Source organism: Lactuca virosa, chromosome 9 (assembly GCF_052849685.1).
Source record: "Lactuca virosa cultivar CGN04683 chromosome 9, Lactuca_virosa_CGN04683_v6, whole genome shotgun sequence".
NCBI classification, from domain to species: Eukaryota; Viridiplantae; Streptophyta; class Magnoliopsida; order Asterales; family Asteraceae; genus Lactuca; species Lactuca virosa.
In genome coordinates, this window is record NC_136434.1 from 240,248,245 (window position 1) to 240,320,333 (window position 72,089).

The 72,089-nt window shown below is 38.2% G+C and overlaps 2 non-coding genes across 2 annotated transcripts; both read right to left on the reverse strand.

The window, feature by feature from the left end:
- Window positions 1-20,486: 20,486 nt before the first annotated feature.
- On the reverse strand, window positions 20,487-20,594 carry LOC145141686 (small nucleolar RNA R71). Its single transcript, XR_013722881.1, has one exon. It is a non-coding gene; the product is annotated as a small nucleolar RNA R71 (small nucleolar RNA).
- Window positions 20,595-49,915: 29,321 nt separating this feature from the next.
- Window positions 49,916-50,022, reverse strand: LOC145141741 (small nucleolar RNA R71). Its single transcript, XR_013722936.1, has one exon. It is a non-coding gene; the product is annotated as a small nucleolar RNA R71 (small nucleolar RNA).
- Window positions 50,023-72,089: the final 22,067 nt, after the last annotated feature.

Here is a 72,089-nt window from a genome sequence, read left to right on the forward strand (position 1 = left end):
TTGGTGCCTTCTATGACTCCTTCGGTGGATGACCCTGTTCCAAGTACTTCTTCAGATTCCCCAAGTCAAAGAATCAATCCTGATGCTGAAGCCACTCCTCTTACTCCTGCTGAAAGTGATTTCATTACCAGATATACTTCCGCTGCTACTCAATCTTTCATGGGGCTTCTCTTTCCCGATGCAATCGCAAATAAGTATGTGGCAAGCACCTCTCATGGTCCCAGATCGTCTGAGGTCGATGATTCAGCAGATGAAGGACTCGTTAACATCAACAACCTTCCTGTCACACTCAATGATATCAGTCAGAAAATTCCCACCAGACTTCAACGCGATCATCCGATCGAAAACATCATTGGTCAACTAGGCGACAGAGTTAAAACGCGGAGTCAGAGTGAAGATGTCAATACATATCTCTATTTTTGCTTCATTTCTCATATAGAGCCAAAGAATGTGGAAATGGCAATGAATGAGCCTAGTTGGGTGGATGCGATGCACGAGGAACTTAATCAATTTGAGAAACTGGGGGTTTGGAAAATGGTTGAGCAGCTGCCAAAGGGAAAAACGTCTTTGGACACGCGATGGGTGTTTCGTAATAAGCAAGACGATTATGGGGTGATTTTGCGAAACAAAGCACGTCTGGTTGTTCGTGGGTTTCGGCAAATTGAAGGTTTAGACTACACTGAGGTGTATGCTCTTGTAGCGCGCCTTGGAGCTATCCATATCTTCCTGGCTTATGCCTGCTACATGGGGTTCACCGTTTATCAGATGGATGTCAAGACGGCCTTTCTATAGGGAGCTGTGAAAGAAGAAATTTATGTTGATCAACCTCCTGGTTTTGTCAACTCAAAATTTCCAAATCATGTCTACAAATTAGACAAGGCTCCGTATGGGTTGCATCAGGCTCCTCGAGCTTGGTATGCTACTCTCACAGATAATTTGCTCGAGCATGGTTATACCAGAGGCACGATCGATCAGACGATCTTCATCAAGAAGGAGGATGGCAATCTAATTCTTTTTCAGATATATGTCGACGACATCATATTCGGGTCGACAAGCTCGAAGCTATGCAAAAAGTTTGAGACGATTATGAAGAAGAGATTCGAGATGAGTTCTTTGGGGGAAATGACAATTTTTTGGGTTTGCAAGTACGTCAAGATTCAACCGGAATCCTTCTACATCAAGGAAAATATGTTGAAGACATGCTTGAGAGGCTGTGGTTTAAAGATTCAAAAAATGCCTTGATGCCGATGGCTGAACGACCCCTGTTGTCTCCAGATCTTGAAGGCGAATCCTTAGATCAGACAGAGTACATATCGATGATCGGAACCCTGATGTATCTAACTACGAGCAGACTGGACATCATGTTCGCAGTTTTTCAATGTGCACAATATCAGGCTAATCCTAAACTCTCCCATTTAATTGCAATCAAAAGGATTTTTAGATACCTCAAAGGTAGCCCAAAATTGGGTCTTCGTTATCCTAAAAATTCTGATTTTGATTTATATGCATTCATTGACAGCAATTATGGAGGTTGTGAACTTGAGAGGAAATCAACTTCCGGGGGATGTCAATTCTTAGGCGACCGTCTGGTGTCATGGCAATGCAAGAAACAACAAACAATCTCAACCTCAACGGCGGAGGCGGAATACGTTGCTTCTTCTGCCTGTTGCTCTCAAGTGATTTGGATTCAACATTATTTTATGCACTATGGTTTGAATTTTCTAGAAACACCAATTTTCTGTGATAATGATGCTGCAATCCAAATAGCCAAAAATCCTGTCCAAGACTCCAAAACCAAGCACATCGACATCAAAGTTCATTTTATCAGAGATTGTTATGAGCGTTCGCTCATCCGGTTGGAGCAGATTCACACTGCTAATAATGCGGCGGATCTGTTCGCCAAACCGTTTAACAAAGTTTGATTCGATGTGCTTGTGGGCTTTCTAAAAATGATACGTTTTGAAGACTAATTTTTGTTTTAGGTAGTTTAAATTTGCGCATTTACTTTCTTTTGTCTCTCCTATGCACAAATTTAGGGGGGAGAAATAAAACAAAACAAAAATTAGAAAATCAAAAATCCAAAAATAGTGTTATTTCTATTTTATTTTTTTCAGAAAATATGAAAAATCCAAAAATAGTATCTCATGATAGTTTGTCTGCAGGTGATGTGTTGGGAAGTGATATCAACAAGTGATAATAGGCAACTTTCATTTATGTAAGTTACCAATGCTGAACTGTCTAGGCTCTGTGTTCAATGTGCTAGTAGGCACGAAAGATTATATGGACTGGACTAGGCATAGTTGGACTAAGAAAAGACTTGACAATCATTGACTTAGATAGTCCCGTTTGGTCTGATAATACAACGCACGGGTAGATTGAGCAGTGAGATATTCATGGGAACCTGCGGGATACACTAAATAATTTGTATCTAGAACTGTGGCTTAACTTTTCCTCGATGTACGGACTCATGTCTTTAATTCCGGTACTGACGGGGCGACTGAGGAATTCCGATAAAGTAGATCTGTAGAAGGTTATTTTCTTGCTTTCTTTATCTCAGTCATATGTTGCCTCCTCTGCGTGATCGAAAGATCCGACCTGGACTGCAATATATGCAACTCTATTTCTATGCATCTCCTTATCTATGTAATTCTTTCTATCTGTTAGCCATATGCTGTCTCCTTTGCGTGATTGGAAGAGATTCGACCTGGTATACAGCATATGCACCATTCTACTTCTCAACCCCTCCAACTCTGGTTAGTCGTATGTTAATCCCTCTGTGTGATTGGAAGATATCTGACCTGGGTGTACAACATATGCATTCTAAATCTGACTTCTCCCATAAAAATTGTCTGCTCATCTAAAGTAAGGAGTATTTTGGAAGTCCTTGATTATTGGGGTATATCAGGAAGCGGTAAACATGTTCTAGTACATCTAACATTAAACATTTAATAGGGTGTATCTAGATCTCGCTGCTAAATTTAGTTGAACAACAATATCCGTGGTCGTCGTCAGCCAAATGGTCCTTTAGGAATTTTATTTAGGATCATAGGGTCAAAAGTCTTGTCACTTGTAGCATGTCCAAAATTGTCACAATTTTTCATGCTTAAGTGGACCACAATACCGACGATTGACCAGATCTATTCATGAGGTGGAGGTACCGAAAAACAGATTAAGGCTGTCTAAAAACTTTGATCCTAAAAAAAATTATATCAGCAATGATGAAGGAGGAATTAGTGTTATACAAGTTTATTTTATTTTTATTTTTCTAAAAATCAAAAATTAAAAAATCAATTTAGTTTAAATTCCTAGAATTTTATTTCATTTAATTTTAATTTTAATTTTAATTTTAAGTCTTTCAAAATGTTTTATTTTTGAAAATTGAAGTATTGGGCTTAGATTTGAAGCTTCTTGAGTTTGCAGCCCATGGGTTTTGGACCGGGTATGGGTCCAGGTATAAAAGCAAGGGTTCTTGGCAGTAAACCTTTTTACCCTCATTTTTCGTTGACGGCCGTGAACCCTTCGACCGTACTTTCTCTATAATTTTTCTTGATTCATCATCATTTCGTGTTTATCATCCAAAATTGTTTGCTGCATCTTGAAGGGAATGTAAAGGCGATCTCACTCATGCTAAAATTACCAAGAATCAACCGTGTTTTGAGGGTCTATTGGATTAAAATCAAATTTTCGGCACTGTTGAGGCGTTCAAGACCGTTGAAGAGTTCACGGCCGTGAACCTTCTTTTGGACATAAACACATTTTTCAATCAATTAAATTCAAATTTAAAGCCTAACTAATTGATAAATGAGAAAACATAATTTGTAATTAATTAAATCATTTATTTTCTCATTTGGCTCGGTTGGTGCAGGTCAACAATGGCAGGTTTGAAGTTTTCAGACAATCACAACATTGCCACCTTCTTGATGGATCCACCAGCTGCTCACAATGACTTCAAGTCCATGATTCATGGACTAAAGAGATGTTGCCTCGCTTATGCCTTCGCATCAAGTTCAATCATTTATCAAGATCTTGTGAAGCAGTTATGGAACAAAGTTGTTGTGCACAAAAGAGAAGATAGTGCAGACTATGTCGAATCGGCCGTTAATGGAAAGAAGATCATAGTGAATGAGCAAACCATCCGTGAAGTGTTACAGATCAATGACCAGCCAGGGTTTCCAACAGATCAGCATTGAACATACAGAGGAAACTGTTAAAAGAATGGGCTGTGAGGGAGTGTTTCCTCCTACAATTAAGAAGCTGTTACCACCCTATTGGAGGTTCCTTGTTCATGTGTTCGTGAGTTGCATCTCAGGAAGGAGAGTCGGTCCTGATGAGATCTCGCTACTCAGCACGGGTACCATTGTTGCTCTAACTATGGGTCTCGACTTCAACTTCTCAAGATACATCCTGAACGAAATGATAGGCAATGTGGAAGGAAAGAGGAAGGATAAATTTCTCATTTTCACGAGGTTTCTACAAATGATATTCAACAGCAAATATCCAGAAATTGAAAGAAAAGGAGAAACCTGTTGGATTTGTGTCTAAGTCCATAACTATAATTGGTATGTACTTGACCCGATTGACATGGTCCATTTAGGTTGCATGGCATCGGAACAATTTGGATAGACTTATGTGAGAAAATGATATTTATGATTTGTTAATATATTATAAGTTCTAATATATTAATATGAAATCATATTATTTAATTAGTATTGATCAAGAATTAATTTGGAATTAAGTATGTGATCAAAAGGAGACTAATTAAATATATGGGGATTGACTGTGTAAATCATTCATTCTGATATATGTGGGCTTATGATCCATAAGTTCTTCATGCTGGACTAAACCCATGGAGTAACCCATGGATACTCCATGGAGGTTTTAACCCATGGAGCATGAATAATATGGAAAGACATGGGTTACGTGGAGTAACCCTAATAGCCATCATATATAAGGACCCCATGGCTCAAGAAATTGGCACTAGTGTGTGTACACATGAGGGCTAGCCGATTTGAGCATAGGAACCTTTTCTATCAAGTTATTCAAAGATGTTGGTGATGTTGTGTGAACCATTTGAGGTGTCACACTTGAGGCACTAGGCTCTTAATCTCCATGGAATCAAGATACAACAAAGAGGTATGTAATTCTACTAGAATTTATGTTATATGTACTTCATATTATGCTAGTTAGAACAATACCTTGGAAAATTGATATTTGCATGTATAATAGAGAAAACGTAGATCCAAGGTATTTAGGGTCGCATGTACACCTTAGGAGGGTTAGAATGCACAAAACCCTCCAGTGGTATCAGAGCCACGACTTGTTTTCAATTATACTTGATGCAAATTGCTGAAAAAAACTGAAAAAATCGATTTTCTGGCTATCTGGGCACTAGACTTGCCGAGTCCACTGATGAACTCGCCGAGTCCATGAAGAAATTCATCCTACTCGTCGAGTAGGTTCATGTACTCGATGAGTAGGAGCCCCTCACAGCATATTTTCGAGGTTTTTGGCTGGAATTGGACTAGGAACATTACCCTAAGCTGTTTTTGAACTTGTAAACCTGTTTTTGATGAGGTAATGTTCATGCTAATCCAATTTCATAGATAATTGTCAATAGATTCATGTTTTGTATTAGTTTAATGGCTAGACTAATTACATGAAAAAGTGTTTGATTTGAATTATCTTGTTCTTGTGAGTTGATTTAGATTAATAGAAAAGTTTTGTGATAATATGTTTTCAATCCAAACTAATCTAAAAGTTGTTCATAATATGTGTTTTTTGTAACTTGTCTTCAAGTTATATGAAAAGTCACATTTATGATTATTAAAACTCATAAGATTTCCATAAGTTATGAAAAATGGAGAGTCTCATTTTTAAATGTTTTAAAGTCTTCCATAACTTGTCCTCAAGTTATGGAACTTGAAGAGTTTTTTCATTAAAACTACTTTAAAAACATAAGTTATGGAATTGAAAAGTTTTGTAGTGTTCAAAATTTGCCCTCAAGTTTTGAAATTTGTAAAGTTTCCCCATGAATACTTTAATTCCAAGTTAAGGCCTTAGAATTTTAAAAGTTAAAATTCAACCCTTATACTTTATAGAATTATAAGTTACTAATATATATATGTATAAGAGCAAGTCAGTCTTACCGTTAGTAGACCTCATTCAAGAAGCCGATCTATAAGGGGGGGGGGGGTATAAGGTTACTGCCTATAAAATGGCAGTTTAATGGGTGTCCACTCTCACCCACCGCTTCCTTGACTGGTGGAGGGTCTTTAGTCGAACGGGTACGACAAGGACTAGAATTCTCCCTTCATTAAAAGTATTAATGATAAATACTAAGTAACTAAACCTTTTATAAATTCCCAATCTTAGTTACTTAGGAAAATGTGAATTTGGTGCTAACCCATGAAATTACACTTTGCACTTTGCTTAAGTCGTTAGTGGAGCGCGTGTGGTTAACCGACACACTAACCTGGATTTAACAAGGTAGGGAAAGGGTAACTTAATGTTTATCATAGTATCGATGGAGCGCGTGTGGTTAACCGACACATCGATTGAGAGGTAAATATTAAGGGTACCAAGTATATTTGCATGGTTATTCACACCTTGTTTTGTGATCCTCGACATCCCAGTCACAAAATTTGAGAGGGCACAATCAAGATTGAAACATGCCATTGAAAAGTTCAATGAATCTCAAAAGATCTAGGAGTTTCAAATCCAATTAAAACCTAATATTGCTATTTCGTTTTTCATGGTGGAAACGGGTGAATCGTTATTCACCTACCTTCAAATATTCTATAGCTTGGATTACGGAATCCCTCTTCCAAGTTATAAAATATTGTGTTGGGTCCTAGCCTGAATATTTCATATTGGGTGTTATATTACAGACTTTATATCAACTATCTTGAATATCCCCCAAAAGATGTCTGGTTCAGACATCTACGATCTTCCCAAAAACTCTTGGAACAAGCTTTCCTAATGAAGATGATGTCCTGGAAATCATTCTTCACTCCCTCCACCTCCTCCAATTATTCTACCTAAACCACAAGTTCAAGGTCACTCAAGCCCTAATGGCAAGCAAGGTCTATGTATGCTCACATCTTGCAGATGAAGTCAAATATTGCCAAGCTGAGAGAGTTGGGTGTCAAAGCCTTGAGAACGTTGGTTGTTCAATCACTTCCTAAGTCACATGGTGAGTACTTTAAGGACTACTATGTAGAAGACTATGACATGAACCTTAATGATCTTATCTATTTGCTTGGTGCTGCTGAATCAACAATGATTTGGAGCTCTGGTAAAGAAAATTTGATTAGTAGATCAACTACCCAAACTACCATGGACATTGACAATTGGTAACATTGGATATCTAGAAAAGCTTTTTCTTCCCAATGGAAAGGGATCGGCCATAGTCAACTCGGTTGACCAAATGGTAAAGAGAAAGGCTAAGTCTGAGATAGTCCTGTGTCCCATTCCTAAAGATTCCATATGTTTATGTTGCCAAAGGAAGGGGCGTTGGTTTCGAAGTTGCCTTAACTACCTGAAAGATCTAAGAGAAGGTCTAGTCAAAACGTTTGACTCTGCTTCAGGTAAGTCCACTATCTAACTCTATTAAGTTCCTATTTGGAGATTCTTATTACATGATGTGACTGGGTGATATGTTGAAGTTTTAAGAATCAAAGAAAAGAGAGGAAGCTTAAAGAAGAGTAAGTTGATTCTGATCGCGAAGATGGATTTCGATCGCATCGGTCGGTGATCAGAATTTTTGAGCTGCTGCTTAGGAGTTGTGATAGATTTCTTAGGAATAGATAACAACATAGTTTTTCATATGCATTTGCATTGCAAGGATAAGTTTTTCCGCAAGTTTTAAAATAAAAGAAAATTTTTGATTTTATTTATTTTAAGTATCCTTACAATGGCAATTGTGGAAAATTGTTGTTTATATGATTCCATTGATAGCAACATTGGAAAATGGATTTGACTCTGTCGTTTGTGGTAGTGTCATAATTTACCAAATAAGGAAAGATTCTCATCAACCAAGTTTCAGCTGGATAGAAACTTGGAATTATGCAAGATGTATTGTATGGTGAATGAGAATTTTCATCTTTGGAAAATTAAGACTAATTCCTTGTTCACATGTATATGTGAGTCAAGTGAAGGACTAAGGGATCGAGTACACATTGTTGTGCACTGGTTAAGTCCACCACAAAGTTCGATAAGATTATTCGTTATGTTTTACTGAAGTTCAGTAAATATGGTTATACTTAAAAGTTTAAGTATAATTATGAAACATTGGAAAAGTTTCAATATAAGGCAGAACGAATGAGAAAAATCAAATTAGGCAGAAAGATAAAAGTTTCTCAAATCTGAAAAGATGGGAGAGAACTTTAGTATTATGTTTTGTGATCATCTTAATGACTTAGAAACCATATCACAAGTAGTCCTCTAAGGACATCTAAGTGCATTCTTATGGCTAAGAAGAGGAGTCATGAATTGTTGAAGTGGTTAAATCAAGAAGATGAGTCATACTTCATTCCAAACAATTCTTAGATTCATACTCCAAGATTGTAACTTGAGTGATATATCTTAAAGAAAGGTTTATTAACACTAGTCAAATGTAAGAGTAAAATGTGTCCTACTCTTTTACATTTGAAATTGGTAAGTTTAGATGTTTTGGATAAAACAAAGACCAACTAAGGACAATTGTGTGAAGTGTTTATCTCGATAAAGAATCCGCACCATCTCTTGAATATTTGGCAAGAGAGTCTTATATGTCAAGAGGACAGTGGGAGTCTCAAAGATCCTGAAAGAATTTCAAGATCTAATCAAGAATAAAACCTGTAGTTTCTCACTAGCTTACGACTTGAGGTTTATAACCTATCGTGTTGACATTTTTTTTCTTATTTCCATGCCCATTCCAGTTAAAGTTGGCTTTGCATATGAGTTCTGAGTGTTCTCAATTGGTTGCATAACAACTTGGAAGCAATGGAAGGCCCTTATGCTGCCAGGTGGCAAGAAGTTAAGACTGGACAAGTTCAATCCATATGAGTTTGGATTTTTCACTAACTTTGTCTTGTGATTATGGTTTTGACAAATTCACATGGATAGGAACACATACACCATAAAATCTAAGTTTCATAAGGTTTCTCTCCGATTTATGAAAATGATGGTGAGGAAACGCTTTCACTAAGTAGATTTTAGGTAGATAGCAATTGTGATATTTACATCCTCAAAGTCATTAGTGGAGTGTGTGTGGCTAACCGGTACACTAACATGGACTTGTGAGGAATGACAAAGGTCTAAACAATTGAGACTATGATTACGACATCCCTTTTCATAGCTCTGAAATTGTTTAGACACACATGTGTGCTATCTAAGGAAAGGTGTATGATTTTCATAAAGTCTTATCAAAGCATTTCGTATCAGAAGTCTGAACTTTGGTAAGAAAGTCAATAAAGTATTGATTTCTAGAAATCCAGCTAATTTCTGAGTACTTGTAAAAGCTAGTGGGAACATAACTGTTATGCTAATAATCATCATGTTAGTGGGAGCATGATAATTATGATAAGTATTACAAGTTAGCAATGTTAATTATAGAAAAACAAAAGTTCAATTGGGAAAAGTTGTTTTTGCTATAATTCAGGGAGAGGAAATTATACGTCATTTCAATTCTAAAACCTTAGATCGAGGTTTTAATCATCTTTAGTCAAGGATATATATATATATGAATTTTATGTTGGAATGGCTCAACATAAGGAAATTCTATATATGGGTCCAATATTTGCGTTCAAAAATTCGATTATGATTACGACATCCCTTTTCATAATGTGAATTATGAGAACATGGAAAATGGAAATAGAAGTATTATAGCAAAATACTGGTCTAGTATCATCTCTTTATGTGAGACATCATGAATCGTGTCCCATATGCTTCGGATATAGGATCGATTGCATGTGCTATAATATTCATTTGTTCTAAATTTTTCCAAATGCCTAGAGCATTAAGAGGGAAAAAGTACTAGAACTAGATATGACTAATTTGATTAAGAAATTGTCGAGGAAAATCTAAGGTTTACCAAATATTGGTTGCTCAGGGACAGTTGGAAGTGTAGTGTTAATTTTGGAAGGACCATATTGACATATTTTCAAAAGAGGCAGCTCTTGTTCAGAAGTGATAGTCAAAATGGGAACATGGAGTTGTCTCCATAGGTGGAAGTTATCCAATCTGTGTAAGATTAGAAAACTTAATGCAAGAAGGATGTTCAAAGCAATGTACTTTGAATCTGAGACTTCGTTTTCATGGAGGTGATCTCCATTGGAATACTCTGTAATGTCTGTTGACAAGTCATTGTGACTTTGTGCATAATCATTACAAGAGGATCAATGCATATAAGTTTAGAATCTAACAGATTTAGGTAAATGGCAGGATTTGGAATTCTTGCATTTGCGGTAAGGATTTGGGATTGTGAAATGAGAATCATTGGAATTATGTTTAATCGATCTATTTCACAGAGTAAATATCATAGATAAACTTAGTGTACATACTTGGTGTATGGCATAACTAATGTTTAGACAAACATAGTGTGCATACTTGGTGTATGACATGACTAGTGTTTAGAAAACATAGTGTACATGCTTGGAGCATGGGACAACTATTGTTTTAATTGAAGTATAATGTTGATAGTTTGAAACAGTATGCAATGAATGATGGGTCATCAATATGGTGATAAATAAAAGGTGTTTTATTTATATTAATAAGTTCTGAGACCATATTCGATTTGGATTATTCTTGTGTTTCACTTTGCATGTTTTGACTTCCAGAATAACTAGGTCGTTCTTCCTAAATGACTAAGTTATTCAAACCATCCATAGTCGGTCATATGTTGGAAGTAGATATGAATCAAGACTTTCATGAAGCTGGTTTGTAGATGTCCAAGGTAGTGGACATAGCAAGAGTTGCTGCAACATTCATGAGTGCTCATAAATTCTTAGTATTGGATTAAACCCACGCTCATTTGGCTCACTTCATGGATTTTATCACGAGTGATCATGAGACGATAATATCTTATATTCTTGTAACCTAGAGATATGACTTGTTGCCTATGATTTGGTTATACATTGATTGTACGAAAACGCATTGGTAACTCGATGTTATAAAACGTGCCTTTGTGTATGATTCAACAAGTTGTAGAACAAGCATATGAGTCGAAGTTTATCCATTCCTTTTACCCTTAAAGGGATAAAAGCGATATCTGTAGGCCCCTCGATGATTTAGTGATGACAGCCCGAAGTGCTTGGCCAAGCCAGGACTGATTTGATTTGTTCAATTAGTCGGTCGTCGTAAATCGGAAATCAGGAAATAACAAATGGACATAGAGAATGATTATAATCCATGTCTCAGTCCATATGATATCTAGAATGGAGGAATATATGATCCACTATCTAATGGACGCGTCATTGATTTGTTCAGAGTTCGACATCAGCTTTTAAGAGCTACGATTGCTACTCGGGTTTTGAAGTCATACGTAATAATAGTTTTAGACTTATCCAAGTGGGAGACTATTGGATTAGTGTCTAATTCCATAACTATAATTGGTATGTACTTGAACCGATTGGCATGGTCCATTTGGGTTGCATGGCATCGGAACAATTTGGATAGACTTATGTGAGAAAAGGATATTTATGATTTGTTAATATATTATAAGTTCTAATATATTAATATGAAATTATTTAATTATTATTGATCAAGAATTAATTTGGATTTAATTATGTGATCAAAAGGAGACTAATTAAATATATGGGGATTGACTGTGTAAATCATTCATTCTTATATATGTGGGCTTATGATCCATAAGTTCTTCATGTTGGACTAAACCCATGGAGTAACCCATGGATACTCCATGGAGGTTTTAACCCATGGAGCATGAAGAATATGGAAAGACATAGGTTACATGGAGTAACCCTAATAGCCATCATATATAAGGACCCCATGGCTCAAGAAATTGGCACTAGTGTGTGTACACATGAGGGCTAGCCGATTTGAGCATAGGAACCTTTTCTCTCAAGTTATTCCAAGATGTTGGTGATGTTGTGTGAATCATTTGAGGTGTCACACTTGAGGCACTAGGCTCTTAAGCGCCATGGAATCAAGCTACAACAAAGAGATATGTAATTCTACTAGAATTTATGTTATATGTACTTCATATTATCCTAGTTAGAACAATACCTTGGAAAATTGATATTTGCATGTATAATAGAGAAAACATAGATCCAAGGTATTTAGGGTTGCATGTTCACCTTAGGAGTGTTAGAATGCATAAAACCCTTCAAACCCTTATATGTGACGTCCCTTGGTTCTAACACTTTTGGTCTCAAGAAGCAAAATCGAAAAGGAAAGTTCATGTTCCAAGGGAAATATCCATTGGTGAAATTTGGCCAATTCGTAGAAGTCAACGATGTGTCTGAGACTGAAAGCTCCTCAGCTCATGAAGAAACTGAAGATGAGGTGATTACTGATTCCGAACATGAAGAAGATCATGTTCCTCCAGTTGCAATCGTGGCAGAAGAGCATGTGCCTGTACCAAATGAAGAGGCAAATGAAGATGAAGATGCAGAAAATGATAATGAAAGTGATTTTGAGAGGGGATTAATGGATAATGTCGTGGATGAAGATGACGATGAAGAGAATATAGATCTTGGGGATGATCTTTCTGGTTTTGATAATGATGAATTATTCTTCGGTCTTGAGCAAAGTCATGATATAAGGCTAAGCCGTGAAGACCTCGATGCTTTCTGTGACAATGTCAATGATGTTGCTGATGTTCTCAAGACAACGCCTCCAACTTCTACTCAGATGGCCGACCCTCCAACTAATATGAATACAACTTCAAGGATTCCTCCCCTTTAAGTTGCTATTCCAACATCCTTGCCATCTGAAAGTGATCCGATTTTGACACATGTCTCCCAGCCTCGGATCAAAAGGAAAAGAGCCGACCCAAGGCCAGGAGTGCTTAGCAGGGACCAAGCACCACCAGTCCAACAACCCTCCACAACTGCTACACCAACTAAACCGACCCAAGAAGGACCACGTAATGTTAGATCCTCGTTTGAAGCCGAGAGTTCTTCTGCTATAGGGGGTTCTTCTCCTCCAAAACCTGCGCATGATGCTGCCTCCATGACACTTGCCAGGTTTCTTGCTCAACAAGATTCAGATCCATGACCCCGAGGCAAGGGAATATCTATTGGTGAAGAGAGTTCGGGGGGAGCGGATCCATCAGATTCTGAGCTTAAGGATGAGATTGTTGTCTTGAATCAAAAACTTATAGAGAAGGACGTTTTGATTGGAAATCTCGACATTCGAGTTTACGAGCTTGAGGAAGCAAATTCGAAAAAATCAAAACAAATGTCTGATTTACAGCTCAATCTTGGAGTCGTGACCGTTGGTTACTTCGACCTAAAGAACAAACTGATAGCAGAATTTCGCGACAATTTCAAAACAACTGTCGAAGAACCAAGTGCAGTCGAGACCTCTCAAAGTGCCCCTGCCAATACATCTCAACCAGATCCACCAGCCAGAACCACAAGAATCGTTGATCGCTTTCAGACCGAGCCAGCCCAAGCTCATCCAAGGATAACTCTGAAGCAAGGTCCAAGACAAGTTACTGCTCAACGAAAGGGAGGTTTTCTCTTCATGAAAAACTCCGAAAAAAATGTTCGTGGAGATGAACCTCAACTGACTGTAACTGAGATGGGAAAGAAGCGGTTCAGAGACAGATTCAGTCATAGGTCAGGGATTCTTATGTGGGGCTTTCACGATAAACTAAACTGCTGGCTGATCAAGCGGAAGAGTGGGAATGTGGAGTACTACAAGCACACTAATGATTTTTCCCCTTTGACTAAGGTGGATCTCACTAAGCTTTCTGAAGCTCCATTCTCCAACCCTACCAATGATCCTCGTGGAACTGACTTTAAACTCTTCTTGGAAAACCAAGTTAAGAGAAAATTGGATGGGATGAAGACCGCTGAATCTTTCCTGGAGAGAGCCAAAGATGTGTTTGACCCAAAGACCAATAAGAACTTCACGAATGTCATGTGGCCCCCGACAGATTAGATGAAACAGATTCTGATTGCGAAGAACTTTTGTAGCAACTGGAGGAACAAATGAAGATGAAGATGCATAAAATGATGATGAAAGTGATTTTAAGAGGGGCTTAATGGATAATATCGTGGATGAAGATGATGATCTTTCTAGTTATGATAATGATGACTTATTCTTCGGTCTTGAGCAAAGTCATGATATAAGGCTAAGCCATGAAGACCTCGATGATTTCTTTGACAATGTCAATGATGTTGCACAAACTGCAACGGAGACAGAGGGAGTTAATTATGTTCTCAAGACAACGCCTCCAAGTTCTACTCAGATGGCCGACCCTCCAACTAATATGGGTACAACTTCAAGGATTCCTCCTTTTCAGTTGCTATTCCAACATCCTTGCCATCTGAAAGTGATCCCATTTTGACACATGCCTCCCAGCCTTCGATCATGAGGAGAAGACCTGACCCAAGGTCGGGAGTGCTTATTAGGGAACAAGAACCACCAGTCCAACAACCCTCCACAGCTGCTACACCAACTCAACCGACCCAAGAAGGACCAAGTAATGTTAGATCCTCGTTTGAAGCCGGGAGTTCTTATACTCCTGGGGGCTTTCCTCCACAACCTACACATGATGCTGCCTCCGTGAGGCTTGTCATGTTTCTTGCTTAACAAGATTCAGATCCTTCACCCCGAGGCAAGGGAATATCTATTGGTGAAGAGAGTTCGGGGGAAGCGGATCCATCAGATTCTGAGCTCAAGGATGAGATTGTTGTCTTGAATCAAAAACTTATAGAGAAGGACATTTTGATTAGAAATATCGACATTCGAGTTTCCGAGCTTGAGGAAGAAAATTCTCTAAAATTAAAACAAATCTCTACTCTACAGCTCAACCTTGGAGCCATGACCGCCGGTTACTTCGACCTAAAGAACAAACTGATAGCAGAATTTGGCGACAAATTCTAAACAACTGTCAAAGAACCAAGTGCAGTCGAGACCTCTCAAAGTGCCCCTGCCAATACATCTCAACCATATCCACCAGCTAGAACCACAAGAATCGTTGATCGCTTTGAGACCGAACCAGCCTAAGCTCATTCAAGGATAACTCTGAAGCAAGGTCCAATACAAGTTAGTGGTCATCGAAAGGGAGGTTTGCTCTTCATGAAAAACTCCGACAAAAATGTTCGTGGAGATCAACCTCAATTGAATGTAACTGAGATTGGAAAGAAGTGATTCAGAGACAAATATGACGACCGGTCAGGAATTCTTATGTGGGGTTTTCATTATAGATTAAATTCTGGAATGAATACCGCCGAGTCCTTCATAAAGAGCTTCAAAGATGTGTTGGAACCAAAGACCGACTTGCCCTTCAAGACCGTGATGTGGCCTCCTACTAACCAAATGAGACAGATTCCTATCGTTCAGAACTTTCGTGATGGATCACTAAGAAATATGCAATACGGGGTCTATGATGCAACCACAACATCTGTTGTCATTAAATTCCCAGATTGTGTGTTTTGTTTGGTTGATAAGAAGGATCTGCTTCAATTTGGTGAATGGGACACATGCACTTTGGCTCAACATCAAATTCATGTCGCTGATGAAATTCTAGAGTTTACGGCAAAGGAGTTCACTTGGATGATAGCAGATATTATCAAGAAAAAGATGTGGCTCGGGGCAATGGGAAGATCTGATGTGCTGGTCATAGAAAAAGACTGAAATTATGCTAGCCTCAAACCAAGGGGGAGACTGTTAGGTCATATTTTATTGGTTTGGGCTAGGCATCAATATGTATAGGTCTGAATAGGGTTTTGGTCATGTATGGTTTGGGTGTGTAGTTGTGTGTTTACGGCTGTATGGTTGATCATGGCCGTGAACCTGTTTACGGCCGTGAATGTGTTCTCAGTCTTGGTCCCCTATATATAGGTGTCAGATGTGTCAGAATGTATGGTTGTTGCATGTGTGTGTTATACAAGTGTACCAGACGTTTACAACCCTAATAGAACGTGTGGATTATTGGATTGATCTTGCTTCTACTCCTTCTTATCCTTATTGATTACAGCTTGATTGTGTGTTTGCTCACTAGTTGGTTCCAGATTTGGGGACTTACACCTCTTCTTCCTCTTCTTCCACTTCCTCGAAGTCTTCTTCTATTGGAGCCACATGGTCGTCTTCCGGTTCCTCTTCGAACCGTCCTCCGTTCCCCTGATTGGGAAAGTACAGGGCTCCCGGCAGATGAAATCCAACCATGTTATCTATGCGAGAATAGGGGTGTAAGAGATATTAATAAATCAATAAATGGTGTTATCATGCTATAAATACTCCTATAGTATTTAAATTTATGTTAAGTTCTAGTGTTCCTTTATAGTAAGAGTTGGTAAGTTTTTAGACTTGTTACAACACCACGACCATTCCTAGGCATATGTCAATCACCTCTTGAATAGATATAGTTGACCATGCTATATTCACCCCATACCTGATTATATATCCCAAGGCCTACTCGTGCTGTTCAACAATCATAATACTTTTGTTTTGTTCATGTTATAATACTGATCTAGTATGTATGTATGTATGTATGTATACTTTTATAAAAATATTAATATATTCTAAAAGTATAACTCTTGGTCAGAGTGTTTTATCCCATTCTGTTTGTAGTTGTATAGCTTTTATGGGTTGATATACTTAGGTCACAATAAACAATGCTCTGATACCAATCCGACACACCCCCAAACGTAAACGGCGGAAATATTCGGGGGCGGATGACGTCATGTATAGTATCATAACAATGAGTAATAGTAAAACAAGAAACAAGACCTATAGTATTGAAAGTATAGTTATTACATTTGTGTTCTTAGTATTGGTTGTATGACACCAAAATGTATAGCAAAAATAAAAGACGAGTCTTGAATATGCTCCGTCTTCTCAAAAACCTGTGTGAGTGTACCTGTCTACTGGTTTCATGAGAATACAAGTTATTTTGAAAAGAGAGTATCAACATTTAAGTTGGTGAGTTCATAAGCATTTAGTATTAGAAATCTGTCTTTGTTTCATGAAAATGTTAGTATGTTTCCCCAGAAAATCCAATATTTTCTATAATAAATGAAATGTAGTCTTAGGCCTTAAGACCAAAATGTTTGTTTGTTATTGTACTTTGAAATAGTGTAAGTGTATGTTTTCCATCAATGTATGCTTTCTTTGCTAGAAAAATAGTGTATTGTATTTGTATGAACTTTGTTATATGCGTCTACTGGAAAATAATGATGTGTAGTCTTATTACTTTAAATAAAACCACTGAAGAGATGTTTGTTTGGTAAACCAAAATGTTTAGTTAATGTTTAATGTGAGTGAGATTATAACCATACTGAACTGACTAGTGGCCTAATCGACGTTCTTCAGGCGTCGAAATGTTATGACATTTTCACCCCTAGACCTGCCAGTCCAACTGTAGCTAACGGTCGAGGTGCGGGATTGTTAGTCCCGTATAGATCTATAGACAAATTCACGCTCTCCCTCCAGGAGAGTCTGGTTATAAATTAGAATTTTTAGCATGTACTCTAGTAGGTACCATGAAGTAGTGGCTCACATTCTAGTATTAACTTGTTTACGTATAGTGTATGTTCGTTTTCTTGTTCTTGTAAATGAATAGTATATTTGTAGTGAAAAGTAATGTATACTTATGTAATGATTCAAGTAATGTATCTTTGAACATAGAAAATAGTGTGAATTGATTTCAAACTATACCTATTGTAGTTTACATGTTGCTATGTTTATACTGAAATGATTCAAGGAAATATACCCCTTTGCTCGACATGTTACAAAAGGGTTAGTAATTGTTATATAAATAAGTTTATACTAATATATATATGCTGCATGCATAATTCTAATTTAAAAGACAGTCGGACCAGCATTCTTATCCTAAGCCCACAAGCAAACAAGGAATAGGAGTTAAGGCAGAAACATTGGTACTAAGCCTGTTAAATCAAAATTATACATATATATATATATATATATATATATATATATATATATATATATATGAATATAGTTTGATAAAAACAGTAATTTAAGTCGTTGAAAAACAGTTTAAAATGGTTTTGACAAAGTTTATGAAAGCATGAAATATCCTGAGATGGTTTGTAACTGTATGTAAGCGTTAACACAAATACTTTGTGTTTGGCTTGTATTCTCCCCCTAAAAGCATTTGAGAATGGTAAAACATTGGGGTATGAACTCACCTTATGTGAGTGTTCGCAGGGGATACGGAGTAGTAGTGATAATTCAAAAAGTTAGAACCCGTATAAATATTCGTAACCTTGTAGTATTTCACGCATAATACATGTATAATTAGTGGAACTAATAGTAAACATGTTATGGAATAGCGTATTATGTAAGAATTACTTACAGTTAGAAGTCTTAGGGTGTTTTCGATTGATGATATGAATAACACTTGATGATTTCGGCAAGATCCTATGAAGATTCAAGTGAGTTTCGTATGATACTTGAGAGAAAAGATGGTGTTTTCGGTTGTGTGTTTGGGAGCAAATGTGATGTTTTCGGTTAGAGTAGGCAAGAGTCAGGATATGTTTTCGGTTTCACTTATATAATGGATTAAAAATTGATGTGATGTTTACATTGAACATCGAAATTCCACTTTGAAATGTGTGCCAAAGGATAGAATTTAGGGGTTTTCGGTCAGGAACTCTAACCGAGAAAAGGGTTTTCGGCCGAGAATAGGTTTTCAGTTCGCACGTTTACGGCCGAGAACGCGTTTGCGATCCGAAGAAGCAGCCTCACATGTTTGCGATCATGAACTCGTTTTCGGTCCGAGGGTTTTGAATTATTCGAGGGTTTTCGGTCCTCGCATTTTGCTTCTTAACTTTGCAACCCTTATCCAAATAAAGGATTAGATATATTAAAACATTATATAAATTTTAAATAATTAATAAATCAACAATTTGACTTTTATTTAACAAGTTTTGACTTTTGTTAACTTTTACAAACTTGAAAATAATGGTTTGTCACACCTAGCTTGTTAAAGTTTGTATCTTTTTTACTTAAATTCAAGTTTAGTGTAGCTTAGTGACCATTAAATTACCTGAACTTGTTTACCTAGTAGTTTAGTGACCATTAAATTGCTAGAGCTAGGAGTGACCACATCTTAGATAAGTGATAAAAGTAACAACTTAGCTGTGTTGGAGAACATAATTGTGATCATAATTGTGTTTGCATAATTGTCTTAGATAAATCTTACATAGCCCAATTATCACTAATAACTAGTTATTTGTTTTCTTGTCTAGGACCATTACATAGTAGTACATGAATAGGTGAAAATCTTAGTAGATTGGACCAAGATTTCTAATTACATAATAATTGGTAACCAACTTTATTAATCCATAAATAGTAACTAACCATAGGAAAAAAGGTGGATTCGAAACTAAAAAAAAGTGTTTTTCATATATTGATTATAATCGCTTTTAGTTGAGTGTTTAAGTTAGTTTGAACTTGAAAAATCAGATAAAACCCCTTTTTTAATTATTGCTTACTATTAAATTAATTTTTAGTAGTTATTTTAATATATTGAATTTGATCCCTGTGTTTGATACCCAACTTACTTTACTATACTATAAACTGACTAGGTACACTGCCTTTAGGTGCATTAGTATATAAGTAGTTATGTTATAAATTTAAAGCTAGATAGGTGATATATTTTGCCCACATGAAGTGTTTGGCGACGTTGCCGGGGAACGGCTATTTCAATTATTACTTTAATTGTTTTAGGTTAATCGATCCTTTTTGTGGGGTAAACCTGCAAAAAGTTACTTTTTAACATTAATTAAGTTTCATGAAATACAGAACTCGACGTGAGATCTGATATCTCTGAAATTTTTTCTTTTTTTTACGTTTTTTATAAGTTTTAGTTCGTTTTTACGTTTTTTTTTTGTTTTTGTTTCAGTAGTATATGATGCGCGTATCAAAGACACCATTGACACCACCATTTGAAGATCCTGAGTCAGAATTCTATAAAAAAATGACAAGTACGTAGGAGGATCAAGAAGAGAATATGTGAGGAAACCGGTCCAGGGCTCTTGCAACCCGCAATTCCCACTACCTCCACCCTCGAGCTTAAGGGACACATCCTTTTCGCGCTTAAGGATATTCCATTCTCCGGAACAGATCATGAAGATGCATACAGGCACCTAGATGAAGTCAATGACATCGTTGATTATTTCAATATTTTGAATGTACCACGAGAAACGGTCTTGTTAACAATGCTTCCGGTTACCTTCAAATGAGCAGCAAAAGATTGGCTAAAGGCACTCCCAACTGGTTCAATCACCACTTGCGTGCAAATGTGTGAAGAAGATCTCCAACAATTTTGCCCACCATCGAAGCTTTCTAAACTCAAGAAAGCCATAGCAAATTTCGAGCAACACGTGGGGGAATCTTTATATGAAGCATGGGAGGGGTATAAAGGGGTTACTAAGGAATTGTCCCCAAAATGATTTAAACGAGCAATAAGAAGTCTCGATTTTCTACGATGGGGTAAACGTAACAACAAGGCAACTCCTTGATTCTCAAGGATCATTAACAAAGAAGAATCCCACTGAAACTAAGGAGTTAATCGAAGAATTTTCCAAGAATTCAAGGGAGTACCACAACCCAAGACAATACAGAGCTAGGGGAATCAGAAATGGTGCTTCGGAAGACATGACGGCTGTTTTAGCAATGTTGAGTAATATGGATCGAAGAATATCGAAGATGGACCAATCCATACACGCAATACGGGTGGGTTGTGAAATTTGCAATTGGCCACATTTGACTAAGGATTTCCATTTAGACGAAAACGTGAATAGGAAAGTGCAAGTTTGCTACTCTAGTGGAGACCGATATGATGAAGATTGGAGAAAGCCAAAGAAATAATGGTTTCCCTATGAAGAGTATAAGAAACAAAAAGAAAATAAAATATAGACAAACCGAACGAGGCTACTACCAAAAGGAACAACCACAACTCGAGAAGAAGGTGGATTTAGAGTTAATGCTTACTAGGTTCATGGAAGCTTCTAAAAAAAGACATGATGCAACTGATGTTACAATTAGAAACCAACAAGCTTCCATCAAAAATATTGAGACTCAACTTGAGCAATTGACCATACTAGTTCACGAACGGTTACCACCTAAATTTCTCAATCAAAAGAAGCAACCACATGTCATGGCCACATCCATTGAAGAAGACACTATTTCTGAGTTTTTGGAGACATTAGAAGAAGACACAAAGTAGCCTGATCCACAGCCGAAGCGGAAGAAATTGGAAGAAAAAAATGAACCTGTTGATACCCAGTTCTCACATCGTGAGGATCCTTCCCTCACGTCGTGGGCTGGGTCTGATCAGAAAATATTTTCTTTTGTCAAAGCATATCAAGCTCTTTACCGTTTCCTTCTCGAGCTAGAGTTTACCCCTTGGAACAAGAACATAAAAAGTTTATGCAACAAGTCAAGGGTATTCCAATCAATACCCCCTTTATTGAATCCTTAGCCAAGGCTACTATTTTTGCCAAATTCCTTCAAGATTTACTAGACACTCGCCAAAAATTAGAGAATACATCCAAGGTAGTCTTTAGTAAGCAAAGTTCAATGATGATTATGGAGGGAATACCAAAGAAAATGGGAGATCCTGGACGCCTTACACTTCCATGTGAGTTTGGAAATAACACGAAGACATTTGCCTTAGCCGATTCTAAAGCGAGTATTAATTTAATGCCATATTTGTTTTACCAAAAGCTCAACCTTCCAGATTTGAAGACTACAAGGATGACAATTCATATGGCAAATCGTTCGGTGACTCATCCTCAAGGAATAATTATAGATATATTAGTAAAAATTGGAAAATTTATTTTTCCAATCGACTTTGTGGTGCTAGATATGAAAGAGGATAAAGATGTTCCTATTATCCTTGGACGCCAATTACTTAATATCATGTGAGCTTTGGTAGATATTTGTGAATTAAAGCTTACCTTGTGAGTGGGAAATGAGGAGATGACAATTGGAGTTAAAGATGGATTCAATAAGGATAAGGTTCAAAATGAAGTGTTCTATATGGATGAAGAAAATGAGCTTGAAGAGTTCGAAAAATTGATGGAAGAAGATATTCATACTAGAGAGGAAATCAAGCGTACCAAGAAAAGAGCATTAATTCAATTGTTCTTTGATGTGTTCGCTTTTACAACACCTAGGTCCCTAATGAGTGAAGAAAGTGAAGAATCCTTGGTATTAAGCGAAAATGAAGATGTAAGCGACAATGAGATTACACAAGAATTTAACAAGCCAACCTTGGATAAGGTGAATGTTGAAGCTAGGGAACAACAAAAAGAACAAGGTGAATCTAAACTTGTTGCGAGGAATAAAGGGTAGAAGCGGAAATGCGAGGAGGGCGATACCAAAACAGAGAAGGAAAATTCTAAAAAAAAGTATTTATGAAGGGTGCAAGTTTACAAAGAAGGCGGAAGGAACAAAGAGTGCAAATGGAGATCTTACCTCCAACCAACACAACGTAGGGCGGCACGGAGTCCGGCTCATGACTCCATAAAAAGAAGCACTTCTCTGGAGGCAACCCGAGCTTGGTTTGCATTTTCATTTTTCTTTTAGTTTTGCATTTTTAACTAAACATTTAGGATAAGTCATTATCATAGTCATCTTAATTTTAAAGAATAAGTAATAAAAATCAAGTGTGGGGTTAAATTTAAGAGTGGTAGAATTTTTTTAAAGAAATTTATTGTTTTTGGTCAAGAAACCTCGACACCACGACGCGGGCTTAAGCCCCACGACATGAGAAATCAAATTGTCATGATTTTTTTACTCGGTTTAAATTCACGACGTGAGCCATAAAAAGCACGGGGGATCATATCAAACAATTGAGTTTACATACCATTTGTTTAAACCCACTCTCACGAACAGAAAAGTCTAGGTCCCCATACTCGATTCTGCTACCAACTTTTCTTCAAAGTTTGCTCGATTTTGTGTTTATTCTTCGATTTCGGTAAGATCTCCCTTCTTTTATCCTGATAAGATTGCTAATTTTGTGCATTTAAGGTTAGGGTTATTCTTGAGGGCTAAAATGTCGAAACTAGTTCTTTTATTTGTGAAATTGTTGCTGCATGCATTATATTTAAACTTAGAATCATTGCCTACGCAAACCTCAACCTTGATTTTAGTTCAAGTTTACCTCTGTGATGCTCGATGCTGAATTGTTCGTCGACCGAACTCACGGCGTGGCATTCATGACCACGACATGAGAACTGGGTTCACAACTTTTCTGTTTTGCTGTTGAATTGTTTAATCTTTGGTATTTCCTTTGGGTTTGTTTGCTAGTTATTTTGCAGATATTGTGGGTCCAAGAGTAGCTCCTCTACAGAAACAAAGGAATGTTTCAAGCCTACACCCATTTTATGCATTTCCCAATGATCTTCCATAAGAAATGTTAAATAACTACAAGAACAAGTTAGGTTGGCTTTAGAATCGTAAGTTTGCCATCTCACAAACCATAGATTGGAATAGACTTAATGAGATTGGAATGTTGGAGAGATTGAACCCATATTTCACAAAGACATTTTTTGACAACGGCTGATCTTTCACTTGTAACGGGTGGAGGAATTTATTTTTCAATTAAGGAAGAAATTTTCAAGGAATTGTGTACAGAATTTTTCTCAACAGTTTCTTTTGAAGCAAGAAAGGTTGATCCTTATTATGCGCATGCTTTGGTTTTTCATCTCGGTGGTCAATATCGAGAATGTAGCTTGGTCGAGTTCACATGGAGAATGGGCTTGTACGAACAACAAGAAACAATGTTTCCCATTTTTAATCGGTATGGTTTTTCGAAGACAATTGCAAATGACGAGTTTCATTCCGGGGTGTCACAGGAAAGTCAAATCCGATCTCCAATTCATCGTTTAATCCACTGTCTTGTGTCTTTTTCGATTAATCATAAAAAACATGGTGATAAAGTAACGACCTTGAACTTGTTTTTTATATGGAGCATCATCACACCAACCATCTGCTGCAATATTCCTTACTTTCTGGCGCAATATTTGGCAAGCAAGGCGGTAACGACACGAGCCGAAAGCTCGATTGCGGGAGGGAATTTTGTAACCCGATTGGCAAATTCATATGGAATATTCATGCCAAGGGTAATGTGTACTCTAACATGCATCAAGGGTACCGATCTTACAATGGGTTACTTGGAAGCAATGAATGTTGTCGTTAATATGGGTACGCATTGGAGTATTGTGGGTGATAATGAGGGGGAGCAAGTTGATCCACCCGAAGAAAAATCGAGACCAAGAGGGAGAAGGAATGTAAGAACATGAGGTAAAAGGGGTCCACAATAACAACCGCAACCATTTGAGGGTGGCGTACCAACCGATCCGTTTCAAAGTCGGGTTGGTACATATTTGGATAATCTTCGCGGCGGTGTCAATTATCACAATCAAGCCATAGATGTATTATTTTCACACTTTCACATCGAGAGACCACCCACCATGCCTCCTCATTATCTATATATTCCAACATGGGAGGAGCTTTGGTCGCAACAAGGAGATGGAGTCAGGCCGAGTAAGACGACAAACGATTGAGATGATTATTGATATTTATCGTTTTTATTTTTAGTCATTTTCTTTTATTAGTTATTTTGATGTATTTTATTTTGTGTGTTTTTGTTTTTGTTTGGTATGTCTTAAATGTGTAACCGAATGTGTAATGTTTGTTTTCTATTTTCCACCAATGGTTTGGTTTGGTTGCAGAATTATTAGAGTATCGATAGAGCAAAAGAAAGAAAGAAAAAAGAGCGAGAGAAGCCATGTGTGTTAAAAAAAATCGAAGCCCATAGTTTTTTATTAGTGTGGGGTGACATCCGTATGAGAGAAGAAAGAGTTTCATTAAAATGGGTCCTAAAGAGAGTCTTAATTAGTTAAGAAGACAATGAAGATCACATGTGAAGAAGGCTTGTTGAAAGAAGGCAGTGTGCCAAATGCCCAGTACTCACGTCGTGAGAATTAACCTCTCACATCGTGAGTTATAAATCATCATGATTTACAATACAATCTGAACCAATCTCACGTCGCGAGTGATAAAATATCATGCTACACTTCTCTTCTTTTAACTTTAAAATGTGTTAGATGCTTTCCCATATTGAGATGCTTTGAAGATTTTATGCAGCAAACTTTTTCAAGATACAAGTTTCTGAGTCACATCTTTCCGGCACATTCACGAGTACCAATGAAGTCCAAGTTCCAGTTGCGTGTTCAAGATGTTCAATCTTTCCACACAAGTTCTTGAATTCAATCTCGCCACTACTGCTCTAGGGGAGTCTGTTCCTTTTTCTCCCTTTTTTATTGTTTTTAGAGTTTTATGCATACAATCAGGGCATTGTATGAAATAAGTGTGGGTAGGGGTTGAAAAAATTTTAAATTAAAAAATTGCTATAAAATTTTTTAAAAAATCTAATATATTTGAAATAATAATCAAAAAATTAAATCTGGTAATAATTAAAAACTTAAATTTCTAGTGTTGTGTGGGACGATCCAATGCGAACCCGAATGTTTAATTGAGCCATCATATGTTATATTATATTTGTGGCTTCCTAGCCCCTGTGAAAAGTCATGAGATATGAAAGGTAATCTTGTAGTTTGTATGACATAATAAGTTTTGCAACGTGTACCTGAAATCTATCCAGGAGATCTTATGTAGTTATTGCACTTACACTAATACCTCTAACCAATAACGTTTGAAGTTAAGCTCCTTTGCTTAAGCATGTAGGATTTGAGCAGAAAAAGTGATATATATATATATATAAAAGAGAAATTGCAAGAAAAAAAATCGTAAGAATTTTGGAGTTATCAAAAATTCTGTAGAATCAAATGTTGAAGATACCAAAAATCAAACAAAAAGGAGGTGAATTCAAAGAAATCAAAGAAGCAAATATCAAAGAAGATATAAATTCGAAGAGCTCTATTATGGTATCAAAGTTGTAATCCTTTCTAGATATTATGTAAGATTGGGTAGCTTAATCAAAAATACCTTGAGGTTAAGCAAGATTTCGGAGGACGGATTCAGAGGGATGCAAAAATGAGTGTCGTATAAACTAAGGGGTGAATGTTCATAAGGATTGTAAGTATTTAGTATTGCCAAGTTTTTAGTAATTATGGACACAAATCTGCATATTGAGGTCTTGGTATAATGGATGAGTTCAAAATGGATTGTATTACGTGATGTTGGTGATGAAAGTTTAACTTAAAAAAATAGTTTTGCTTGGGGGAAAGCAAACGCTAAGTGTGGGGTATTTTGATATTGAAATATTTATACATATATTTAGGCAATGTTATAATACATTTGAAGTAATATTTTGGTAAATTGCAAAGATATGTGATACTTATTGAATTAATTTACATTTTACAGCCAAATAGGACACTCTTGAAGAATAAAGACTACAAATGACAAACATTAGAACTTTGGAGGATTGGATCTTTGAAAAATAATATTCTAGCAAAAAATACCAAAATCACGTCGTGAGGCTCTTATATCTCATGTCGTGAGGAGCAACTTCTAGAAGATTAGTACGCGGAGGCTAGTTTCCTTGAACGATATGGACTACATCAAACTCACGACGTGAGACTTCAACGCTCACGATGTGAGGTACAAATTTTGAAAAACTATAAATAGCCCTTAGTATTAACGATTGGAGAAGCTTTTGGAGGAAGGATATTCTGAGATACTCGAGTTCGGAGGTCAGAAACCTACGAAAAACACCTTTCGAAGGAGAGATCATTTGAAGAAAGAGAATTTGAAGATTAATTCATTAGTTTCGGTTTTCATTTATTTAATCATGACAATTTCTGATGAACTTATGTGTTTACTTTCAGCCATGAGTAGGTAATCTAGTTTACTTTCGTTTAGCTAGATGAAACCTTGAAACTAGGAGTTAGTTTAGTATTTATTGGATTTTAGTAAGTTTGTTTGGTGCTTGTGTTCGATTTTTATTACCTAGCATGCTAAACTTTGTATCTTTGTTACTTAAATTCAAGTTTAGTGTAGCTTACGACCATTAGATTACATGAACTTGTTTACCTAGTAGCTTAGTGACCATTAAATTTCTAGAGCTAAGAGTGACCACATCTTAGATAAGTGATAAAAGTAGCAACTTAGTTGTGTTGGAGAACATAATTGTGATCATAATTGTGTTTACTTAGTTGTCTTAGATAAATCTTACATAGCCCAATTATCAATAATAACTAATTATGTGTTTGGTTGTGTAGGACCATTACATAGTAGTACATGAATTGTTGAAAATATTAGTAGATTGGACCAAGATTGCTAATTACATAATAAATGGTAACAAACTTTATTAATCCATAAATAGTAACTAACTATAGGAAAAAAGGTTGATTCAAAACTAAATGAAAGTGTTTTTAATATATTGATTACAATCGCTTTTATGTGAGTGTTTAAGTTAGTCCGAGCTTTAAAAATCAGATAAAACCCATTTTTAATTATTGCTTACTTTTAGATTCATTTTTAGTAGTTATTTTAATATACTGAATCCATTTCGTGTGTTCTCCAGACTATTGAGATTGTAGTAGTGATCACCGCCATGTTCCGTGAGAGGGCTCTGTTGGTTTCGTAGTAAGTTGCGGATGAGGAGATGAAGAAGAAGAAATATCATGACATGTTAAGGGATGAAATCAGAGAGTTTGTGAGATTTTCGGGGTGCAAGATCTTGAATGACATTATTGCGAGCGCCTGTGAGCAGGAGATTGATCTGGAGCTTAAGATGAAGCGCAAGCCAGAGCAGGTACAGACATCCGTGGGCCAGAATATGAAGACCAAGACTTCCAATTCACACACTAAGGGCCAACAGGGTCGGATACGTTGCGGAAAGTGTGACAAGCCGTACAATGGCGCAGGTAGAGCAGTGGGTTCGAGTTGTTACAGATGTGGTCAGAACGGTCATATGAGTAGAGATTGTCCCCAGGGCGCACTGATTTGCTTTGTTTGAAATCAGACCAGCCATAAAAAGGCCGATTGTCTGAGGCAGTCAGGAGGGGTAGTGACGGTGCCTGCACCGACCACCATGAGGATCACTGATGGCCGCCAGGTCAAGGCGAAGGCACCTATAGTGAAGAGAAGGGCATTTCAATTGACGACTGAGGAGTCGAAAGAAATGCCTGATGTGGTTACGGGTATGTCTCCTTTATTTATTTATTTATTATTATCTCCTTTGTTTATGCTCATATTTTATTTTATCATGTATAGCGACTTTCTTAGTCAATGGTATGACTGCTCACGTTTTGTTCGATAATGGTGTTACCCGATGTTAGGTATATCTTATGCTTAGCAGGAAGTTTAGTGAGGCTCCTAGGATTTTGGATTATCCATTGGAGGTAGAGATTGTTGATGAGCACTCAGTGAGTGCTTTCAAGGTTCATCGAGGGTGTGTTATGAATCTACTCAGCGAGAGATATTCTATTGATTTGGTTCCGATTCCTTTGTGATGGTCGAAGGTTATTATAGGGATGGATTGTTGGGTCCCATTGGGACAATGATTTATTGTGAGAACCAATTAGTGAAAGTCTGAACCCCAAATGGGGGAGAATTGATTATTCAGGGTGAGGTTGCTCAGCGCGGACCGACTCTCTATTCAGCCTCGAGGGCTAGGAGGTATACCAGGGCTGTTCTTTATTTTTGGCGTATGTGGAAGACACTCAAGTTTGGGGCATGGAGACTATGAGTGATATACCCATCGTTCGGGATTCTCCTGATGTATTTCCTAAGAATTTTCCTAGAGTGCCTCCCGAGAGGCAGGTTTAGTTTCAGATTGATTTGGTATTGGTGCAGAGCTGATAGCCAAAGCACCATATCGATTAGCATCGCCAGAGATATAGGATTTGTCTACACAAATTCATGAGCTTCTACAAAAGGGGTTTATCAGACCAAGTAGTTCACCATGGGGAGCATCGATCTTTTTCTCAAAGAAGAAGGACGCTTCATATAGGATGTGCATTGACTATCAGGAGTTGAATATGCTAATGGTGAAGAATTGTTACCCACTCCCGATGATTGATGATCTATTTAACCAGTTTTAGGGCGCATCTTGGTTCTCTACGATTTATTAGCGGTTAGGTTACCATCAGATGAAGGTCAAAGACGAAGATGTGCAGAAGACAGCCTTCAGGACTCGTTACGATCATTACGAGTTTGTGGTGATGCCATTCGAGCTCACCAACACACCAACAACATTCATGGACCTCATGAACCAGGTATGCAGACGGATCTTGGATCTATCGGTGATCGTGTTTATTGATGATATCCTGGTCTACTCCAAGACAAACGAGCACCATGAGGTATTGGTGACTCTGAGGAGGTAGAGGTTATATGCCAAAATCTCCAGATGCGTGTTTTGGTTACGCGAGGTTCAGTTCTTGGGGAACACCGTTAACCCGAAAGGTATCTTGGTCGATCCATCCAAGATTTAGGTAGTGATGAGATGGGAGATTCCAAGGATTCCATTGGAAATTCGGAGGTTTCTAGGTCTCGCGGGTTATTATCAGAGATTTATCCAGGATTTCTCCAATATTGTTGTGCCATTGACCCGTTTGACGAAGAATAATGTTAGTTTCGGTGGGGGCCCGATCAACAGTTAGCTTTTGAGATGTTGCGATAGAGATTATGTGAGGCCCCGATTCTCACACTTCCCGACGGCATGAATGATTTTTTAGTTTATTGTGATGCGCCTATCTTGGGATTGGGGGTTGTACTCTTACAGAGAAGACATGTGGTCGATTACGCTTTGAGGCAGAAGAAGACTCATGAGGCGAACTACCCTTAGCATGAGTTAGAATTGGGGGCTATGGTTTTTTCCCTCAAGATTTGGAGGCACTATTTGTATGGAGTTAGATGTACTATCTACACTGACCACAAGAGCCTAAGATACCTGATGGATCATATGAATTTGAACTTGAGGCAGCGGAGATGGATGGATGTGGTAAAGGATTATAATTGTGAGATCTTATACCATCCCGAAAAGGCCAATGTTGTGGCCGACGCCCTGACCGAAAAGACGATGTGCGCACCTATTGGAGATATATGTCTTAGGATGGTTATTGTTTCTCCTCTTTTAGGTATGATCAAGAAAGCTCAGGTATGAGAATTTAAAAAGGAAACGTGGAAGGAAGAGCGAATTAGGGGGGAGATTCCATTGTTCTTCATAGATAGTCGGGGCTTGTTGACCTGGTGTGGTAGGGTTTGGGTCCCGAATACTAGTGGGGTTAGGCAAACAATGCTAGAAGAGGCTCATAAGTAGAAAATTTTGATCCACCTAAGGGCCACAAAAGATGTATAAGGATCTAAAGTTAAGCTATTGGTGGCCCCATATGAAGAGGAAGATAGCATGGTTTGTGGAGCGGTGCTTGACTTGCTGGAAAGTCAAGGCCGAACATCAGAGACCCCACGGTAAGTTGCGGACGTTGCCCATTCCCATTCGGAAATGGGAAGAGATCTCCATGGATTTTATCATGAAGTTGCTGAGGACGACACGTGGGATGGATTCTATCCGGGTCATTGTTGGTAGATTGACCAAGAGTGTTCATTTTATACCGATCGCTGAGAGTATATCTATTGAGAAAGTGGCTGACATTTATATCCGGGAGGCGGTGGTTCGGCATGGGGTTCCACTTTCAGTGGTTTTGGATCGAGATGTTCGTTTCACCTCCAGGTTTTGGAGGAAGTTGCATGAGGATTTGGGTACTCAGTTGCATTTTATAACAACATACCACCCTAGATCGATGGACAGAGTGAATGGAAAATTCAGACGCTCGAAGATAAGCTCAGGGCAAGTGTGCTAGACTTTGGCAGGAGTTGGGATACTTATCTTCTACAAAACAACTATCATACCAGTATTGATCGACCACCTTTCGATATGCTGTATGGAAGGAAGTGTAGGACACCAGTTTGTTAGGGTGAAGTCGGACATCGGGTCATAGGGAATATTGAGGTAGTACTCAAGACCACTGAGTTGATACAGTAGGTGCGTGATAGGTCAAGTTACACAAAGTCGACAAAAGAGTTATGCTGATCGGGAACGATCGGACCTTGAGTTCCAGGTGGAGGATTGGTACTTCTTAAGGTGTCACCTTGGAAGGGTGTCATCCGATTTCGGATGCGGGGCAAGCTAGGCCCCTAGTTTATCGGTCCCTTCAGGATTATCGCCCGGGTGGGCAAGGTTACATAAAGGCTAGATTTTCCTGATGAGCTCCGTAAGATCCACAACACTTTCCATGTTTCTTAGTTACGAAAGTCTTTAACCTATGATTATGCGGTGATTCCTTTGGATGACATTCAATTCGATGAGCACCTACTTACGTAGTGAGGTCGATTGTGATTCTCGAAAGAAATACAAAGACTATGCGCAATAAAGCGGTTAACTTGGTAAAGGTGTAGTGGCAGACAAGAAGGGTTTCAAGTGCACATCAGAGCCGGAGGACAAGATGAGAGAGCATTACCCAAAGTTATTTGTGGTGGTGGACTAAAGGAGAATAAAGCCTGATTCAAGTGGGGGAGAGTTGTAACACCCAGATCCTAAGGTACATTATGTTTTCAATTTTATGGCATCTTAGGGTTTTCCACGGCGCGGTGGAGTCATCACGACGTAGCAAGTCAAGATAAGTCTGCGTGTTTCATTTAGGTCGTCACAACGTGAAAGTATATCGCCATGGCGTGGAAGCTGGAAAATGGCAAACCCTATTTTATGGGTTTTTCTTCCTATTTAAAGGAATGAGGTGGCTAGGGTTTTCTCACCCTCAGCCTCCATCAGCCTCCTTGACATCTGAGAAACCCTAATTTTCTTCCTCCTTTATTTGAGCCATTTTTGTTGTTCTTTGAAGTCTTTGAAGGAAAGAAGAAGAAGAAGTGAGCTAATATCCACCAAGAAAGTCCTCATCCTTTGTTTTATCACTCTTATGGACCTTTACAAGTGTCCAAGACTCGACTTTTTATCAAGATAGGTTGCTAGATCTTAAGTTTTTTCCCTAAATCTTCATGTTCTAGTTGGTTGGAGTAGTGAGATCTCATAAAGTTTGCAACTTTATGAATCTCTGGAACATTTGACATGATTGTTGTTTTGGATATGAAGTTTAGTTGGGTTTTGAGGCAGGCATGATATTTCTATAATAAACCTTTATTTTGACTCATTATGGCTTCAATAGATGCATTGGACATCCATATCCATAAAGCACAGACTTTTATGATGGTTTTCGTATTAGAAACCCTTGTAGAGTAAATGAGCTAAAGTCTTTTTGGAATAAGTGCTTAATGGATGAAGTCATGTCTCATATAGCTTTTTGGAACCTAGAGTTTGATATTTTGACCTTTTGGGTGGTCTTAACGGGTAAAGTTGGAAACTTTATCCTTCTAGACCTTGTTTTAGACCAGATCTGAGCTTTGGAGCTCTTGGGATCGAATAAAACAGATTAACCCATTAAGCTGTTGAAAACCTAGTGCCCACAACGTGGCATTAGGTCACCACAGCCTGGTGACTATGAAAATCGTGACTGTCTAGACGTTTGAGGGCCACAGCGTGGCCATGGGTGGCCACGATATGGCGGTTAACTAAAGTCAACATTGACCGTTGACTTTGACCTTTGACTTTTGACTTGAGTTGACTTCTAGTCAACCTTCTAGTTTTGGAAGAAAAGCTACGGGCTTATCTGGTATGACTGTATAGGTGGTGCGTAGCATCGATATTCTAGCAAGTGAGGGAAGTAGCGGTTGGGGATTGACTGAGAAGTGAGTCTTCTCACCATACTTATGGGTCGAAGGGACCAATTTCTGCCCACTGATTTGTATAAGTAGGATGTATGTGTCAATGTGACTATTACTGTTATGATTGTATCTTGTATGCATGGTGCCAATCTGGGCTCTAAGTCATTATGGACTCGGGGTTTATACTGGCCAGGGGGTTGATAAGGACCCGACACAACCACGTGCTGTTACATGGAGTTGTTATAGACACAGGGTTGATACGGACCCGGGAATTGATAAGGACCCAACACAGCCACGTGTTGTTATATGCGGTATTTTGGGGAAAACTCACTAAGCTTTGTTCTTACAATTTATGTGTATGGTTTCAGATACTTCCGGTACAAAGGGGAAGGGCCCGGTGTGATGACACATCATCCCCCTCATGCTTCCACACTTATGATATTTTCTACTCTGATAATCTTGATATTTTGTATCACGTTTGACTTTGAGATATCTGATGTGTGGAATTAATGGTTTTTAAAACGAAAGATTTTATCACTGTTTTTGGGTTGTTACACAAACCGGTTGTTGATCTTAAGACATATCAAAGCATGATAGGTTATTTATTGTATTTTACTGCAAGTAGACATGATAGCATGTTTTTGGTGTGTAATTGTGTCAGGTATCAAGCTAACCCAAGGGAACCATATCTTAATGCTTTGAAGAATATATTTTGATATCTTCATCGAACTACTACACTTGGTATTTTGTATCTAGAAAACAATAGTTTTTTTATTCAAGTCTATTCTGATCTTGATTTAGGTGGTTGTCAAACTGATCGAAAGAGTACAACTGGTGGTTGTCAATTTCTTGATGGGAAGTTAGTGAGTTGGTAGTCGAAGAAGCAAACAAGTATTTCGATATCGACAACAGAGGTGGGGTATGTTGCTACTGCTGCATGTACTTCTCAATTGATATGGATTCAAAGTCAACTTCTTGACTATGCGATCAACATGAAGAAAATACCTTTTTTTGTGATTCTCAAAGTGCAATTTGCTTGTGTCATAATCTAGTTCAACATTCCAAGACTAAACATATTGCTTTTTTATATCATTTTATCAAAGATCATGTCGAAGATGGTATTATTGAGGTCCATTTTGTCCAAACAACATATCAAATTGCATATATTTTTATAAAGACTCTTGATGAAAAATATTTTCTACATATCTTAAATGGATTTGGAATGATGGAGGCATGTTATGCTCGAAAATCAAGCTAATTTCCATGTTTTTGATATCGAAGTCACTGTTCATTGATGAAGACTTCGATACTCTCTGTATTCGATATTCTCGTTGAATCATTCATCAGAGTCAGGCCTACTGTCGAAGTATTGGTACAGTTCTTATTCGAAACTGAAAATTTTCTTTTTCTTCAAAAATCAAAAATTCTAAAAGATTTTATTTTTTTTGTTCTTTTTATTGAAAAATCAAAAATATCAAAAATATTTTCTTTATTTTTTTGTTTCCTTCAAAGATCAAAAATTCCAAAAAAGATTTTCTTTGTATTTGTCTTTCCTTCAAAAATAAGAAATTCCAATTTTTTTTTTATTTTAGTCTTTTATTCAAAAATCAGAAAAAAAAAATCGGAAGACTTTGTATTCTAGTTTGCAACAAATTAATTGAGGGATATATTGACAATAATTTTTGTTTAACCCTTGATATTCTGAGTCTATACCAACTTAGAATTATGGTTATTCGAAAATTGTTTCTATGATCAAATTTGTTGTCACCTTGAATTTGTGAGAGACACGGTTTGAATCTTTTTACCTCAGTTTCTTACACAATTCACACACATAGACGGAAAACCCATTAGATCTCTAGTCGAAACCTATTACAATCACAGTCTTGAAAAAACTCTATGTTTATGATCTTGAGGTCATTATCACCATGATTTCAGTGAAACCCACAGAACAATACCTTTAAGCAATTGAAGGTGAACAATTTATTGTTCTAGATTTTAACCATGGAATTGACAGAAGAAACTTTTTAAGTTTCACTAAGCCTTTTAATAATTTCCACAATCCCATACTTCATTTATTTGCGTGATCTTAATGAAATTGACCAATTGCAAGTCATTTCTTCCCAAAGTGATCCATGTTTCTCTTTCATGATATGAGATTTCAGTTAGCACATTTTCAGTACTTCGTTACTTTTAATCAAACCCATGCATACTTGTAGATGATTATACTGATCACTCAAGGATTTTCATACATATCACTACTCTTATACTAACTTGCGTATATGTATGAAAACACGGCCTACACTTATATTAAGTTGCATATATGTATGCCCTTTGATACTTCTCTATAAGTATTAGATTGTAATTCATTGTAAACCACACAAGCACTACGATGTGTCTCTCGATGTCGAAGGTACAAAATCTTTGCATGGGATCATACTACTTTTATATCAAAGTTTCTTTGATATCATGACTTTCAAAAAAAAATTTGATTTTGATTCTATATTTTTCATTAGAAAAGAATTGCACTAGAATCCTCGAGGTTGCATGTAATACCAATTTTTATGGAGATTCTACAATGTCTGGTTTATGATTCCATTTATTATTCTAGTAAGTGGAAGAGACCCAACCTTAGATGTTCTCAATATCAAATTTTGCTTATTGTTTGATGATTAAATAATTGAAGTTCGATGTTTGTTACAAGGAGATGTGACTGTTGTGGCCTAATGTTGATGTCTCTTTGTTCGAGGGAAACCACTTATTACTCTTACACATGATAGATATTGATAATGTCTCTTAAGTCACCTAATGTCCACGTGGTAGATTTTTATTGGAAAACGATTCAGATTCACATTTAACGCTATAAAAAGAGTATGACGGTTCTAATTAGTGATTTTAGGTTTTCGAAATTTCCTTCTCTACCAAGTTTTCTTATTTGAGATAATAACTTGTTGTTTGACTAGAAGGAACTCTGCTTGGATAAAGTGTACCTTCAATTCTATTTAATTTTAGCAGGCTTACACTACAATCTCCAAGTTGATTATACTTTACTTCTTGGGGATCAGTTCACAACTTATATCAATCATTCTATGTAAGCGACGGAGATTGCAAGTGCAAGGTTTTGAAGTTTTATTTTGAATGAAGCATATCATTCTAAGTAACACCTGGTTTGAATTGGAAAGAATTTATGCATGGACTCGACGAGTTGGGAGGTCAACTCGACGAGTAGGGTCGTGTATTTGGGACGCGGATCTGATGTGACTCGGCGAGTCGGAAGGCTCGACTCGGTGAGTTTGAGCTGTTTAATGAAAACCCTAATTTTGGAGTTTGCTCGCTATATAAATGTAATTATCCGCCCCAGTAGCCTCCCTTAGCACCTTAGAAGGATGTTGACGGCCGCACACCCTCTTGTGAGTGGAGCAAGATCAATTGGGAGCTTATCCTTGTGATTTTGGGGAGGATTCCAAGTTTGAAGAAGAAGTATCAAGGGGAACACACTAGATCTAGCATCTAGTTCGTCTGGGGCATTGATTTGAGGTATGAATCTGTTACCTTAAGCATAAATTCTATTTGAGAGTTGTGACCAACTTTGAGGACATGGAACCAAGCTTAGATCTGGACCTATCATAAGGATATGGTTCCAGATCTGGACATTCTTAGGCCCCAAATATCATAAAGTTGCATCTTTTATTGAGTTCATTCCCTCTCCATGCATATGAACCTTGTTTGAAGGTTAGTTTTGGGTGTTATGACAATGAGAGACTATGAATGCACGTAAAGTTTGCAACTTTACGTGATATGTTCACTAGGAGAGTATATATCTGAAGTTTGAAACCTTAAATCCCACCGGAATGAATCGATTACGTGAAAACTCGTCGAGTCCCCTCTGGTGACTCGACGAGTCGAGAGGGTTTACGGCCAAGGGTTTACGACCAATGGTTTACGGTCAAGAGTGTACGGTTGGTGGTCTACGACCGTAAACATCAAGGAACTCAACGAGTCCCTCGGGTGACTCGGCGAGTCAACGAGTTAAGCTGGGAACCCAACGTGTGAACGATTGTACTCGATGAGTCAAGGTCAATATGGACTGTTGACCTTGGCTATAGACCTTGACTTTGACCAGGGTTGACCCTGAGGGTATTTATGGGATTATGTTGGGTTATTTACTCATTGATTATAAAGAGTTTGGGAGGAGCAGCACAGGACATACCTGAATTCAGTTGTCGATTCAACTTTGTGAGGTGAGTTTCTCACCATCCCAATGGGTCTAAGGCACCAAGGTCGGCCCATTTTGTGATAGTTGGTTAACTTGTTATGTAGAGGTGTGATATGTATGTATGCATGATATGTGGTAGAGATAGCCTTTGTGGCTAACGGTAGAGATATCATTATGGCTAATGGTAGAGATGGCCTTATGCCTAATGGTAGAGACAGTCTTTATGGCTGATGGTAGAGATAGCTGATATGTGCATATTTAGCCATATATTTAGTATAGATTTTTATCAATTATTAGCTAATTATTTGCATATTATGGACAAAAGGTACTTAATATTGTTTAAATTGTATTTTCAGTCCAGAAGTCATGCTTGGGAGCAAAAAGGAGGAAGGAGATGCATTTAGAAGCTGCAGAATGAAGAAAGAAGTACAAACCTGAAGCTACTCGGCGAGTCCAATTGTCTACTCGACGAGTTTCCCCGAAGATTCGCGAAGCAACACGTAAAGTCCTTACCGTACACGGATTCTTCAAGGGTACTCGGCGAGTCGGTTGTCTACTCGACGTGTAGCCCCTGTTTTGAGTTATCTATAAATAGAAGCAATAAATCCGATTGGAGGATCTCTTCTGGCTTTTCTGGAAGATACTTTGCGACTAAGGAAACCCTTGGAGACCTGAAGAACGTGAGAAGAACCCTAATCTCTCATTCTTAGAAGATTCAAGGCAACATAGGTTTAATTTTCCACTTTATCTTTGAATTGAACAATGTTTGAGTTGATTACTTTCGTTTTTTAGCTTTTTGACTACTATAATCATGAGCTAAATTTACTAGTTTCTGTTTAGGGAAGACAATTTTACTCCTATGGATTGATTTTATGGTTTGATTAATTGTTAATTGGTGATTTTGTTAAATTAAGCTTGTTAAAGATCCTTATGCATTAACCATAACTATTCTCTGTTAATAGGAAGGCAATTAGGCTGCATGAACATCTCTTAATTGTTTACCTCATATGATTTATGTGAACACTTTGTTATGTGCCTAGGACTAGTGAATTGTTGGATAAGGTGTCTAAGTCCATAACTATTTCTAGTATGTACTTGACCCGACCCGGCATGGTCCATTTGGGTTGCATGGCACCATGCAATTGGATAAACTAAAATGAGAGAAATAACACTTATGGTTTATTAATATATTATAAGTTCTAATATATTAATAATATTATTTAATTAGTTTGATCAATAATTAATTTAGAATTAATTAAGTGATCAAAAGATAACTAATTAAATATATGGGTAGATTATGTAAATCTTCCATATCTTATATAGTGGGCTAAGAGGCTCCATGGATTATCAAGTTGGGTTCCACCCATAGGATGCTCCATGGATGCTCCATGGGAGTTACAAATCCATGGGTCATGGAAATGAAGAGTCATGACACATTAGGGTTTACATGGTGTAACCCTAGATGTGTCAACACTATATAAGAAACCCATTCTCCACCAAAATAGGCTACACATAAGAAACAAGAGGGCTAGAGCCGATTTTGCAAGTGTAAGATTCTCTCAAAGTTTACTCCTTTGCATTTGAGGCATCACACTTGGGGTGCTAGGCTCACAAGGTTTCAAGGATCATAAGCAACAACAAGGTAAGTTATTATATCTTTCATGCAAGTTAAAATTTGTTCCCCATGTATGCTAGATAGGAATATAACCTTGGAATTCAACTTTGCATGATTATTAGACAAACATAGATCCAAGGTTATTAGGGTTGCATGTACACTTAGGAAGTGTTAGAATGCTCAAAACTCATCAGTGGTATCAGAGCCTGGTTCGTTTGTTGTTTTTTTTTTGTGTGCAAACAGCTTGAAAAAAAAATCGTTTTTCTGTTTTCTGCTCGTATGAATGTTTGCACATTTGTTGCTGGAAATGGACTAGAAACATTACCCTAAACTGTTTTGATGTTTTAAAGCTTGTTTTAGATGGTGTAATGTTTATGCTAATCCATTTACAATGGCAATTATTAAAATTACATGTTTTTTTTAAGTGTAATTTTTTGATTCTTGAAAGTGTTCATATTCATGTTCTTGAACTTATGAAGATTAGATGATCATAGGAATTGTTTGTAACCTTCATGGTAGTTTAATTCATGATCATAATATGTTTTAATGGAGTCCATAACTTGTCCTCAAGTTATGGAAAACCAAAAGTCTCACTTTTATTAAAGCCATTAAAAGAACACAAGAGTTATAAAAATGAAGAGTCTTCATTTTTATTACTCAATTAATTCATAAGTTATAAGAAATGAAAAGTTTTGGAAGTTTACAAAACTTGCCCTCAAGTTTTGGAACATGTAAAGTCTTGATTAAAACTTTAGTTCCAACCCTTAGAATTTTAAAAGTTAAAATTCAACCCTTATACTTTATAATATTATAAGTTACTAATATATATATGTATAACGTCAAGTCGTCTTACCGCTAGTACGCCTCATTCACGAAGCCGGTCTATAAGGGGGGTATAAGGTTGTTGCCTATAAAATGACAACTTAATGGGTGTCCACTCTCACCCACCGCTTCCTTGATCGGTGGAGGGTCGTTAGCCGAACGGGTAGGACAAGGACTTATAAATTCTCATTAAAAGTATGATGAATATTATAAAGTAACTAAATGCTTTTATTAAATTCCCAATCTTAGTTACTTTAGGAAAATGTGAATAAGGTGCTAATCCATGAAATTACACTTTACACTTTTTTTAAGTCGTTAGTGGAGCTCGTGTGGTTAACCGGCACACTAACTTGGACTTAACAAGGTAGGTAAAGGGTGACTTAAAGTTTATTATAGGTCGGTGGAGCTCGTGTGGTTAACCGGCACATCGATTGAGTAATAAACATTGAGTGTACCAAGTGATTTGCATGGTTACTTCACACCTCGTTTTGTGATCCTCGGTATCCCAGTCACAAAACTTGGAGGGCACACTCGAGATTGAAACATGCCTTTGAAAAGTTCATTGAATCTCAAAAGAATCTAGGAATTTCTAAGAACCAATTAAAAACCTAATATTTATATTTCGTTTTTCATGGTGGAAATTGGTGAATCGTCATTCACCTACCTTTCAAATATGTTATAGCTTGGATTACAGCATACCTCTTCTAAGTTATAATATATTGTGATTGGATCCTAGCCTTAATATTACATTTGGGTGTTTTATTAAGGACTCTCTTAATATCTAAACTAATCTTGTTCTCTTCTTTCAGATGTCTTCAAACAATGCTGCTTCTGGCTCTAATCCTAATGGCTCCTTTACCCTTATGAACTTGTGTGGGAAAGTCACTTTTGATGGATCCAACTTCAATGAATGGATCAGAAACATCAGGATGATTACCCGCTACGAGGACAAAGAATATGTCCTTGACAAGGAGCTTAAGGAGATTGATGAGACCACTGCAACTCCCCAGGAGATCGCTGACTTCCGGGCACATGAAAGGGATGCTACAAAAGTGGCATGCATCATGTTGGCCACCATGACAGCGGAAGTCCAAAAGTCCTATGAGGACTTCTACCCTTTTGAAATGCACCAAGATCTGATGGAAAGATACCATCAAAGTGCACGACAAGAGAGGTATGAAATCATATGCTCTATCATAACAACCATGATGAAGGACGGGGAATTCGTCACGAGCCACATGCAGAAAATGCAAAGGTATGTGGATCGGTTGCTGAAGCTTAATGTGAACTTCCCTGAGGAGCTTGCAAAAGATATCATTTTGCACTCCTTACCATCGTGCTATGATCAATTCCGCATGACATATCACATGAATAAGGAAGAGGTCACACTCAGCAAACTTCAGGGACTCCTCAAGACCGCATAAACAGGTCTTAAGGGTAAGTCGGTTGTTAACACTCCTACTCCAAACTCCGCCCCCGTTTTGGCAATCGGGAAAGGTAGAGGGAAGAATAGGAAGAGCTCTTCGAAGGATACCAAGGCTAGGACCCTTGATGGCTCTTCTTCAATTGGAACCAAGAAAGGTTTTGTCACTCCTTCTTCTGACCCTAAAGAGGCTGAATGCTTCTATTGCCATGAAAAGTCACATTGGAAGCGGAACTGCCCAAAGTACCAACAAAATGTGAAGGATGGGAAAGTTAAACCCAACCATGCAGGTATTTACACTATCTTATCTAATAACTCACCCCATTCTAACTCTTGGGTCCTTGATACCGGTTGTGGTATTCATATATGTTCTGATTTGCAGGGACTAAGAAGAAGTGAGAATGTGGAGCATGGAAGAATAAACTTAATCATGGGGAATAGGAAAGCTTTACCTGTCACCAAGATTGGAGTTTATACTTTATCGCTAAGTAGTGGGTTTAGTTTAGATTTGAATAAATGTTGTTATTCGCCAGAAATGGCAAGAAATATTATTTCCTTTCATGCATTGTATAAACAAGGTTTCACCTTTTCATTTGATAATGAAGTTGGTTCGATTAATGCTTTCTTTAATAATGTTCTTTATTTTAAAGCATTACCTTGTGATGGTGTGTATGAAACTGTATCTGTGGTTGATAACTTAGGAAATAATGTATTGTGTATTGATTCTGTTAATGATAATAACTTGGATAAAGCATCATTATGGCATTGTCGTCTTGGACATATAAGCAAGAAACTCATAGGCCAACTCCAAAAGGATGGAGTATTGGAGTCATTTGACCTAAAGTCAGATGATAGTTGTGAATCATGCTTACTTGGAAAAATAACAAAGTCACCCTTCACAGGCTCTTGTGAGAGGGGTGAAGGTTTGTTGGATCTTATACACACGGATGTGTGTGTGCCTTTCAAACATGCCACAAGGGATGCTAATCGTTATTATTTGACTTTTATTGATGATTACAGTAGATATGGATATGTCTACTTAATCAAGCATAAGTCAGAGACTTTTGAGAGGTTTAAAGAGTTTAAACAGGAAGTCGAGAATCAATTGGGCAGGAACATTAAGATGCTTCGATCCGATCGAGGTGGTGAGTATCTTAGTTCAGAGTTCCTCGACTATATTAGGGAATGTGGGATTGTCTCACAATTGACACCTCCCAGGACACCGCAGTTGAATGGTGTAGCTGAGAGGCGTAATCGAACCTTGTTGGATATGGTTCGTTCCATGATGAGTCGAGCTTCGCTACCAATCTCATTTTGGGGGTATGCCTTAAAGACTGCCGCCCATATCCTTAATCTAGTTCCCACAAAGAAAGTTGCCAAAACTCCTCATGAGATGTGGACTGGTAAAGTACCCAAACTAGACCACATTAAGATTTGGGGTTGCGAGGCTTTCGTGAGACGCGAGACTCATGATAAGCTCGAACCTCGAAGTGAGAGGTGTATTTTCATCGGCTACCCACATAAATCCTTTGGTTACCTCTTCTACAGACCTAGTGAGAATGTGGTCTTTGTAGCTAGGAGGGCTTTCTTTCGAGAGAGAGAGTTCATAAGCCAAGGAGACAGTGGGAGGCAAGTTGACCTTGAAGAAATTCAAGAGTCAAGTGGTGAAGGAACTTCAAAACCTAGCACTCAACTTGAGGAGGAAACTCCTGTTGAGCCAATTGACAAGTCTGTACCTCTGAGGCGTTCCACAAGGGTTAGGAATGCACCTGAGCATTACTATGGATTCCATATTACTGCGGAACGTGATACACTTATCAGTGATGAGACACTGATAGGTCTGGATGAACCAGGTCGTAAGACTGTAGGGTGCAAATGGATCTTCAAGAAGAAGACCGACATGGATGGTAATGTACACACTTATAAGGCACGACTGGTTGCAAAGGGTTTCTCACAAACTCCGGGAGTTGATTATGATGAGACATTTTCTCCAGTGGCCAAGATTAAGTCTATTAGGGTTCTGTTAGCCATAGCCGCATTTCATGACTATGAAATATGGCAAATGGATGTCAAAACCGCTTTCCTTAATGGAAAGTTGGCTGAGGATGTTTACATGAGTCAGCCAGAGGGTTTTGTCAACACAAAGTACCCTAATAGAGTGTGTAAGCTTGAGAAATCCATTTATGGGTTAAAGCAAGCACCTCGTAGATGGAATCTTTGCTTTGATGAGAAAGTCAAGGAATTTGGCTTTTCTAGGAGTGAAGATGAATCTTGTGTATATGTCAAGGCTAGTGGGAGTATAGTTAGCTTTTTGGTATTGTATGTGGATGACATACTACTCATAGGAAATGACATCCCAACTCTGCAGGAAGTTAAGTCCTGGCTTGGGAAGTGTTTCTCTATGAAGGACCTAGGAGAAGCTGCCTATATTCTAGGGATAAGGATCTTGAGAGACCGGAGTAAAAGACTAATTGGACTTAGTCAGAGTACCTACTTGGATAAGGTGCTGAAGAGATTCGGCATGCAGGACTCCAAGAAAGGAGAGTTACCCATCCAGAGTAACGCCAGATTGAGTAAGACACAAAGCCCTAGTACTGAGGCTGAGATAGCAGAAATGAGTCGAATACCTTATGCTTCGGCTGTAGGATCGATCATGTATGCTATGACGTGTACTCGACCTGATGTAGCCTTTGCTTTGAGCATGGTTAGCAGGTATCAGGGGAACCCTGGCAAGGCACACTGGACTGCGGTAAAGAATATCCTTAAGTACCTACGGAGGACTAAGGACTGGGTCCTTACCCTCAGTGGGAGTGAAGACTTGAGAGTTGTAGGGTATAGTGATGCTAGCTTTCAGACTGATAGGGATAATTTCCGCTCTCAGTCAGGCTGGGTCTTTACCTTAAATGGAGAAGCAATTTCTTGGAAGAGTTCCAAGCAAGAGACAGTGGCTGATTCAACTTGCGAATCAGAGTATATAGCAGCTAGCGAGGCAGCAAAGGAAGCGATATGGCTGAAGAACTTCATTGGAGACCTTGGAGTTGTACCAGCTATTAAAGAGCCAATGGAAATTTTCTGTGATAGTGAAAGTGCAGTTGCCTTAGCCAAGGAACCAAGGGATCACGGGAGATCCAGACACATCGACAGAAAATACCATTTCATCAGACATCGAATAGAAGAAGGACTCCTCGTGGCAAAGAGGGTGTCATCGGATGAGAATCCAGCAGATCCCCTCACGAAGGGACTGACTCGGGTTAAGCATCTCCAGCATGCTCGGAGCATAGGGCTGAAGGATGATATTAGATTTAGTAGTTAGATAACCTTGAAATTTGTAAAGTGTAATTGACATTAGATGATGAATAAAAGGTGTTTTATTTATGAGTAAAGTGTTGCTATCTCTTGTCGATCGTTTACTATATTTCTTTTGCATGTTTTGACTTCCAAAATAATTATGTTTGGTATATCATATTATTCGAACCTCCACAGTCGGTCATATGTCGGAAGTAGGTATGAATCAAGACTGTCATGATTGGTTGCAGAGGTGTAAGTTGTTGGACATGGCTACAACACTCATGAGTGCTCATAAGTTCTGAGCATTGGACTCAACCCACGCTCACTGGAATCACTTCATGGAATTTATCTCGAGTGATCGTGAGACGGTAATATCATATAAGTCTTCAAACCTAGATATATGATTTGTTACTTATGAGTTGGTTATGCATTGATTGTACGAAAACGCATTGGTAACTCGATGTTATAAAACGTGTTCTTATGTATAATTCAATGAGTAGTAGAACAAACATATGAGTCGAAGTTTATCTGTTCCTTCTTGGATTAGAAGCTGATATCTGGGCCCCTCGATGATTTTTTTTGACCTATGTACCGGGCCCGGTCAGAACTAAGTTGATGTGTTCAATTAAGTTCTTTGTCAAACAAATCGGAAATCGGGAAACAAACTGCTGGACAATAAGTAAGACATTGTTCCATGTATTTGTCCGGCTGATATCTAGAACAGAGGATTATATGATCACTTATCTTAAATGGCGTATCATCATCTTCTCAGTTCCGAGAGACCTTGAAAGAGCTACGATTGCCGATCGGTTCCTGAAGTATTGCAGTTATACTTATTAGACTTATCCAAGTGGGAGACTGTTGGATAAGGTGTCTAAGTCCATAACTATTTCTGGTATGTACTTGACCCGACCCGGCATGGTCCATTTGGCTTGCATGGCACCATGCAATTGTATAAACTAAAATGAGAGAAATAACACTTATGGTTTATTAATATATTATAAGTTCTAATATATTAATAATATTATTTAATTAGTTTGATCAAGAATTAATTTAGAATTAATTAAGTGATCAAAAGATAACTAATTAAATATATGGGTAGATTATGTAAATCTTCCATATCTTATATAGTGGGGCTAAGAGGCTCCATGGATTATCAAGTTGGGTTCCACCCATAGGATGCTCCATGGATGCTCCATGGGAGTTACAAACCCATGGGTCATGGAAATGAAGAGTCATGACACATTAGGGTTTACATGGTGTAACCCTAGATGTGTCAACACTATATAAGAAACTCATTCTCCACCAAAATAGGCTACACATAAGAAACAAGAGGGCTAGAGCTGATTTTGCAAGTGTAAGATTCTCTCAAAGTTTACTCCTTTGCATTTGGTGTTGTGTGAAGCATTTGAGGCATCACACTTGGGGTGCTAGGCTCACAAGGTTTCAAGGATCATAAGCAACAACAAGGTAAGTTATTCTATCTTTCATGCAAGTTAAAATTTGTTCCCCATGTATGCTAGATAGGAATATAACCTTCGAATTCAACTTTGCATGATTATTAGACAAACATAGATCCAAGGTTATTAGGGTTGCATGTACACTTAAGAAGTGTTAGAATACTCAAAACCCATCATGAATATGAAACTAGGATTAATTAGAGATTGGGTAAATTAATGTGTGAGCTTGTTGATAAACCAACAACAAGAGGCTAATTGAATTAGTAATTTGATTAACCAATTACAAGTCTTATTTAATCCGAATAATTGAATTAGGGAATTAAGTAGCTTAAACACTTGATCACTGCTTAAATTAATTGATTTTCTAAGGATTGGTAATAGCGAATGCTAATCTAATCACTTTAGTCGGTAACCAATAACAATTAATCTATTACTTTGCCATAAAATTAACCATAGGAGTGAATGAGTTGAACCTAAGCAAAAACCACTTATTAAATTTGGTGAATTTTTACTTGGTTTTAGTTGATTAGTTAATTGCGTGTTAGTTAGTGTGTCTAAGTTTCTAGTCTTGTAAAACTAGAGAAAACCCTTTTACTTTTATTACTTGTTGGTTAAAATTAGTTATTAGGTTAATTTCCGTTCCTCGAGTTCGACACCCTACTTATTCAACTATACCACTAAAAGACAGGTTCACTGCCTTTGTGTGTTTAAATTATATTTTTAGAGTAGGAATAAAACGAGTTGGTTTTATACACATCAAGTTTTTGGCGCCGTTGCCGGGGAACGGTTCAAAAATCAATTCTAATTTCTAATTTTATCGATCCTTTGTGTGAGCTTATCTTGCACAAAGTTATTTTTTTTCAGTAATTAAGTAATTAGGTTAATTTTTAGTATTTAATTGTTCTTATTTGTTTTTTATTTGTTTTTAGGCTTTTACGCAGTGTACTCGCCGAGTGCAGTCGAACCTACTCGGCGAGTTTAGTGCTGATTTCAAGTTTCGTTTTTTTTTTCTTTCTGTTTCGTTTTTGTTCTTTTTACGCGTTTTTCTTGCTTTTATTGCAGAGTGTTTATGACCAGAGGAGGTAATACACCTTTAACTCCACCACTTGAAGAACCAAAAGCTACTTTAAGTAAGAACAAACGCAAAACCGTTAGAGAATCCGCATCTTCAAAGAACTCACTTTGAAGAATCTCAAATCCGTTTTTAGCAAGAAGAAGACCAGTAAATCAGGAGCATCCAGCGCCTCTTCCTTGGCAAACGAAGACCCAATCAAGGAAGACATCGTGTACGAATCTGAAAAGGAAGAAAGCGAATTTGAAGAAGGTAGCGATCTAGAAGGCGGATTCGGCGGCACCATGGCTAACATCGATGAAGTTGCCATGGGCGAGTGGAAGAAGAGGATGCGTGAAGATACCGGTCTGGGACTCGTGCAACCCACGATTCCAGAAAATGCCAACTTTGAACTTAAAGGCCACATACTCGCCCAACTTAAAGAAATTCTGTTTTATGGAAAAGATCACGAAGACGCGTACAAGCACCTAGAAGAGGTCAATGATATAGCCGGTTACTTTAACTTTCCTAATGTGGCCCGTGACACCGTTCTGCTTCGCATGTTACCGGTCACGTTTAAAGGCGCTGCAAAATATTAGCTAAAATCACTCCCTCCAGGATCCATCACCACATGGGCTAGAATGAAAGAAGAGTTTATTGATCAATTTTGCCCGCCATCAAAGATAGTGTCACACCCCAAAACCGGAACGGCGGAAACGTTCAGGGGTGGAGGACGTCATGTAAAGTATCATAACAGTGCAAAGTAGTAAACAAGCAACATCATCATCCATTGCATTAAAAGTAAAGTTTTAATACATGAGTGATCTTTCATAGTAATAAGACACCAAAATATGTAATCAAAATAAAAGACGAGTCTTGTCTGTGCTCCGTCTTCTCAAAACCTGGTCATCGTACCTGTCTACTGGTGACCTGAGAATACAAGATATTTTGAAAGTGTAGATCAACATAAAGCTGGTGAATTCATAAGCATTATGGTGTCATTGATTTGAAAAGCTGTTATGAAAGACTTCTAAATATTTGATGAAACATTTAGTATAAGTGTGAAAACCCTAGAAAATCCCATATTTCCTACTAGTATAAAAGGTAGTCTTCTACCAAGACCTGAATGCTTTGAAAGTTGCATTTCTGTATCAATGAAAGTTTTTCCCCTATGTGACTATAAATATATAGTCTACCTCATCGTTTATGTGAATGTCTCACAAAATAAAAGTAAAAGGGAAATTATATAATCATTTAAGTATTATCCTTTGGTACTAGGATAAACACGGCATAGTAATTGCCGAATAGTATTAACCGTAGACATCCGTCGATGTGCATTTTCCCTCTGTAGCAAACACCTAGGTGTAGAATGGTTAGTCCCGTACATATATAATAGTATCTACACATATAATATGTAATAGTATCTCATCATATAGTATCTATGTAACAGAATCCATGTAAAAGTATCCATGTAATGGTATCCATGTAATAGTATCTCTTTATATTGCATGTAATGTATTAGTATAGACTCATGAATGAACTGACTTTTGTGTAATTCCTTGTAATAGGAATAGCAGTTTGTATCCCCTAAACTATACCTATAATAGTTTACTGGAATGTAAATTGAATGTCCAAGTAGGTTTATACACCCTTGCTACACAAGAGTGTTGGAACTGAAGAAAGAATGAAAGCTCTCATATCAATACATATGTATATGAAACATAGGTGTATAGATATGGTTTTTAACAATAAGTTGAAAGAGGTTTTGTAACACATTTAAGAGTTTTGAACAATAAATAATGATGACTTGATGTCAGTTTATAAAAAGATTCAAAAGTAAATCATTTGATAACAAAGTATAAAACAGCCGAAAACTATTGTATTTATCACAATTTGAAGTATGTGAAATCAGTTGGTTGAAGACACAGTTATAAATCACATGTGATTGATTCTATAACCTCCGGTTTTCTACTTGTATTCCCTCCATGAAAGCATTTAAAATCATTTAAAAGATTGATTAAGGGGTATGAACTCACCTGTAGTGAGTGGTTTGGGTGAACGGAATGTATAGGATGCTAAGTGTCAAGTGAAGACTTGAGCACACACACGGATCCTATTTAACATATAATAACACATATATGTATCCAATTAGTCATTTAACAACTAATTAACCAAGTTAAGACACCCTAGGACATGGAAAACACTTTGATTCAAGTGCTAGAAGTACCAAGGGTTGCATCTAAGGGTTGTATAGCTACCAAATGGAGCTTTCGGTCCAAGTGGTATTCGGTCCTAATGACCTTTCGGTCATGGAGGTTTTCGGTCATGGAGGTTTTCGGTCCAAATCACCTTTCGGTCATGGAGGTTTTCGGTCCAAGAGGTTGGCCGAAAACTCTTGTTCTTTGATGCAAAAGGTGATTTTCCAAGGGCTTCAAACCAGTAAAGAAGTATTCTAGACTCGATACTAAACATTAGGAAAGTTTAAAGTCATTTTGCACCTTTCATAAAGGGTTTTCGGTCTAAGGACATGCACTAGACCAAAAACACCTTTGTTCTTGGATAAATGGCTGCTTTTAAGGCTCTAAATTAAGTATCCTTACTAGATAACAAGTATAAGAGATAGATACTTACAATCTGGAAGCAAAGAAGGGTGTTTTCGGCCCAAAACACTAGTGTGTGTTCTTGGTGTTCTTGGTGAAATGAAGAACACTTGAAGATCTAAGAAAATGGAATGATTTCACGGATGAAATCATGTAAGATCACTAGATAATGGAAGAGATCAACTAAATAGGGTAAGAAACACTTACATTTTAAAGAACTAGAAGGAAAAATCGGATGGTACTTGAGAGGATTTCGGTTCTTGTTCTTGAAAGAGTGAAAAAGTGAAAAATATGGCCAAGTGTCATATATATACTCATGGGGGTTTTCGGTCCAAACACCATTTGGGCCTAAAACTCTTAACTCTTGGAGTTTTTGCGAAAATGATGCACAATGAACCTAGGGCATCCTCTCTCCTGTTGTTCTTTGAAGTACTAAGCTTTAAAACACTTAAACTTATTCCAAAAAGCTTGAAAATTAGCAGAAACAGTTCTGACTTCTATTGAAGTGAATGGTTGTACAAAATAGAAATTTCGGGTTGTCACAGATAGCCAAGTTGAAGAAAGCTATAGCTAATTTTAAGCAACAAGCCGGAGAATCACTTTATGAGGCGTGGGAGAGGTACAAAAGCTTACCAAGGAATTGCCCACATCATGATCTTAATAGTCAACAAGAAGTCTCCATTTTTTATGATGGAGTAAACGTAACATCAAGGCAATTACTTGACTCGTAAGGACCGCTCACAAAGAAGGCACCCCCGGTGATAAAGCAACTAATTGAGGAATTCTCTAAGCATTCTAGAGAATACCACAATCCAAGGAATGATGTGACAAGGGGATCAGCTTATGCATCTTCAGAAGATTTGTCGGCAGTTATGGCAATGTTGAAAAACATGGATAGGAGGATGGATAAAATGGATCAAACAATCCATGCTATTCGGGTAGGATGTGAGAATTGCAATGGGCCTCATCTAACTAGAGATTGTGATTTAGACGAGAACAGGAATAAGAAAGTGCAAGTATGCTATTCTAGTGGTGATAGATTTGATGATGATTGGAGAAAACCTAAGAAAGAATGGCTTCCTTATGATGAGTACAAGAAGGCGAAGGAGGAGAAGTATAGACAAAAGGCAAGGTATTTTTACCAAACGGAGGAGCCGGTACAAGAAAAGAAACCAAATTTGGAAGAAATACTCACTAAATTTGTAGCTGCATCCGACAAAAGACACAATGACCACGATGCTGCAATACAAGATACAAGAACAATATTAAGGAATCAACAAGCATCTATTCACAACATTGAGAAGCAGCTGGGGCAACTTGCCCAACAAATAAATCAAAGAGCACCGGGAGAACTTCCTAGTAATACCGAAAACAATCCACGAGGCGCACATATAAATATTGTAACAACTAGGAGTGGAAAGATAATTACTCCTCTGGCCCCTATTTAGAACGAAGATCCGAAGCTGGTACAAGAGGAGGAGGCAGAAGAGCAGAACCAAAATCAGACCCAGCTGAACCCAGACACTACTCGCCGAGTCCAGGATATGGACGCGACGAGTCCGACACCTGATCAGAAAAATAAGTATCCTGTTAAGCCATATCAGCCTCCACTGCCATATCCAGCCCGAGCTAGACAAGAAAAGAATGAAGAAGACTACCAGAAGTTTCTAGAAGACATAAAGGCTCTTCAACTTAATATGCTAATGCCAAAATACGCCAAATTTCTCAAGGAGCTTCTAACTAATAGAAAGAAGATGGAAGAAGTGAAGAAAGTGGTTCTAAATGAGAATTGTTCAGCTGCCATGTTGAACAAACTACCGAAGAAGAAGGGTGATCCGAGAAGCTTAACCTTACCTTGTCAATTCGGAAATTTAGCTACCATCTATGCATTGGCTGATTCAGGGGCGAGTGTAAATCTCATGCCATACTCATTTTTCAAGAAATTAGATCTCCCGGAGCCGAGGCCAACTCGAATGGCAATTCACCTACCAAGTAAAACGGTTACATTCCCAAGAGGGAATATGCGAAGATCTATTGGTGAAGGTTGATAAGTTCGTGTTTCCCGCGGACTTTATTGTTTTAGACATGGAAGCGGATCCTCAAGTCCCGATCATTCTTTGAAGACCTTTCCTTAACACCGCAAGCGCTATAGTTGACATGCGAGATTCCAAACTTACTCTACGGGTGGGGGATAAATCAGTCACTTTTGGGGTTGATCAAGCCATGAAGCACGCAAGGAATAGTGATAACACAACATTTTCGATAGATATGTTGGAAGAATTAATGGAGGAATGGAATAATGAAGAACCAAACAAGTCCACCATCACCTTTGATGAAGAATTCGATGCTGAAAGCGACCTACTGGAAATAGAGAGACTGCTTGAGGAAGCTGATTATGATGAGCTGATCAATAGTACTGAACAGTCTACTCGCCGAGTAGACTCGACATACTCGACGAGTCCATCCAAAGAATCCCAATCAACCGCGAAATTTGCCCAGGACTCGACGAGTCCCCTCACTGGACTCGACGTGTGCAACGTCCAGAACACGAAAACTGAGCTGAAAGCTCTACCAGGTCACTTGGAGTATGCATTTCTTGAAGAGGGTCAACAAAATGTAATTATAGCTGCTGATTTGGCCAAACATGAGAAAGAAAGTCTTGTGGGGGTACTAAAGAAGAGGCAAGGTGTTATAGCATGGAAGATAACCGACATCAAGGGAATTAGTCCAGCTTATTGCTCTCATAAAATTAACTTAGAAGATGGAGCTAAACCTGTAGTTCAACGCCAAAGAAGACTAAACCCGAACATGCAAGAGGTTGTGAAAAAGGAGGTGGTGAAACTATTAGATGTCGGGATTATTTACTCAATTTCCGATAGCCCGTGGGTGAGTCCGGTGCAGGTGGTACCAAAGAAAGGAGGAATGAAAGTGGTAGCAAATGAAAATAACGAATTAATTCCAACAAGAACGGTGACCGGGTGGCGTGTTTGCATCGACTATAGGAAACTGAATGATGCCACATGCAAGGATCATTTTCCATTGCTATTTATTGATCAAATGCTTGAGAGGCTGTTCGGGCATCTATATTATTGCTTTCTCGATGGTTTCTCGGGGCATTTTCAAATTCCAATCGACCCACAAGATCAAGAGAATACTACTTTTACATGCCCAAGTGGAACATTTGCATATAGACGCATGCCTTTTAGGTTATGCATTGCACCGGCTACTTTCCAAAGGTGTATGATGGCCATTTTCCACGATATGATCGAGAAGTTTATGGAGGTTTTCATGGATGACTTATCGGTTTTCGGGTCCTCTTTTGAAGATTGTTTGTCCAACTTGGATCTAATGCTAGCAAGATGTGAGAAGACCAACCTTGTCCTTAATTGGGAGAAGTGTCATTTTATGGTGAAGGAAGGAATTGTGCTAGGACGCAAGGTCTCGAGGATGGGGATAGAGGTGGATAGAGCGAAGGTGGACACTATAGCCAAATTACCACCTCCAACAAATGTCAAGGGGGTAAGAAGCTTTTTAGGCCATGCGGGGTTTTACAGGCGCTTTATTAAAGACTTTTCGAAGATCACAAGACCCTTGACTCAACTTCTTTTGAAGGACGCCCCATTCAACTTTTCTACAAAATGTCTTGAAAAATTTCATTTGTTGAAGGAAAAGTTGACTATTTAACCTATTATGGTAGCTCCAAATTGGAGTCTTCCTTTTGAGCTCATGTGTGATGCTAGTGACTTTGCGGTGAGAGCTGTTTTGGGACAAAGAATTCACAAGCATTTCCAGCCGATCTACTATGCAAGTAAGACCCTGAACCCAACACAAGAGAACTACACTACTATAGAAAAGGAGCTACTAGCAGTGGTTTTTGCATTTGATAAATTTCGTTCATATTTAGTTTTGTCAAAAACCATAGTTTTTACCGACCATTCTGCCCTTAAGTATCTTTTTGCTAAATAAGATGCTAAGCCAAGGTTGATTCGTTGGGTGTTGCTGCTACAAGAATTTGACATTGAAATACGAGATAAGAAGGGGATGGAAAACATGGTTGCCGATCATCTATCGAGATTGGAAAACCCGCACTTGGAAGAGTTAGAAGAAAACAAGATTGGAGATGAATTTCCCGAAGAATATTTATTGGTTATGGCAGGAGAGATTCCATGGTTTGCAGATATAGCTAACTATTTAGCTAGTGAATACATCCCAAAAGACTTGACCCGCCAACAAAAGAAGAAGTTCTTTTCATAAATTAAGTATTACTTTTGGGATGAGCCATACCTCTTTCGTAGTTGTGCTGAAGGTATGATAAGAAGATGTGTATCCGGGAAAGAAAGTCGGGAAATCTTGAAGCATTGTCATAGCGGGCCCACCGGAGGACATCATGGAGCACAATATATGACTAAGAAGGTTTTTGATTCGGGTTTTTATTGGCCTACTATCTTTAAAGATGCTACAAAATTTATCAAAGAATGTGATTCATGCCAAAGACCGGGAAACATTTCATCACGAAACGAGATGCCTCAAAATAGCATTCAAGTTTGTGAAATATTTGATGTTTGGGGAATTGACTTCATTGGTAGCAGTCGATTATGTATCCAAATGGGCGGAGGAACAAGCATTACCCACCAATGATGCTCAAGTAGTGGTACGTGTCCTAAAAAAGTTATTTTCAAGATTTGAAGTTCCAAAGGCTCTAATTAGTGATCGAGACACCCACTTCGCAAATGATTAGTTAGCTAAGGTGTTGCAAAAATATGGTGTCAACCATAGATTTTCAACATCCTATCATCCTCAAATAAGTGGGCAAACTGAAGTTACAAATCGGGCATTGAAGAGAATATTAGAAAGATCGGTTGGAAGTAATAGAAAGGAATGGTCGGATAAGCTTGATGATGCACTATGGGCGTTTAGAACAGCTTTTAAAACACCTATTGGTACTACACCATATAGGTTGGTTTATGGGAAGAGTTGCCACTTGCTAGTTGAGATTGAGCATAAAGCATTTTGGGATTTAATGATGTGCAATTTTGATTTGGCTGAACTTAGAAACAACCGATTGATGCAAATGAATGCCCTTGAAGAACTAAGGAATGAGGCATACACTAGTTCCTTGATTTATAATGAAAAGACCAAGAATTGGCATGACAAAAGATTCAAGGGTAATAAGGACTTTCATGAAGGACAAAAGGTGTTACTTTTTAATTCAAGGCTCAAACTTTTTCCGGGCAAGCTAAAGACACGATGGGATGGTCCATTTATAGTGAAGGAAATTTTTCCACATGGAGCTATTGACCTAATATCAAGAAATGGAACTCCTTTCAAAGTAAATGGTCATAGGATGAAAAGATATGAAGAAGGAATTTCGAGAAATGAAGAACTTGAAGAAGGGCTACTGCTGGAAGGGATTACAGAAACGTAAGCGGGAAGGAGTCCAACTAATGACTCCTTAAAAAAAAGCGCTTCCGGGAGGCAACCCGCGTTTAGAGTTTGCTTTCTTTTTCCTTTCTTTTTCATTTTTATTTTAAGTTTTTCTTAGGATCTGCTTTTATCATTCTTCTTCTGAGTTTCTAATGATTGCTTGAGGGCAAGCAATGCTCAAGTGTGGGGTGTGGCATACGATTTAAAAATTTGATGTTTTTAGCTTTCTAAATACAAGACTCGTCGAGTCCCTAAACCTGCTCGACGAGTCCATTTGAGAAATCCTGATTAAACGCGGAATCAGGAAACTACTCGGCGAGTAGGTACACCTACTCGGCGATTCCACGTATTTACCAGAAAAAAAAAACATTTTTTTACACATTCAGTAAAAGGGGTTTTTAACCCTAATTAAGAAACATTTCAACATTTCACCCAACCGCCACCCATACACGACGAGCGAGTTCCCTCAAGGTTTTCATCTTGATTTCTTCCATTTTCTTTCAAATCCAAACACAAGGTAACCATTTTCCACTCTTAATCTGTTAAAAGTTTCAATCTTTGGTGAAGTTATACCCTTAATTTCTACAAAATCCCGATTTTGACTAAACTTGGATTTTAGGGTTTTGAGTTCTTGTTAAATTAGAACGTTTTAGACAAAGTTTCTTATATATTGATGCTCCTGGAACATACCGAAGCAAGCCCCTGAAGTAATTTTTAGATTTGGCCGGTTAATTTCATCTAACAGATCTGGACTCGCAAAGTTCGTCCTGCTCGCCGAGTCGGTTCGTGGACTCGGCGAGTCCATGTTACAGAAGCCAGGAATTTTTATGTTTTTAATATTTATGTGTTGTGTTTTTGGTATGTTTGGTTGCGTTTTGCAAGCAGAATGTCTAGAAGAGGGCAGAGTTCCAGGGGAGGTGACTATGGGGATCTTTCATGGTTAAACTTTCCAAGCATTACCTCAAAATCTTCATTGGCTCGTGCGAAAAACAAACTGGAAGCATTGAAACGCAAGGAAATATATGTTCCAAATGCAATTGACTGGCAGTGGATTGGTCAAACTGGGTTGGAGGAGGAGTTGACCCCTTATTTGGTCAAGTCTTTCAACAATGAGGGGATGAATATAGTTTGCGGTGGCTGGAGCCGACTTTTTAAAATTCAAGAGCCCGTTTATCAAGAGTTGTGCTGGGAATTCTTTGCCACTATTTCCTTCCGAGGTGGTAGTGACTATTACAATCCAAACACTATTACTTTCTGTCTTGGAGGGGAGTTGCATCAATGTAGCATTGCAGAGCTTGCTTGGAGGATAGGGATATATGATCAAGTTGTGATTTTGTCAGAAGATTTTGAAACCTTCCTAGAACAATGTCACAAAGATTTTCCTGAGGGGGTGGTGGCATCGACTTGGTGGAACAAATCGCCAATCGAGTCTACATTCCGTCATCCGCTCAAGAGGGGAGCATCCGTTCCCCAATCCACCGCTTAATACATCGTCTGATCGCGAGCACAATTAACATGCGAAAGGATGATGATAAGGTTCCCACCCTTGACATTTTGTATATGTGGAGTATTAAAACTCTCGATGTTTTCTGCAACTTGCCATATTGCTTGGCGAAATATTTAGCAGAAGGGGCAGTCAAATAGCGGATCACCTCAAAGATCAACGGGGCATGTTTGTCACAAAGCTTGCGAGAACATATGGGATTTTTGAAAAAGGGGAAGCTCGGATGTTGACAATGGTTCTGTCCCCTCCTTTTAGCACCACCTTATATAGGAGGGCGAGGATCATTGACGACTATGGTGGGGGGCACATTGGCATCCCCAATGCGGATGAGGTGTTGGTACTGGAGGAGCCGGGAAGAAGGGTGAGGCAAAGGAGGGAGTAAGTCCGAGAAGACCCACCGGTCATTCTGGTGGATAATGAGTTGCCTATGGATTGGTACCATGTTGAGGCAAGAAGGTACCAAGATGACCTTGGTAGAAGTATGAATTAAAACAACGAGTCATTTGTTTATCTCTTTGAACAAATGAATATTGCGCCAAGGCCCGGACCCGGATTCCCGTATGTGATGAGTTGGGAGGAGCGTGTGCAGAGGAGGAACGATCAAGCAAGTGGGAGTGGAGCTGGAGGAGATGATATTGAAGAAGATTGAAAGTTTATGCTTTTAATTTGGATTTTATTTTATTTTGTTGGTTTTGTGTTTTGAAGTTTTATGTCTTAAGACTTAATTAAGAGTATGCTTGTTTTCTTTTACTGTGGTTGCCTTGTTTCTTTTCAGGATTGAAGATTAGGATGCAATATAAGAGTCTCATTGGTCAAGGCTAGAGTGAGGGTCGGGTCTAGATGAGAGTATGCAATTTCAAGTTTAGGATCGAGTCCGGTAGGAATAAGGGTGACAAAATGTGTTATTTACTGAAGAAATCAAAGAAGAGTCGCTCAATTGACATATTCCAGCAAATTAGCAAAGGATCAAAAGCAGAACATTTTTTTTCCACTCAACGCTCTACTCGCCGAGTGCACATATGGGACTCGCCGATTCCATCTGCAATATCACGATTTTCTGCTTGGAGTCAATTTACTCGCCGAGTTTCTGTTCTACTCGACGATTCACTCAAGATTCTACTCTCATGATTCGGATTTTGGGCACATTCGCTGTAGTTTTTACTCATATTATCATGAAGATTAATTCCTGGAGATTTCTGAGAGCTTTTTCCTTAATAATTGGAGCTATTTAGATGTTTGACCACACGTGACATGACACCCAAGGCATGGATAAGTGTTCCCATGTCTAAAGTCATTTGAAGATGGACTTACATTGAAGATGATCAACCTCGCCACTACTATCCCAGGGGAGTTTGTTCCAATTGCCTCTTTATTTTTGCATTTTTCTTTTCATGCATAACATGCAATGGGGACATTGCATAAATTAAGTGTGGGGTAGGGGGTTGGTTATATTAGTAAATTTAGAATCCTAAATTAGGCTTCAGTTTAAAAAATTTTGCATTAATATTGCTAGGATCTTAATTTAGAAAATTTTGGAAAAAAGCAATTAGGAATCATGCTAAGTGTTATCTTTGATGATTGCATGAAGACCCAAATGTTTAGTTGAGCCTTTACACGTTCTAGTGCATTTGTGGCCCCCTTTGTTCTAGTGAAATCATGGGACAAAAACATAACCTCGCTTAGTTTGAGGGATGCAATAAGTTTAGCATCGTGTACCAGAAATGTATCCAGGAAAATGTTTATCTTTAATCAATAATGGTTGAAGTTGAGCGCCCCTGCTTAAGCATGTAGGGTTTTGAGTGAAAGGAAAAAAGTGAGTTACATGTAAAAAAAGAGAGAGAATTACAAGAAAAGTTTGAAGAATTTTGGAGCAATTAAAGTGAAGATCAAAAGATCAAAATTCCGAAGGATCAAAAGTTAAAGATACTAAAAACCAAAAGTTGGTGAATTCAAATAAATAAGGATCAAGTCATCAAAGAGTGAAGATTTCCAAAAATAGCTCCGTAGTGGTATCGAAAAATTGTAATTTTTAGATTATGTATGCTTGGGTTGCTCAACCAAAAACACCTTGAGACTTGGAGGTTTTCTGCGGATGCATTCGGAGGGATGCATAAAATGAGCATTGTTCAAAAGAAGTGGGCGAGTGTTTATGAGGATTGTGAGTATTTAGGATGAGGGGGGTCGTTTAGGAAAAATTTATACACAAATGCTTGCGTTGCGGTCTTGGCATAATGGTTGGGTTTGATTGGGATTGTCAAATGTGATTCTAGTGTGCAAAAATTCAGTTTTGCTGGGGGGCAAGCAAAAGTCAAGTGTGGGGTATTTTGATATGTGTATATTTAGCCATATATTTAGTATAGATTTTTATCAATTATTAGCTAATTATTTGCATATTATGGACAAAAGGTACTTAATAATGTTTAAATTGTATTTTCAGTCCAGAAGTCATGCTCGGGAGCAAAAAGGAGGAAGGAGATGCAAGTAGAAGCTGCAGAATGAAGAAAGAAGTACAAACCTGAAGCTACTCGGCGAGTCCAATCGTCTACTCGACGAGTTTCCATGAAGATTCGCGAAGCAACACGTAAAGCCCTTACCGTACACGGATTCTTCAAGGGTACTCGGCGAGTCGGTTGTCTACTCGACGAGTAGCCCCTGTTTTGAGTTATCTATAAATAGAAGCAATAAATCCGATTGGAGGATCTCTTTTGGCTTTTCTGGAAGATACTTTGCGACTAAGGAAACCCTTGGAGACCTGAAGAACGTGAGAAGAACCCTAATCTCTCATTCTTAGAAGATTCAAGGCAACTTAGGTTTAATTTTCCACTTTATCTTTGAATTGAACAATGTTTGAGTTGATTACTTTCGTTTTTAGCTTTTTGACTACTGTAATCATGAGCTAAATTTACTAGTTTCTGTTTAGGGAAGACAATTTTACTCCTATGGATTGATTTTATGGTTTGATTAATTGTTAATTGGTGATTTTGTTAAATTAAGTTTGTTAAAGATCCTTATTCATTAACCATAACTATTCTCTGTTAATAGGAAGGCAATTAGGCTGCATCAACATCTCTTAATTGTTTACCTCATATGATTTATGTGAACAATTTGTTATGTGCCTAGGACTAGTGAATATGAAACTAGGATTAATTAGAGAATGGGTAAATTAATGTGTGAGCTTGTTGATAAACCAACAACAAGAGGCTAATTGAATTAGTAATTTGATTAACCAATTACAAGTCTTATTTAATCCGAATAATTGAACTAGGGAATTAATTAGCTTAAACACTTGGTCACTGCTTAAATTAATTGATTTTCTAAGGATCGGTAATAGCGAATGCGAATCTAATCACTGTAGTCGGTAACCAATAACAATTAATCTATTACTTTTCCATAAAATTAACCATAGGAGTGAATGAGTTGAACCTAAGCAGAAACCTCTTATTAAATTTGGTGAATTTTTAGTTGGTTTTAGTTGATTAGTTAATGGTGTGTTAGTTAGTGTGTCTAAGTTTCTAGTCTTGTAAAACTAGAGAAAACCCTTTTACTTTTATTACTTGTTGGTTAAAATTAGTTATTAGGTTAATTTCCATTCCTCGACTTCGACACCCTACTTATTCAACTATACCACTAAAAGACAGGTTCACTGCCTTTGTGTGTTTAAATTATATTTTTAGAGTAGGAATAAAACGAGTTAGTTTTAAACACATCAATAGCCTTTGTGGCTAACAGTAGAGATAGCTTCATGGCTAATTTACATGTGATATGTGGTAGAGGTAGCTTTATTGCTAATGTGATATGTGGTTTGTGTGGGGTATGCTCTGGGGGACTCACTAAGCTTTCAGCTTACGGTCTGTGGAATTGTTTTAGGTACATCGGAGCCCAAGGGCAAAGGCAAGGCTTGATGATGCGGCGTGCACTCTATCTCTCTTTTCCGATCTGGTTTTGGGGACACTATGATGTTTTGAAAATAATAATGTTGTAATGTAGGTGGTTTTGAAAACAATTATTGGAATCTTTATGGTTTATGAAAAATGGTTGACTAATTAAAAATGAAAATTTTCTTTGTAAAATTTGGGTCGTTACAAGTTGGTATCAGAGCCTTGGTTTGAGGGATTCGGGCATACTCTCGGGTGTGTCAGGACTCAAACTAAGGAAAGGGTAAATTTGTTTTCAAAAATGACATCAAAAGCTTTTGAAAGAAGGAAAAGATGAGAGTGCAACGCGCGTGATCAGTCGAGCCAAGTAAGTAGATCCCCAATATGCTAGTCATGCTATTTTGATATTTGAATTTGGATGATCGTATGGAAATTGCTATGTGTATGCTTTAAAAATTATATACGGTTAGGACCTTATAGCCTTAGAATGATCGATTTGGCTTTATTTCCTGTTCCTTTTCTAGTTGTGGTCCTAGGGTAGAATCTTTTATTCGAAAGTCTATTTGATTCTCTTCTATGTATAATTTGCATGCATAAAGGCAACCTTTTGTGATTGGTCTGTTTGATGTGGGTTATGCGATGGATTGTAGTATACGGATTGTTTAGGACAAACTGGAACTATCAGGTCGAGCCTTGGGGAAAGGTACAGGTACGTGTGGAAGGTAGTATTGGGCCCGTACTACTGGGAGCACAGGACCTATACCCAAGCCAATGTTAGATCTGACGACTTCAAGGAGGACCAATGTAGAGAGATCCGTTTTAAGAAAATCCTGATCGTTATGAATTATGACATTCTAGTTCAGCATGGTAGTGGCATGTTTCGGGACGGGAGGATCAGGATCGGGATCGGGATTCGGGAATGGATCGGGTGACGGCCGTGACGCTACAGACGGAATAGATGAGAGGCTGTGCGAGCTTATTGCAGCCGAGGTTACCAGGGGCATCCTTGATGCTACCTCAGTCATTTTTGGGATGGTCAAGGAGGGCATAATGGAGATCATGGAGGAGAGACTCGGATCATTCAGGACTGAGATTGCTACGGGCCAGTTGAGGGAACCGAACTCCCTCGTTCCGGGAGTTCATGGCGTGTGGGGCACCGGAGTTTTTCGGGACCAGGGACCCCATTGTGAGCCGACGCTGGGTGGCGGATATCGAAAACGCCCAGCGCACGAGTTCTTGCCCGGATGTGGCAAAGGTTGGATTTGCTTCTTGCATGCTGAGAGACAGAGCATAGGATTGATGGGGCGAGGTTACTAGACAGGTGGGACCAGTCGGGGTGGCTGAGATGATGTGGGCCGAGTTTGTTCGGCAATTTGATATGGAGTTTGCACCACCCATTGAGGTGAAACGATTAGTGCGAGAGTTTCATGAGTCACAGCAGACCACCGAGATTGTGGCGGAGATCACCGCCAAGTTTCGGGAATGAGCTTTTTTGATTCCACAATACGCTACGGATGAGGAAATGAGGCGGACCCGATATCATTCCATGCTGAGGGACGATATTCGGAGTTTGTGAGCTTTACGGGGTGCAAGATCCTGAATGAAATTGTGGAGAAGGCCTGGGAATGGGAAATGGAGTTGGAACCTCGCACGAAGTGGAAGCCTGATGTTCCAAGTATAGACGGGTACACAGTGGAGCTTGTTGTAGCGCAGGCTCGGGAGGTTATGCATGTGGCCAGCAGGGCCATATGAGCAGGGACTGCCGTACGAAGGGATTAATTTGTTTTCACTGCAACCTGACCGACCATAAGTGGGTCAACTGTCCGAAGTTGCAAGGAGGAGGAGGAGCGGTGGCGGTGCCTGCGCCCGCCACAATGAGGATTACCGATGGTCACCCTGCTAAGGCGGAAGTTGAAATAGTGAAGAGTCGTGCATTTCAGCTGACTACCGAAGAGGCACGCGCAACGCCAGATGTTGTGGCTGGTACGTAATTATTCTTCCCTGCTCTATGTATCGGTTTCGCTTATGTGTATTATATGCTTGTATATATGAACCTTTTTGGTTAACGGTATGTCTGCTCATATCTTGTTTGATTCGGGTGCAACCCGATCATTCGTATCTCTTGCGTTAAGCAAGAAGTTCTGGGAAGCGCCAGGAACTCTGGATTCCCCGCTCGAGGTGGAGATTGCGGATGACCGCACCATTAGTGTTGCGAGGGTGTATCGGGACTGTGTCCTGAATGTGCTTAGTGAGAGATTTCATGTCGACCTAGTCCCAATACCGTTGCGAGGGCTGAAAGTGATTATCGGAATGGATTGGTTGGGGGCCAATGGGGCCATGATTGACTGTGAGCATCAGTTGGTGAGGGTTCGAACCCCAAGTGGGGGAGAACTGGTGATACATGGTGATAGAGCATCGCAGGGGCCGACCCTTTGTTCGGCTGCAAGGGATAGGAGGTTCCTGTAGCAGGGTTGTATGAGATTTCTGGAATATATCTCGGATACAAGGGTAGAGATCACAAAGGATGTAGGCAGTGTGCCAGTAGTTCAGGACTTTCGAGATGTTTTCCCCGAAGAGTTACAGGGGGTACCTTCGGAGAGGCGGGTGGAATTTCGCATCGATTTTGTGTCGGGTGCTGCTCCGATAGCAAAGGCACCATATCGGTTGGCACCACTAGTGATGAAAGAGTTATCTACACAGCTTCGGGAGCTGTTAGACCGACAACTCATTCGACCGAGCAGTTCCCCGTGGGGAGCACCAATCCTTTTCGTGAAAAAGAAGGATGGATCCCACAGGATGTGCATCGATTATAGGGAACTAAACAAGCTAACGATGAAGAACCATTACACATTGCCAAGAATCGATGATTTGTTCAATCACCTGCAGGGTGCGTCTTGGTTTTCCAAGATTGATCTTCGGTCGGGATACCATCAGATGAGGATATACCGAAGACGGTTTTCAGGACTCGGTATGGGCATTATGAGTTTGTAGTGATGCCGTTTGGGCACACCAATGCCCCAGCAGCGTTCATGGACCTTATGAATAGGGTGTGTAAACCGATGTTGGATCGGTCGGTGATCGTTTTCATTGATGATTTCCTGGTCTATTCTAAGACCAGGGAGCAGGACGAGAAGCACTTAAGGGAGGTGCTAGAGACCCTAAGGGCGGAAGAGTTGTATGCCAAGTTCTCCAAGTCTGATTTTTGGCTGCGAGAGGTACAATTCTTGGGGCATATCATCAACCAGGAGGGTATTTTGGTTGATCTAGCCAAGGTTGAAGCTGTGATGCGGTGGGATGTACCAAAGAATGCATCAGAGATTCATAGCTGCTTGGGTTTAGCAGGTTATTATCGGAGGTTTATCCAGGACTTCTCCAAGATTGCGGTACCACTGACCCATCTGACCAAGAAGAATGTGACGTTTCGGTGGGGTACGGATCAACAGTTAGCCTTCGAAACCTTGAGGCGGAGATTATGCGAGGCACCGATCCTTGTTCTACCAGAGGGATTAGATGATCTTGTGGATTACTGTGACACATCAATTTCAGTGTTAGGTGCGGTACAGATGCAGAGAGGACACGTGATAGTATATGCCTCGCGGCAGTTGAAGCCGCATGAGGCAAATTACCCTACTCACGATCTGGAACTGGGGGCAGTAGTGTTTTCCCTCAAGGTTTGGAGGCATTACTTGTATGGAGTGCGGTGTACCATTTACACCGACCATAAGAGTCTGAAGTATTTTATGGACCAACAGAACCTCAATATGCGACAAAGAAGGTGGTTGGACGTGCTAAAAGACTAGGATTGCGAGATTCTCTACCACCAAGGGAAGGCCAACGTAGTGGCCGGTGCCTTGAGGCGTAAAACGGCAGGTTCCCCGATGGGAAGTGTGTGTTTGAGAATGACGGTGATCTCTCCATTGTTGGAGATAATCAAAGAGGCTCAGGTTGAGGGAGTGAAGAAAGAGAATTGGAAGGTAGAGAGGATCCGAGGACAATATCCTATGTTTGTTAAAGATAGTCGTGGCCTCTTGACGCAGTGTGGCCGGGTGTGGGTACCAGTGACCGGGGGAGTAAGGCAGAAGATATTAGAGGAAGCGCATAAGTCCAAGTTCTCTATACATCCAGGAGCTACGAAAATGTACAGGGACTTGAGCCTTAGTTATTGGTGGCCATGCATGAAGCGGGAGATTGCTTGGTTTGTAGAGCGATGCTTGACTTGCAGGAAGGTCAAGGTCGAGCATCAGCGGCCTCATGGTAAGGTTCAGACGCTACCCATTCCCATGTGGAAGGGGGAGGAGATGACGATGGACTTCATTACGAAGTTGCCAAGGACGGCGAGGGGTGTGGACGCCATATGGGTGATTGTGGAGAGACTGACGAAGAGTGCCCATTTCATTCTGATATCAGAAAGTATATCCGCAGAGAAGTTGGCAGATATTTATGTGCGTGAGGTAGTAGCTAGATATGGGGTTCCTGTGTCGGTAATCTCTGATCGTGATGTTCGGTTCACGTTCAGGTTCTGGAAGAAATTCCATGAGGAGCTGGGCACTCAGCTACATTTTGTTGGATTAATGTCTAAGTCCATAACTATATTTGGTATGTACTTGACCCGACCCGGCATGATCCATTTGGGTTGCACTTCACCGGCACAATTTATATCGATAGTCTTTTGAGAATAGTATATTTATGATTTATATTAATATATTATAAGTTCTAATATATTAATATGGAATCATATTATTTAATTAGTATTGATCAAGAATTAATTTAGAATTAATTAAGTGATAAAAAAGAACTAATTAAATATGGACTCTTATATATATGGAATGGGCCAAGTTCATTTAGGTTGGGCTAAGCTTTCATGGATGGTCCATGGAGCTTTTAACCCATGGATCCTATGTAAATGAAAGGTCATGGGTATTAGGGTTTACATGGATGTAACCCTAATCCTCCGTAATATATAAAGGAGTCCTTGGCTCACAAAATTGGAACAAGTGAGTGAAAATAAGAGTGGGCCGATTTTAGTGTTCATACATATTCTCTCAAGTTCTTCCAAGGTGTTTTGGTGATTTGTGATTCCATTTGAGGCTTCCACACTATTGGGGCTAAGCTCTTAAAGCTTGAAGACATCAAGCTACATCAAAAGGTATGTCATCTAACCAGAACTTTGTAGTATAGGTGCTTCATAATATGCTAGTTAGGATGAAACCTTGGAATAGTTAATATTTGCATGTATAATAGAGAAAACATAGATCCTAGGTTTATAGGGTTGCATGTACACCATAGGAGTGTTAGAATGCTCAAAACCCAACAGTGGTATCAGAGCCTGGTTGTTTTCTGTTATATTGATGCAAATGTTTTATTTTCAAGTTGAAAAAAAGGAAAAAGAAAACATGACGTTTGTCAAATTTTAAGATAATTACTTGTTTTGTGAAAAACGAATTATTTGTAAAATTTGAATCATTTGTTATATGAGTTGAATTAGGTCAAATTTAGTAAAAGATAAAATGATATGATTATTTTATTAGTTTTAAAAGTTTGATCTAAATGTTTTAAAGAGTTACATATTTTGTCATAAAATTTTGGAGCTCAAAAGTTTTTTTTAAAGTTGTGATCTTAAGGGTTTTTGAAACTTCCATAAATTATGGATATGAAAGTTTTTTAAAAAAAAAAATTGTGTTAATGTTTTAAAGAATTCCATAACTTGTTCTTAAGTTATGGAACATGGAAAGTTTCATCATAAAACACCATTAATTCCATAAGTTATGGAATCCAAAGGTTTTCAAGAATTACAAAACTTGCCCTCAAGTTTTAGAATTTGAGAAAAGTTTTTTATGACAAAAAGAATTGAATTCTAAAACTCTTGGGTTCATAACTTAAACAATTAATTAAATGGTTTTAATTTTGAGTTTAATAATTGGAATTATGATGTTTTGATTAGTTCAAATTAACTCTTATGGACTTTATTAATAGTTAATTAAAGCGTTTAATTAAAAGAGTATTATTAATCCATAAATATATGGTTTGCGTTTAATTAAATTAAAAGTCTAGTTTAATTAATAGATTAAACCACCAAGTATTTTAAATGTCTAAAATACACCCTTATACTATTATAATATTAAAAGTTTAATATATTATATGTATAAGAGCAAGTCGTCTTACCATTAGTAGGCCTCATTCACGAAGCCGGTCTATAAGGGGGGTATAAGGTTACTGCCTATAAAATGGCAGTTTAATGGGTGTCCACTCTCACTCACCGCTTCCTTGACCGGTGGAGGGTCGTTAGCCGAACAGGTAGGACAAGGACTATAATTCTCCCTTCATTATAAGTATAATGATAAATACTAAGTAACTAAACACTGATAAATTCCCAATCTTAGTTACTTAGGAAAATGTGAATAATGTGCTAATCCTTGAAATTACACTTTGCACTTTGTTTAAGCTGTTAGTGGAGCGTGTGTGGTTAACCGGCACACTAACCTGGACTTAACAAGGTAGGCAAAGGGTAACTTAATGTTTATCATAGTATCGTTGGAGCGTGTGTGGTTAACCGGCACATCGATTGAGGGGTAAATATTAAGGGTACCAAGTATATTTGCATGGTTACTTCACACCTTGTTTTGTGATCCTCGGCATCCCAGTCACAAAACCTGAAGGGCACACTCGAGATTGAAACATGCCATTTAAAAGTTCAATGAATCTCAAAAGAATCTAGGAGTTTCAAAACCAATTAAAACCTAATAATACATTTTGTTTATCTTGGTGGAAATTGGTGAATCGTCATTCACCTACCTTCAAATATTTTATAGCTTGGATTACGGCATCCCTCTTCCAAGTTATAAAATAGTAGTTTGTTGGGTCCTAGCCTTAATATATCATATTGGGTGTTATATTAAGGACTTAAATCAAATTTACGTGAATTTCTCCCATTATTGATGTCTGGTTTAGACAACAATGATCTTCCCAAACCAAGCTTTCCTAATGAATATGACTTCCCGAGTTTGGCTCATGGAAGTCATACTTCTCTTCCTCCACCTCCTCTAATTATTCTCCCTAACCCACAAGTTCAAGGTCACTCAAGCCCTAATGGCAAGCAAGGTCTATATGTGATCACATCTTAGAGATGAAGTCACATATTGACAAGCCGGGAGAGTTGGGTGTCAAAGTCTTGAGAAAGTTGGATGTTCAATCACTTTCTAAGTCACATAGTGAGTTCCTTTGGGACTACTATGAAACAGACTATGACATGAACCTTAATGATCATATCTATTTGCATGGTGTTGCTGAATCAGCAATGATTTGGAACGATAGTAAAGCAAATTTGATTAGAATATCAACTTCCGAAAAACTTTATGGACAGTGACAATGGTGACACTGGAAATCCAGAAAAAGCATTCTCTTCCCAATGGAAAGGGATTGGCCATAGTCAACCCGGTTGACCAAATGGTAAAGAGAAAGGCTAAGTCTGAGATAGTCCCATTACCAAAGGGTCCATATGTTTATTTTGCCAAAGGAAGGGGCGTTGATTGCAAAGCTGCCAAATTTACCTAAGGATGTTAAAGTCAATAAGTTTGACTCTACATCAGGTAGAGCCCATTATCTAACTCTGTTAAGTTCTATTCTGAGATCCTCATTACATGATGTGACTGGGTCACATGTTGATGTTTTAAGAATCAAAGAATAGAGAGAAATCTTAAAGGAAGTATATGCTAATTCTGATCGCGAAGGTGGATTTCGATCGCATCAGAATTTTGAGCAGTTGCTTAAAAAGTTATGATATATTGCTAAGGAATAGATAACAACAATTTTCCATGTGGATTGTAAGGATAAGTTTTTCCGCAAAGTTTTAAAATAAAAGAAAATTGTTTAATTTTATTTATTTGAAGTATCCTTACAATGGCATTTGTGGAAAATTGTTGCTTATATGATTCCACTGGCAGCAATATTGGAAAATGGATTTGATTCTTTCATTTGTGGTAGTGTCTAAATTTACCAAATCAGGAAAGTTCCTCATCACCCAAGTTTCAATTGGACCGAAACTTGGAATCATGCAAGTTGAATAGTATGATGAATGAGAACTTTCAAGCATTGGAAAATCAAGACTAATTACTTGTTCACATGGATGTATGAGTTAAGTGAAGGACTAAAGGGATCGAGTACACATTCTTGTGCACTGGTCATGTCCACCACAAAGCTCGTGAAGACTATTTGATTTACTAAAGTTTAGTAAATATGGTTATACTTACAAGTTTAAGTATAATTCTGAAACATTGGAAAAGTCTCAATGTATGGCAGAACGAATGGGAAGAATCAAATTAGGCAGAAAGATAAAATTTTCTCAAATCTGAAAAGATGGGAGAGTACTTTAGTATCATGTTTGTGATCATCTTAATGATTTAGAAATCATATCACAATTAGTCCTCTAAAGGTTATCTTAGTGCATTCTTATGACTAAGAAGAGGAGTCATGAATTGTTGAAATGGTTAGATCAGGAAGATGAGTCATACTTCGTTCCAAAACAATTCTTAGAGTCATACTCCAAGATTGTAACTTGAGTGACATATCTTAAAGAAAGGTTTAAAATACTTGTCAAATGTAAGAGTAAAAGTGTCCTACTCTTGTACATTTGAAATTAGTAAGTTGTGATGTTTTGGATAAAACAAAGACCAACTAAGGCCAATTGTGTGAAGTGTTTGTCTTGATAAAGAATCCGCACTATCTCTTGAATATTTGGCAAGATAGTCTTATATGTCAAGAGGATAGTGGGAGTCTTAAAGATCCTAAAAAGAATTTCAAGAACTAATCAAGAATAAAACCTGAGGTTCTTCACTAGCACACGACTTGAGGTTTATAACCTATCGTGTTGACATATTTTGTGCCCTTTCCAGTTAAAGTTGGCTTTGCATAGGAGTTCTGAAAGTTCTCAATTGGTTGCATAACAACTTGGAAGCAATGGCAGGCCATGTACTGCTAGGTGGCAAGAAGTTAAGATTGCATAAGTTCAGTCCATATGAGTTTGGATTTGTCATTATCCTTGTCTTATGACTATGGTTTTGACGATTCACATGGATAAGAACACATACACCATAAAATCTAAGGGTCATAAGGTTTCTCTCCGATTCATGAAAATGATGGTGAGGAAACACTTCCACCAAGTAGATTTGAAGCAGATGGCAAAAGGTCTAAACAATTGAGACTATGATTACGGTATCCCTTTTCATAGTTCTGAAATTGTTTAGACACACATGCATGCTATCTAAGGAAAGGTATATGATTTTGATAAAGTTTTATCAAAGCATCTCGTATACGAAATCTGAACTTTGGTAAGAAAGTCAATAAAGTATTGATTTCTAGAAGTCCAGCTGATTTATGAGTACATGTCAAAGCTAGTGGGAGCATAAGTGTTATGCTAATAATCATCATGTTAGTGGGAGCATGATAATTATTGTTAGTGTTGCAAGTTAGCAATGTTAATTATAGAAAACAAAAGTTTCAATTCGTGAGGCTGCAGGGATTGAAAAAGTTGTTTTGCTATAATTAAGGGAGAGGATATACTTCATTTCAGTTCTAAAGGCTTAGATTGAGACCTTAATCATCTTTAGTCAAGAATATATATATGAATTTCATGTTGGATTGGTTCAACTTAAGGAAATTCTATATATTGCGTTCTCAAAATTCGATTATGATTACGACATCCCTCTTCATAGTCAAATTTTGAAAACATGGCAAATAAAAATATTGTAGCAAAAGACTGGTCTATAATCATGTCTTTATGTGAGACATCATGAATCGTGTACCATTTGCTTTGGGTACAGGATCGATTTCACCTATGGAGTTGTCTCCATAGGTGGAAGTTATCGATAAGGATTTGAGAGTGTGAAATTAGAATCATTGAAATTATGTTCAATTGGTTTATTTCACAAAGTAAGGATCATAGACAAACATAGAGTGCATACTTGGTGTATGGCAAAGCTATTGTTTAAGAAAAACATAGTGTACATGCTTGGAGCATGGGACAACTAATGTTTTTAATTCAAGTATAAAGTTGATAAAACCGAAACAATGAATAATGAGTAATCAGTATGGTGATAAATAAAAGTGTTTATTTATATTCATAGGGTTTGATACCATATTTGATTCATTTATTCTTGTTTTGACTTCCAGAATAACTAAGTCGCTCTTCCTGAATGATTAAGTTATTCAAACCATCCACAGTCGGTCATATGTTGGAAGTAGATATGAATCAAGACTGTCATGGGTTGGTTTGTAGAGGTCCAAGTTGGTGGAAAAAGTGGTGCTACAACACTCATGAGTGCTCATAAGTTCTGAGTATTGGATTCAACCCACGCCCATTTGAATCACTTCATGGATTTTATCACGAGTGATCATGTGACGATAATATCTTATATTCTTAAAACCTAGAGATATGAGTTGTTACTATGAGTTGGTTATACATTGATTGCACGAAAACACATTGGTAACTCGATGTTATAAAACGTGCCTTTGTGTATGATTCAACAAGTAGTAGAACAAGCCATATGAGTCGAAGTTTATCCATTCCTTTTACCTTCGGGATAAAAGCGATATCTGTGGGCCCCTCGATGATTTAGCGATGACACATGTGAGTGCTTGGCCAAGCCAGGACTGATTTGATTTGTTCAATCAGTCAGTCATCATAAATCGAAAATCGGGAAACAACAAATGGACAGAGAGAATGATTATAATCCATGTCTTAGTCCACATGATATCTAGAATGGAGGAATATATGATCCCTTATCTAATGGACAAGTCATTGACAAGGTCAGAGTTCGACAGCGGCTTTAAGAGCTACGATTGCCAGTTAGGTTTTGAAGTCATACTCAATAATAGTTTTAGACTTATCCAAGTGGGAGACTGTTGGATTAATGTCTAAGTCCATAACTATATTTGGTATGTACTTGACCCGACTCGGCATGGTCCATTTGGGTTGCACTTCACCGACACAATTTATATGGATAGTCTTTTGAGAATAGTATATTTATGATTTATATTAATATATTATAAGTTCTAATATATTAATATGGAATCATATTATTTAATTAGTATTGATCAAGAATTAATTTAGAATTAATTAAGTGATCAAAAAGAACTAATTAAATATGGACTCTTATATATATGGAATGGGCCAAGTTCATTTAGGTTGGGCTAAGCTTTCATGGATGGTCCATGGAGCTTTTAACCCATGGATCCTATGTAAATGAAAGGTCATGGGTATTAGGGTTTACATGGATGTAACCCTAATCCTCTATAATATATAAAAGGGTCCTTGGCTCACAAAATTGGAACAAGTGAGTGAAAATAAGAGTGGGCCGATTTTAGTGTGCATACATATTCTCTCAAGTTCTTCCAAGGTGTTTTGGTGATTTGTGATTCCATTTGAGGCTTCCACATTATTGGGGCTAAGCTTTTAAAGCTTGAAGACATCAAGCTACATCAAAAGTTATGTCATCTAACTAGAACATTGTAGTATAGGTGCTTCATAATATGCTAGTTAGGATGAAACCTTGGAATAGTTAATATTTGCATGTATAATAGAGAAAACATAGATCCAAGGTTTATAGGGTTGCATGTACACCATAGGAGTGTTAGAATGCTCAAAACCCAACATATTTTAGCACGGCGTACCACCCCCAGAACGACGGTCAGAGTGAGAGAACGATCCATACACTGGAGGATATGCTGCGGGCATGTGTGTTGGATTTTGGAGGGAGTTGGGATACGTACCTCCCACTGGCAGAATTTTCGTACAATAACAGTTATCATGCCAGTATCGATCGAGCTCCGTTTGAGATGTTATATGGTCGGAGGTGTAGGACCCCGGTTTGTTGGGATGACGTTGGGCACCGGGTCATGGGAAGCACTAAGGTAGTGCTCAAGACCACC